A 71,351-nucleotide genomic window follows, 5' to 3' on the forward strand; every position below is an offset into this window, starting at 1 on the left:
TTTATTCAGATTGAGGGGCTGCAGTTTGTCAGAGACCAGCTGGACTTCTCTGTTCTCAGCTCTGAAGTCCAACCCGACCCATCTGACAGAACTGGGCCTGAGCAGAACCAACCTGGAAGGTTCTGTAGTGAAGGAGCTCTGTGGTTTTCTACAGACTGATGGCTGCAGACTGGAGACATTGATGTATGTAATTATATAATTATTGATATTTCTGTGAATAATTATATATAATTGATCATAAATCAAATTAATTTCTTCTGTTCTAATAAATATTTTCTGAGTTTGTTCCTGGACTTGGATCCAGAGTTTAATTTAGTCCCTCTGTGTAACTGAGTTGGACCTGCTGATCTGAGGTCAGAACAGGACAGCATTCGGACCCCCAGTGTGTAGAAATCCCCCTCATGTGAAGCAGGTCAAAGGTCATTCAACCCAGTCTAGAAAAGTGAATTCCTGAAATCTGACAGGAACTAATCAATAATCAATGATTGATGCTTCAACACTTTGATCAGAACCTGGAATGATTTTACTGACTAAAATCCTCCAACACAACATGACCCAGTACCAGGTTCTGGTTCTGGTTCTGGTTCTGAAGTCAGCAGGTCTTTATTGAAGCAGCAGCTTGTTGGCATTAATATTGATGAGAATCTTTAACTGGTTCTGTTGGACTGGTTAACCTGCATCCTGTTGGCTTCAGCTCACATCTTTTATTCTTTATTCAGATTGTTCAGCTGCAGTTTGTCAAAGATCAGCTGTGATTATTTGGCCTCAACTCTGAAGTCCAACCCGACCCGTCTGACAATACTGAACGTGGGAAGAAACAATCTGAAGGATTCAGATGTTCAGCAGCTGGAGGATCTTGTAAAGACTTTAATGTAAGTAAATGTTTGTAGTGAGTCCAGCTGCTGTCAGCATATTGAACTAAACCCAGTTAGCATCAAAGCAAAGATCCAGTGTTCCCAGTAAAGCTACAGCTTCTCAGTTGGAGGAGAATGGTTCAGGCTTCCTGATTGGACACAGAGACAGCAATCAGCCAATCAGAGGAGCAGCAGCTTGCTGTGTTCCTGCGTTTGTGTTGGTGTGAAGATAAGTGTTGTTGCTGTGTCCATGTCTCCAGGAAGTCCAGCTGGACTGAGGTTGCATTCACTTCTACTGTCACTACAGATGTTGTCATTCGCTCTTAGCCACTGTGTTCAGTAGGGAGGGTAATCTGATATACCTTGTCTCAGATAATGGTTGTCAGTTTACTTCTCATGCATTTAGTAATTTTCTGAGGGAGAGAGAGATACAGCACTTAAGGTCCAGTGTATACTATCCTAAAGCAAATGGTGCTGTGGAAAGATTCAACAGAGTACTTAAGGACTGTATACAGACATCTGAAAGAAGTCACAGTTCATGGAAAAAAACTAACAGAATTCCTGCACAACTACCGAGCTACTCCTCAATCAACCACCGGAGTAACCCCATTTGAGCTACAGAGAAACAGAAAGATGTGCACCAAGTTAAACATACTCCCAGTAGAACTAAAAAGCAAAACACATGCCCAAATACAAAAGAGAGTGAAACAAAAGCAAAATAAAATGAAGGAATACACAGACAAGAAAATGAGAGCTAAAGTACCAACAGTCAAAGTGGGTGACACACTTCGTGTTCGCAGACCTGATCACGTTTCCAAAGGATCTTCAAGATTTACAGAACCACGGACTGTCATGAAGAAAGTTGGACAAAACACTTTCTTATTAAACGACGGACGCAAGTGGAATGCTTCAAAACTTGCACACTTCCCAAAACAAACCTTAGCTGGTTCAGAACAAAATAGTGATACTGTATTTGATACCTTTGCACTGCCAGGAAACAATAATGAATCTGCTGCTACACTTAGAAGAAGTCAGAGACCTAGAAATGCACCAAGATGGTTGACAGGTTTTGTAAGATAAAGTGAAACTTTATGTAAATCCTACTGTTCAGCAGTGTTGTATAAAGTACTGAAATCTCAGAGTCAAGTAAAAGTACAAGTACCTCTCCAAAATACGACTTTGGTAAAAGTCGAAGTCACTGACTGAAATGTTACTTGAGTAAAAGTCTTAAAGTATCTGAAACTTCTTGTACTTAAGTATGGAAATTACTGTAAAAATGGATGTACTCAAGTAATGTAATGAAAAGTACAAGTAAAAAGTAAAACAAGGCAAGTTTGAATGACATTTCTTATATTTTGGTAAACTTGTCAAATAAACGTAAAATAATGTACCCAACCAAGTGCAGGCAAAATGAAACCTGCTAATAAATTGTTCCAGTTTTAAAGAGTAGCACATGTTAATTGTTTGTGGTTTTGAACTTGCATGCCTTTCCTATATTCGTTAAATTTAGTCTAAATTGCTATCGCTATGGCTTCTGTCCCCCATTGAACTAGGGTGACCAGACGTCCTCTTTTTCCCGGACATGTCCTACTTTTCAGACCTAAAAAGATGTCCGGGGGGAATTTAAATATTGTCCGGGATTTTGGTCAACTGCCTCAAACACATTACATAGCTTACAGTGCATTATAGGGCACGGCGCTGCGTGTCACGTAATCCCTGAGCCGCGTCAGTGCGGGCAGCACCCTTCTCTGTTCGTCGTCCCCCCCACCCACCCGCTGTAAGGTGTTCTGATGTCTGATTTCCCCAACAATGGGAGAAGCGAAACAGGTGTATCCTATTGGAGGTGATGAACAAGCCCAGGCTACGGACTTTGTTCGGTAGCCTACTTGCTAATCAGTAGGTGGGGTCAAAACAATTTGTTTCTCTCTCTCGCTTTTTTGTAACGAGTAACTAAACCACACATTGAAAATGTATCGGAGTAAAAGTACGCAATTAAGTTCGGAAATGTAGTGAAGTAAAAGTGAAAGTCATCAAAAATTTTCGTACTCGAGGAAAGTATGAAGTACTCCAAACTCTACTTAAGTAAAGTAGTGAAGTATTTTTACTTCGTTACTATACAACACTGCTGTTCAGACTGGTATTAGTGTTCTATAAGACAAGTAAAGATATACTACTGTTCTACTAAAGTAAAATACAGTAAAACTAAAGAGGTTTAAATGTTCATACTATAATGCTTATGGTTAACAGTGAAACTGGTAATTTTGTTCTAATGCTGACATTCATTTAATGTACTGTTGCTGCCTTAGCTAATATGGTTCGTAAAATTTTCAGATTGCTGTTGGTTATGGAAATGGTAATTTTACAAACTTAGCTTTCCGCTGTGAGTTATCCAGTGCAAATGTTACATTTAAGTAATTGTTTCAGGAAAAGGGAAAATGTTATGTTCTGCTATTGCATAAAAAGGACAGAAGGGGGAGCTCTGAGAATGATGTGACAAAATACGCTGTATGTGGTAGAGAAGGACGAGAGTAAAGAGAGAACAAAATCTGAACTACGTCTAATGGTGCTGATTTTCCACTATTTCAATATAGCAACAACACAACACGACCGCACTTCCGAACGCGGCTCCGACCGCAGAGTGTCCTTGCTTTAAACTTACTTAAACGGATCTACGATTAGCTGTAACAATTGATATTTGAGAAATATATATTTTAGAGGTAAAAACAATACAGTAGGGTTTTTTTTAAATAAATGTTAATAAAATATTGTCACATGGACATCCAGGTTGTTGAATTGTACTTAAAAGTATGTATGTGTATATGTGTACACACACACACACACACACACAGGTATGTGTATGCATGTCTGCGTGTGTGTGTTTGTGTGTGTGGCCCGGTTCTCCTTCAGAACAAAGTTGCTGGCTTCATGGAGCTGTGGTTCTGGTTTCCTCCTGATCAGAACCAACAAACTCTGACAGCAGATTTCTACAAACTCTCTTAAAGCTGCAGCTTCTCAGTGGGAGGAGAATGGTTCAGGCTTCCTGATTGGACACAGAGACAGCAATCAGCCAATCAGAGGAGCAGCAGCTTGCTGTGTTCCTGCGTTTGTGTTGGTGTGAAGATGAGTGTTGTTGCTGTGTCCATGTCTCCAGGAAGTCCAGCTGGACTCCAGCGTCCAGCCGTCCAACATGTCTAGAGACAGTGGTCCTCATCCATCAAACTGTGGCAGCAGCAGATCTGATCTCAGATCTGTTTGTTCTCTCAGTTCAACAGGAAACAACTGATCAGGTTCATCTTGGTCACAGCTCTGAGATCAGTCTGACTGCAGCCTGGAAACCATCTAGTGGATGTGCTGCGTCACTGACTGCTGCTGGAGAGAGGCTGGAAACACTCACTGATCTGCTCTCTCCTTCCTTCTTCTCTCTGCAGGTTCTGATCTCTGTGAAGTAGAAAATGGTCTCAGTGTCCTGCTGATCCTCAGAGGTTGAAGCTGCAGCAGTTTGAGTCTTTAGAGACTCTGACTGGATCATGATGATGACCTCTGACCTCCAAGGTTTTCCTCTCGTTTATTTTCAAGAGAAAATAAACGAGAGGAAAACAATATCAGACACTAAATGACAGACAAGAGTCTGTCATTTAGTGTCTGATATTGTTTGTCTCTTTGGATCAATAAAGATCCAATTCAAACTGGGCTCCATTTAGAGGCTTCATGGAGTTTTGATCTGAACTGGATTCAACTGGAAAGTTTATCTTTTTTCTCTCTGATTCATTTTCATCCTGGAACCAGAAATGGTCTGAGAATGGAAACATGGGAATCATTTTCAGTTCAGCTTTGAAGCCATGAAAGACACTTCAAACCTCTTTTCTCTGCTGCTTCTTCCTTCTGCTGACATGAAAATGTTCCTCAAAGCTCCACAGATAAAAAGATGCTTTACTGGAAACTGCAGAGAAACTTCAGCTTCCATCAGAGAAACCAGTTTAACCAGTTTAGAACTGGATGTCCTACAGAAACTCTGATCTTAGAGCAGTTTTCAGGAACATGTGGAACCTGGAAAAAAAAAGATTTTATATATTTTATGTTCATTGTAAAAGCTAAATCTTGAAGTTTTACCTCATCATTGAAATAAAGTTTTAAAAAAATCTTTGTGTATTTTTTATGCAGCTGACTGTGTACACATATAATAACTAAACCTTCATTTTAATCCTCCAGGCCATTTTTGCTGTATTATAAGTTTTCACATTTAGTTTCACAGCTTAAATGAGTAAAAGCAGAAACATCTCAAGTTGATTTCAGCTTTAAGCTACTAATTTAGCCAGCAGTTTATTTTTGCAGTATTCAGACTGAAGATGTTTTTTTAATAAAACAGATGAGAATCAATCTTTTCAATCAAAACTCGATGAATTAAATCAGCTATTGAATTAGAATAATAACTTGTATAAAACTGCCATTTCTGTCTGGTTAATGGTGCAGCAGATCCTGCAGGGGGCGCTCTGGGGCCTCAGTGTTCAGGTCGGTTACAGTCTCATCTCCCAGACTCCTGAATCTTCTGGTTCCTTCCTGAAATGATTTCCTGCAATAAAATGTTGGTTGGAAATGAGCAGAAAACTGAGAAAAACCTGAAAAAGTTCAAATCTGACCTAAAGTTTTACAGCTCAACTCATACAAAGGAAAACATGAAAATAAAGGTGTTTATTGTCACCTGGAAGGAGGCGGAGCCTCAGGTGTGTCAGCTCTAGTCAGGTTTGGATCAGAACCGGTTCAGACTCCATGCAGCAGCAGAGCAGCGTCTGGATCAGGTGAGTGTTCACTTCTTGTTTTGCTGATGTTTTATTTACAATGTTTCAATGTGAAATTAATCCACAGCATAAACAACTAAGCAGGTGTAAGTGAACCAGGGTGTGATATTATTTAAAACAATGTTGTTGCAAGGAAGTAAATTTGGTAAGACTTTATTTGAAGGGGTGCAAGAAAAAAGAACATAGGATTCTTTATAAATGTTGAATTAGGTTTGAATTAGGTCCGCTGTATTTTATATTTCTGTTTTTTTGTCAATGTTTTTGTAGCGATCTGGACAGGTAATGTCCTGTTCTGCAGTGCCGGGGGGCCAGACGGGTGTAAAGATAATTTTCTGGACCCGGACTCAGACCTCAGAGACGCAGAGTGATGGATCCTCTGGGGAGTCAGAGGCAGGAGGCTTAAATGAAGTGAGCTCTGCTACGTGAGCGCTGAGGATTAGAACAAGCAGAAACTATTATTAGTGGTTTATTGTGTTGCTGAGCAGAAACTTGGTGCAGCTTTGGCTATTTTATAAAAGTCTTTATAGATAAAACTGAATCTGATCAACTTGAAAATCTTTATTAATTTAATGAAATAGTCATGGAAAAAAAATCTTGAAATGTTTAAACATAAATAATCTTTAAACTGAAATGTGAACTGGTTGTTATTTTCCATTTATTTCCTGGTAGTGATGATCAGACAGGATTCTTCTCATTAGCAACACACCTCTGCTGTGAGAGGGGGCGGAGCCTCAGGTGGGTCCGGTCCAAGTTCTGGAGAATCGGGTCCAGTTCGTTCCGACTCGGTTTGTGTGAACAGAAGGAGAAGCAAAGATCTGATCAGGTGAGTTTTAACTCCACATTCTTCTGGTTTCCAGTCCTGACTGGGTTTTCTCTCTTTGAGCTGCTGGACAGAACCAGAACCAGAACTGGGCCTGGTTCTGGTTCTGGTTCTGGTTATGATGCTGAGCTGCAGCACCTGGTTTCAATCAGGAACTCTGATTTTCTCTGAGTTTTCATCTGTAACCCAGACAACAAGCTGAGTTTGCTCCCAGTTTCATAGTGGAGTCAAACTGGTACCAGTAGGTTCTGAGTGTTTGTGGCCCGGCTGAGATATCTGGGTTCCTGATTGGTGGATGGAAAATATTTCAATATGAAGTCAATAATTTATTGATCAGAGAGGATTTCTCTGGGCTTTTATCAGTAGAAAATCCAGATTGAATCAGACATTTTGGATCAAATGCGTTACTTTATGGACTTTCTTTAATATGGAAAACTTGACCTCTTTCTGACCATCGCTCCATTTCTGAGTCTTTCTGGTTTTAAATGTTTGCTCATTAGAAAATCATAAAATTGTTGGTTGAATCACAGCAATAATTTCCACAGCTGTTTGCCAACTTGCTAGGAAAGTTGTTTTATGTATTTTATATTTGAGTCACTGAATACAATCACGGACATTTCAAACATCCATGTTTTTCCTTTACTCTGATTTTGTTTTAATGAGGAAAATCAAAGTCCCTGGTGAATTAATGAATGAAACGTATTCATACCCCTTTAAATTTCTCACTCTGTTTCATTGCAGCCATTTGCTAATCTCAGAAAAGTTCATATTATTTCTCATTAATGTATACTCAGCATCCCCTCTTGACAGAAAACATACAGAATTGTAGAAAGCTTTGTAAATTTATTAAAAAAAGAAAAACTGAAACATCACATGGTCATAAGTATTCAGACCTTTTGCTCAGTAGAAACCCCTTTTTAGCTTGTACAGCCATGAGTCTTCTTGGAAATGATGCAACTAGTTTTTCACAGCTGGATTTGGGGATCCTCTGCCATTCCTCCTTCAGAACCTCTCCAGTTCCATCGGGTCGGATGGTGAATGTTGGTCATAGAGTTGGATGCAGGCATGCATAACAAATCACATTTTATTTTAAATATATTTACATTTTTCAAGAGTACATTGCCAATATACTATTACAGAATTGTACAAATTGTCAATACATTCAAAATTTGCAGACAACATGCTTATGAAAATTAGTACAATGAAACAATAGGTACACTTTAGAGGAAATGTGAAAAATATTTAACCAAGGACAGAGTATTGTTTTAATTTAATATCACAGTATTCCAGTATTATTGCAAACATACTGACATTTCTCCTTCCTAAGAACAGTGAGGATCAACGGCAGAACATTCCCATTCACTGCACTTTACAGAAACCTACAAAAAAGAACATTTGTATTTTAAAGAGTACAGAAAAATGGCAAAGAAAAAAGTCTGACTTACAATTTTAAGACGTAGCGGACTCGCTGTGCATGTGACATCATCAGAACTGATGATGATTGGGACCGGATGCCTGGGCTGGGAAAACATTTCTAGGTTACTTCTTTACCTGTTTATGTTAGAAGTAGAGAAAATAGTCAGCAATATGATAGAATCAGTTGATGTTGAGGCATCAACTATGAAGCTGTTTTCAGTGAGGTCTTAAGGGAGACAATCTACCATCAAATCTTTCCATCCATGATCTGAACACGTTGATCCCTGCAGGGTGGTGAGGGGGGCCGGTGGGGCCCAGCTCCAGCTGTCACCAGACGAGAGGCGGGGTTCACCCTGGACAGGTCACCAGTCCATCGCAGGCACTGAAAGCTAACAATGAATAAAACGTATGAAAGAGAAATGATAAATTAACAAGGAGAATAAATGATGTCCAATTATTTTAAAATCAAATCATGTTTATTAATTGCAGTGATTTATAATTGCTGACGTCAGAGACTCAGAACCTGGTTTTAGAGGAAGAATTGAGCTGAATCAGGAAAACTGAAGTATATTTTGAGGTTGTCAGTAACATTCCTCTGTGGGATCCAAAAGTCAAGATTCTGAGAGTAGCGTTGTTGTCTTGTAATAGGAAGGGCGTAGGTTCGATTCCATCTTCCTCTTGCCACATGTCAACGTGCTTTGGCACCACTGTTTGTATATGTTGGACCTCCCAGCTGTGGTGTTTATCTGTATATGGCAGCCTGAGTCTGTTGAATGTGTAGGTCACTCATAGCACAAAGGCTTCAGCCTGGATGTATTATTGAGTTTTAAATATATAACAAGTTTTCAGACTCTACACTGGTTTCCAAAATATAAACTCTCCAGCTTTTATTTAGCAGCTGAACCAAAATCTGCAAAATAAAAATCCAACTGTTTTGTCAGTTGATCCGAATCTCCGAGCGCAGAGTGTCCTTGCTTTAAATTCACTTAAATGGATCCATGATTAGCTGTAACAATAGATATTTGAGAAATATTTATTTTAGAGGTAAAAACAATACAGTAGGTTTTTTTTTGAATAAATGTTAATAAAATATTGTCACATGGACATCCAGGTTGTTGAATTGTACTTAAAAGTATGTATGTGTATATATGTTGTAACAGATGGTAGACTAAAGTAAATTAAGAATTTTCTAAATTAGGTATGACGCAGATTGTTTATGGATTAAATCTTATGCATCCTGGAAACAAATCGCCAGAGAAGCCAGGACGAAATTAAAGGGTTTTTGCTCTCAGGAAAATCTGGATGAAATAAATCAGCAGATCCAAAACAGTCTTGATAAAGTGAAACAGAATTATGAGTTTTTTCAACGTAATTCTTTAAATACTCCAGATATTGTGCAGAAACTAGATGCCTGTACTATACTAACAAATGAGATTTATGATCTTGTGTGTAAGCGTTTAGAAGGGGGTATTGTTGAAGAAAAATTTAATCAAGAAGTTGAAAAGGAAAGAGTGCGAGAAGTCTTAAATAGAGACGAATATCAGTCTGTTTTTGGAGAAATCTCTACTGAATGTTCTTCATGTACATGTGGTTCATCAATTACCAGCTCCAAAGTTTCTCAAGGGCGTGTAATGGCAGAAGCTGATCTTGCGGCTAAAAAGGTACAAGTTAAATCCATGTTGGAGATTGAAGCTCAACATGCGAGAGTCAGTAAGCTTGAATGTGACTGGAAGTGTCATGAGTCCCAGATTATGGCAGAAATGAAGCAGAAGGAAGCTGAAGTGCTACAGCAGCTTGATGAGGAGAAGAGCAAGTTAAAGGTAATGCAAACAGATATGGAAGTTAAAATGGCTGCAGCTCAGCTTGATGTTTATAGCAGACTAGAAGATGGGGTAGAAGGGGAAAATCTTGATTTTAAGCCTGAGGTTAAATCAGTGCAAATTTTAAAACACCCAAGAAAGTCAGCTGCAAGGGCTGCATCAATTCTACCACCTCAAGCTCTGAGATTCCTGCAGTAAACTTGGCTGAAGCCTTAACGAGCTCATTGAGTTTAAGTCGCCTTCCTGTTCCTGAACCTGCCATATTCTTAGGTGACCCTTTGAAATTTGTGGACTTTAAGATATCATTTGCAACTTTAATTGATTCAAAATCCATCTCTGTTGGGGAAAAATGTTGTATTTGAAAGGTTCTCTCTCTGGAGAAGCCCGAAAGGCTGTGGAAGGTTTCTTTTACAGAAGCTCTGAGGATGCATATGAGGGTGCTTGGTCAGTTGTACAGGACAGATATGGAAACCCATTTAGGGATAAACTTATGTCCTGGCCAAAGATTGCACCAAATGATCCATTATCTCTCAGAGATTTTGCTGACTTTTTGAAAAGTTGTGAAGAGGCTATGCCTCAAGTAAAAGGACTGTCCATCTTAAATGATTGTGAAGAAAATCATAAGATGTTGAAGAAATGACCAGACTGGGTTGTACGTAAATGGAGTAGAGTTGTTGTTGAAGTGCTTGAAGCGTGTGGAGAATATCCATCTTTTGAATGTTTTTCTAGATTTATACAAAAGGAAGCACGTATAGCATGTAATCCTATTGCTTCTCCATTTTTGTTAAAGTCTAAAACTTCTTCAAATGATCTTTCCAGGAAAGCTAAGACTTTTAATACCAGTACGGAGTTCAAGAAACAAGAAACTGGTCATGTTCTGAAATCTAAACTGCCTTGCTTGGTTTGTACAGACATATCACACAGTGTTGCTAAATGTCCCAAATTTGCAGTTAAATCAATGGAAGACAAAAGATCATTTATATATCAGAACCATCTTTGTTTTGGATGTTTAAGGAAAGGCCATTTATTGAAAGACTGTAAAACGCGGCATGTTTGTGGAGAGTGTAGACGACATCATCCTACTTGTTTACACAAGGACAGAGTGAGATGTCAGGATGTTGGTCAGCAGTTTTCAATCTCTCCAGAAGAAACAGCTCAGGTTTCTCACAGTGTTTTATCTCATGCACTCACCCGAAACATTTCTGCCACATCAAGTATTATTCCAGTTTTTCTGTCCTCTGTGAAGGATCCTGGGAAAGAAATACTTACTTATGCACTCCTTGATACTCAGAGTGACTCCTCCTTTGTTTTAGAAGATCCGTTGCATTTTGTTTGGCCAATCACGATTTTTAACGTCTATAGACACAATTTAGAAAATGGGCAATTTTTGCAGTATTTCTGAAATATAATTAGATTTCAAAGACCAACATCACATTACTGTCATGCAAAAGACCTTACAACTGCATCTACTATTTATTTATTTATTTATTTTACCTCTGTGCTTTTACTCTAAAGTGAAAGAAAATTTGTTCTTAAGTGAACAATTGTTCACTTAATTTATTACTACAGGTACTTCAACTGCAAAGGCCAGATCTGTTATCTATTTTGGGTTTACCAGAGAAGATACCAGAAAATAATTCACAAAGTAAAATGGCAAAATAATAAATACAAGGACTTTTTTATGATATTGAATTTTATTCTTTTAAAGAGCTTCATTTTCCTTTTTGTAGTTTTTTTAATGTAATGCCACTCTCGGTGAAGGCATTATGTCCTTTTTGTAGCCAACAACTTTTATTACTCTAACTTGATAAAAAATACAGTTCAAACATTTAATTTCCAAAATGTCTACGGTGTGCTATGAGAAAAGATTTCAACAATAACTGAAGGAGGGAAAAAAATAAACTTTTAAATCTGGAGTGTTTTAACATTTCACAGAAACAAGAAAGATTCAGGCTTTAAGAGCTAAAATCTTAAAACCTTGAACAGTCAAAGAAAACAGCCAGGTCAGCTTAATTTGCTGACAGGAAATAAGAAAACCTAAAATGTTTTAAGAAATGAACTTGTTTTCTGGACCAATTGGAGGTTCTAGAGGAAGAATTCTGAGAAATCAGTGTTTTAAAAATTTATATATATATTTCTCTGACTTTGTATTGCTTTTTGAGGCTCTAAAAACCCCCGTGTCGATACGGTCAACCAGTTTAATCATTGGGTAATTAACCATTCAGGTAGCAAGGGACCAATTGCTCAAACAGATGTTGCCTGGCATCTAGAGGGATGACTTAACAGCCAAAGAGGTCCTTATCTTCTGCTGAGTCATGAATAATTAATGTGTTGTGTGTGTGTGTGTTTTTTTCTTCCAGTGTAAGTTGATCATTCTCCATTTGATGAGACCTGAAACTTTTTCACCTCACCCCGCATGAGGACATAAAATGGAAGTCTGTATTTAGTTTGTACTCAACTTAGCGAAGGGGCTAGTTGCTCACAAAGGCTGCACTCTATCTGGTCCGCACAACTAAAGGGCACCAGCACAAATCGGTGTGTTGCAAAATCAGCAGGAAAATGTCCAGAGTATGCAAAGCAGTGCTCAACCTCAGGGTCGGGGGAGAGGAGGGGGAACCACATGGAGAAGAAGCAATTTCCAACTGAAGAGATTTCATACCAACATCTGATCATGAGCTATTCAAGCTTGTCAAACCGTCACGTCACTTTATGCCCAAGAATCAGCGATCTGTACAGCTCAGCAAACCATCAATCACTTGGCAAAATATTAGAAAAAGCTGTATACTGTACCTTCATATTTAGGGTGATATGAAGGAGTATTTTCTAAGGTGGAAGAATGAGATGCTTCTCAGGCACCGCATACTGTATGCTGTCCTGCAATATTACGATAAATCTGCCCTGCATAACATTTAAAAAAACAAAACAACTCAGAAATATAAAGGTCAAACTCATCATTTTGAGCTTATTGTAACCTTAGGAAGAGATGGAGCTTCAAATGTTCGAGAAGAAAAGGGAAACGGCAGAAAATTACTTGTTAGCATTTTTTTTTGTCTATCATATTGTACATGTTCAAAAAGTAAATAGGACAATTTGAAGGTGATTTACAGAACATTGGGTCATGTAACACTGTCGTTTGAAAAATGGATTTTCTGTGTCATTCATGTTTTAAGATATTCCTGTACACAGATATTCTGTACTGTTTTTGGTAGATCGGGTTTGCATACATCAGTCATCTGATGTATCATTGTGGTTGTGTATATATGCAATATATACAGTTATCATTTTTTAAAACCTTAAAAAAAACTGTTCATCTGGACTGAAATGGGTTCAGATCCAAACTGATGAAACTTGAATTATGGAAGATGCAGTTATTTTTGGCCTGTTGGATAAACTTTTGCTGCTCATACATGATGCATATTTCAGTGATAACTTAGAAAGTGTTGTTGGTCCATGAAGACCTGTAAAACTCACCAATCATGCCTTTAACCCACTTCTCAGATTTAGCAGGGTTCTATTGTCCTACCATATGTCTGGATTCAAATTTCTTTCTTTCTGTCTTTTTTATTAATTTGTGAAGCAGTGTACAGAAAATGTCTGACCTGTTACTTTCTAAACCTTTAATTCAGTTCATTATTCCAAGTTGGGAAGCGTTTGGCAGCTCAGAGACGGCCGTCGTTTATCTCAGTCTTTCCAAATGTCCCAATTCAAAGGTACCTCAATTCAAGCTTGAAGTACCTGGAGACCAATCAGAATTGCCTGACATTTTTCCATACTAAACAGAGCAGACTGGTTGATAATGTTTTCCAGTTGAAAATGAAGTGAAATCCACATGGCTTGATTTCTCCCATTAAAAGAGTTTTTTTTTTTCTTGTGCTTTATAAAACTTCTGCTGATTCCAGGAGCATATGAGTTTGTCCATGTAAATATGTCTATTGTCATCCAAGTCTGATGGGGTGAACATGTGTTTATGATGTAAGTCAGTCCATGTATTTTGTCTCTTGAGCAGTTTTCCATCTTATTTGCAAAAGGTTATTCTGTGTGTGTGTGTGTGACAAAACCAGATATGCTTTTGGAGCGTACAGCGGGCCTGAATGGGGGAAGCGAGTGTTTTAAAGCAAAAGCTTGGTACGTCAAGGAGATTAATGTCCTGCTATTGTCTCCAGCTCTCATCAGAACACTTTTATCTCCAGAAAATGACGGAGCTTGCACTTTTCATTATGTACGTTAGGTAGCGAGCGGCGCTTCACGCCCCGTCTCGGGCCCTTACTTCCCCTTTCACAAAAGGATTGCTATTTGGGGTGAATGTGAATTTGGTGTGTGTGTGTGTGATTTATACATGATTAAAACTTCAGTATTTGGAGAGGAGTCTGTGTGTGTTGCTATATGCAGGCCTTACTCGTCATTTCTGGCTTCTGAATACTAATTCGACACGATAATTGATGTTTCAGGACTTGCAAATATGGATCTGGAGAATATGGATTACTCTGGAGGGGCCATCGATTGTTTAAAGTGTCTCTGAAAAATAGGATGGCATTTGTTTTTAATTCTTCCTTCCAGACACATCACTGGTTTTTTTGGTCATGTGTACTTAGTATTAAAATGATGCGGAAGCAACACACATCAGAGAATGAAAATGTTGCAATAGGTACTGTATATGTATATATTTTTTCCATTCAATGACTCTATTTAAAAAAAAAAACAATCTGACCATCAGAGAGGTTAAATTCCTGAATTAAAATTTTGTTTTGCTTTCCTTCTGACACAGCAAAATCTTTCTTGGCATAATGTATGCTGTGAATCATGACCACACCATGCATCTAGCATACAGACTCTTTAATGAACAGAGAATACTTAAAGTAGATTGTTAACTTAAGTTAACCTTTTTACCTGGTGAAGGCTTTTACTAAAAATTTACCAAGTTGACACCATAAATATAACTCCTTGTGCCGGGAGTTATCATAAAAGGGGGCAGTTCAATAAATGTGATTAGCTGAAGGCGGCTGGAAACACTGAAAAACCATCTTCAGCCATCCCTTATTGAAATTCAAAAATTATTTATTGATTCCAAAGGGAAATTAAACTTACCTCATTAATTCAACTTCTTCAAAGAGTTGGGTGTTGGCATTAAAGATCTTTCCTAGCGGTATGTCTGAAATCGAATTTGAAGAAGCCTCTGACTGAAGACACCATTTTTCCAGGACACTCATGAAGCGGATGGTCATGGTTGTCCATAATTTTCTTGATCCTTCTTTGCATTATCTCCAAACGTTATACAGTCGACCCCAAAACATAACCAGCATTCTTTATCAGGATTTTGAGCCTCTTTATTTTTCTGGGTCTGATGCTGCTACACCAACAGCTGCCTGCAGAAGAGATGAGACCTTTAGATTCCTCAAAAATTACAGTCTCCTCTGCCCCTTCTTGTAGACGGCCTCCCTACTGCATCTGCAGTCTGGTGTTCAGGTGAACACGTCACGGTTGCCAGTTGCTTGGATGGCACAGTGGATAAAGACTGAGCTTTGGTCCCGATGGTTCTTAGTTCAAGACCAGCATGGTTTTAAAATTTCACAAGAAAAACTGACTATGCGGTATTTGTATAAGTTCGATCGTCAAGGTTGCCAGTTGCTTGAATGGCACACTGCATAAAGACTGTGCTTTGGTCCCGATGGTTCTTAGTTCAAGACCAGCATGGTTTTAAAATTTCACAAGAAAAACTGACTATGGGGGGGCGGACACTCTTCTTGCCCTCCCTCCGCTCCTCCTCCCCCCCCTCCCCCTACTCTTCTTGTCCCCCCTACTCTTCTAGTAGTCTAGTCAGATCATGCCGATCTGCGTGAGTCAACCGGACACACACAGAAAATGACAGCCGACCATATGGACCACCGGCGGCGTCCTCGCACAGGTCCAGTTCATCTCCTGCTGATGCTTCCAGTTCTTCTGGGTTTCTGCTGCTCAGCTTCTGATCTGCTTCACTGACAGCTTCAGCTTTTCTGTCTGGACCAACAGATGATTGATTTGCTGCTGGAAACGGAGATGGTGCAGCAGATCCTGCAGGGGGCGCTCTGGGGCCTCAGTGTTCAGGTCGGTTACAGTCACATCTCCCAGACTCCTGAATCTTCTGGTTCCTTCCTGAAATGATTTCCTGCAATAAAATGTTGGCTGGAAATGAGCAGAAAACTGAGAAAAACCTGAAAAAGTTCAAATCTGACCTAAAGTTTTACAGCTCAACTCATACAAAGGAAAACATGAAAATAAAGGTGTTTATTCAGCTCCTCACCTGAAAGGGGGAGGAGCCTAAGGTGCTTCCAGATGCTTAAAACACTAGAAATGCTGGAGTTAGTCCATTTTGACATAGGCTGGAGATAGTCCAAATGACCTGAAGGATTGCTTTTGTTCTGTAAATAAATAAGGCCATTACCTTATAAGTACCCTGGTAATGGCCTCAACGCATCTCACAGTTGCACAATTGTCCCTTAGACTTAGACTGGATAATGCAGCACAACATCATGGATCAGCTGCAAAAGGTCACATCTCTCCAAAAACACTTCATGTATGCTTCAAAACTAGACTGAAGAGCATTACCTACAGGAGATCTGATCTCCTGTTGGTATCATAGATACCCACCCCCAACATGGACTATTCACACTCCTACCTTCTGGCCTGACGGTCAACGACCACATTTACAATTGAAGAATGGATGCTAATTTGAGCCATCAGTCGTTGGTTCTTTTGGCACTGTTTCAGTAAGTCTGGGGAGAAATCGAAAACCTAGTACTCCTATTAAAGTGTTTGAACCAGCACAGCTGCTCAGTGGCGAATCCATCGACCCGAAGGTTTTCTGCACTTTCATCCCACGGGTGGTTTTCATCAGAGCAACATCTGAGTGGTCTCCTAAGAAACTTCAGGAAGTAATGTTGTTAGTAGTAACTCTTAAATCTGATAAACTTCTTCCCTTTGTTGTTTGCTGGCCATAGATTTTAACCACATCTATGGTAGTGAAATAGTTAAAATCCTAATTTACCTCTAACGATGATTGAAGCTTCATTATTGCTTTAGAAAGTGTATTAAAGGTAAATGTTAACTATTTATTTTACAGTTTAGCGGTAAACGAACTACGTCTCCCGTCATGCTTTGCGCTTTATCTCCCATAGGAAGTAGTGGAATCCAAAAAGTGTTCCTCCCATCATTTGGTGAAGGTGAGACTCCACACGTGTCGACGGTTTTAGCTTCTCTGTTCTCTCTCTTTTTTCGTTAGTAATTTAGTTTTTGTGCAAACTTTGCATGTTTTTCTCACTGTGACTCCACGCAGTGTGTGTGTGTGTGTTAATGTTTAGTTGGGTCACGTGTCCCCGCAGCTTCCACGGAGGGTCAGTCCACCCACGGAGAGCGGGGAAAGCACAGCAGGCGAAACGGGCTGCGAGTAATTCTTGGTTCATAACAACAGAGGTTGGTAAATTTTGTGCATGTCGACGTCTTTTTGCTGCTAGATTCACTTTAAAGTCAACAATATTTAGAAAAGAAACGATTAAAAGTGATGGATGCAAATAAAACCTTCATTATTTTCTAGCAGCATTTTAAATCTGCTCCCAGCTTATTAGATGTACTTTTCTATCAGTTGGTTTCAGGAGGTCACATGAGTCCAGTGACTCCAATCAGAGTTGAACATGTTCAGCCAGGGTCCAACACTGGACTCTCTGTTATCCCAGAGATTGGCCCGTTTATCTTTACTCTGTTTCTGCAGTAATCTGGGGCTCCACATCAATGCCGATTGTGTTAAAAGTCCAGTTTCGTTTTTCTTCCATCTCCTTGGTTTGATCTCTACGATTTCATCGGACCTCCATCCCCTGGAAAAGGTCACGGCTCTTCCTGCTAAAGGTCAGCGCTTGCATAATTACACGGTGGCTTCACACGGTGAGAGAAAATCCTCCTTCAAGTCGAATCTCTTGTGGTTCCAGTTGCGATGGCGGAGCGGGTTCTGGTGGTAGGAGGCGGGGGACGGGAACACGCGCTGGCCTGGAAGCTGGCCCAGTCGCCCCGGGTCCAGCAGGTTCTGGCGGCTCCCGGAAACGCAGGAACCGCCAGCTGCGGCAAGATCAGCAACTCTGGTACCTGAGGGGCTGTTGGACCTGCTAACTGCTCAACATAGGATGTATTTTAGCTGAAGTCACTTGACAGAATTGAAAAACAGAGGTGAGCATCTGTAGCTTTCTGTTGCGTTTCTGCAGAGGTGTCGGTGAGCAACCACAGCATCCTGGCTCAGTTCTGTAAGGACCACCACGTCGGTTTGGTCGTAGTCGGACCCGAGGCGCCGCTGGCAGCAGGTGGAGTTGATTCCAGTTTCTTATTGTGGGATCAAACCTCAGGCGGTTCTGACCCGTATCGTCTCTGCAGGTATGGTGGACGATCTGACGGCGGATCTTTTCTTATTTCTATAGACAGTCTTTAAAAACAGATAAAAGTATTTAAATGACATTAACAGCAGCAGCATAATATTGTATGTGTAATACATTTATTTACAGATTAATTCAGTTCTACAAAAGACTGCAATTAACTAAGTAATGTTACGTACTAATAATTTCAAATTTATTAACTTTTTATATTTAATTTTTCCTCTATTAGCCGCTTTCATCCTGCTTGATGCTCCTATCGCAGGTGATTGAATTTTATTTCAGACACATTTTTATTATTTATATTTTTTCAGGCCTTGAGTCTCAAAATTTCCCACAGTGAATCGTTTTTGGAGGATTTTTATAGAATAAGTTTTATTTTCCATGTACTAACCCTGCAGTGACTCTTATTTAACATTAATGTAAGCTGATTTGATTTGGCCTGATAAAAGTGAAAATGAGATCAAATAAACTGCAATTAATATGAAGAGGAATATCTGTAGTTGCGATAGTTCACCACCAGAGGGCAGTGAGCGCTCATAATCCTCCATCAAACGCCTGTTAAACTGCAGTTTGTTCTGCTGGTTTTCTGCTGAATCCATGAAAAAAGCTGCTCAGCTTCAGATCTGCTTCACTAACAGCAAAACAGAAATACTGAAGCTTTTCCATCTTCACTCTAGTTTTTTCACTCTGTTAAATCTAACTGAACTATTAATGTTTATTCAGATGAATCAAACTTTGGCTCTAGAGGAAAACACAAGTTACGTAACTTCCTGTGGAAATAGAAACTGAAACCAACTTTGGTCTCCTTCAGATCAGCCTCCATTTTGAGCTGCAGGATGGAAATAACTTGCTGACTTGTTACTAGAGGTAAGTGTTGCCGCTCCGGGTCCCTCCGTGTCTCTCGGCTCTCTGGAGCCTTTCTAACCGATGAACCCACCGAGGCTTCCCGGGGCCTCAGTCACCTCGGCCTGGGTCGCTCGGCTCTCATAGGGCCTGGTCCCCGCAGCAGCGCTCTGTTTACTTTATTGAAGGCCTGATCTAGAAAGGAATTAGATCAAATGAAAAACTTTATTGTGAGACGTTGCTGCTTATAAAGTGATGCTAAGTGAGGCTACATTATGCGACTATAAGTAACAAAAAGAGAAATATTGAACACACTATAAACACACAGCTCAGTTACTGCGCAGTTAACCTGGTGAATGATCAGCTATGATCTACCATGACAGCAGCATCTAAAGCTGATCTGTTTGTGTGGAGCAATAATGAACTTTTCAGATTTAATCTAAATAAACTGAGAACTTAATGTAACTTTTACAGTCCATCAGTTCTTGCTGCAGCGACTCTCTCTGGTGTTTTAACCTAAAAAGCAGAACTAAAACATTGTAAACTAGTTTCTCTGCTTGTTGAAATCAGCAGGAAGTGAATCACATCACTCCGTCCCTCATCAGTCTGGGGTTCAGCAGAAACTGATGTTTCTCTTGTCTGTGGATCAGAACCGGCTTTAAGCCGTCCACAGATTTCCTCTCTTCCTCCTCACTGAGTTTGATCTTTTTCCAGGTTTTCCTCTTGTTGCTCCTTTCAGCAGGAAGAAACTCTTTGTTTCTCAAAGCTCTGCTGGAAAAATGCATCCAGATCCAGACTGACTCTTACCTGAAAGGTTGCTGTGTTTAGCAATCAGTATCTGCAAAATCGGAATCGATCAGCCAGAAAACTGCAGTCGGTTCAACCCTAAAAATAACAAAACTTTTAAATGGAGCAATAATAATAAAATAAATAATTTCACAAACATTTTAGATCAGTTGTAACAAACTAGTTTCTAACTAAAAGAGTTGCATTAATGTGTCTCTTTATTTTGAAGTTCAATCAGATCAATAGACTAAATATGTTTCAGGCCTCGCTGAGTGTTTGGGGGCTTCATCCCCCTATTGAAGCAGCTGTTTACCCATGATTCCTTGCAGTGGGTCCAGCTGGTACCTCAGCTGGATGCTGTGGTCCCTGAAAGCTGCTTTGTGTCTCTTGAGCTGAGAGGAAATCCTGCTGAGCTGCACACAGAGGCTGACATGTTGCTGAGATCCCAGCTGGACCCGGTTCTGTCTGGAGGAGAGCTGTGGACCCGACCTGAGCTGCTGCTCCCTCAGAACCTTCTGCACACTGACTCCCTCCATACAGAGCTACAATAGAGTCATGATGCGTTCAAGTCCACTGGGAGCTAAATAAGTTCACTAGTTCATAGGAAATGTTCACTCATTCATTCAAATGATTCACTCTGATCCTCTGAACACATGATGGGAACCAGCTTTCTGCTTCACAGGACAGTTACTGGAACCGGATCACTGGACTGACTGGTTCTGGTTTCTCTCTCCAAACGGCCAGAAGATGAAAGATCAGGACAGAGCAGAACCTCCAGGATCCATCAGTCCATCTATGAGGAGTGACCGGTCCAAACGAGAACCTCCTAATTTCAGTAATGAACCTGGACCATCAGACAGAAAGTAAGAAACCATTTTCTAACTGATTCATGTGAATCTATAGAGATATAAAATAAAAGATATTAACTGGTTGATCTTCAGTGTTTTAATAAACAGTAACTTAATTTTCTGAGATATTAATTTAAAGTTAGTCATGAAGGATGTTGGTCAGTAAATCAGAGTTTGAATGAAAGTCTGAATGAATCAATGATGAAAATGTTGCATGAAAACAAAAACAACCAACAAGGTGAGGAGCAACGACTCAGATTGTCTCTAAACCCAGTGAAGCACTGGAGCTTCCAGACTGGGAACACTGGTATCAGTCATGATACCAGATATGATACAATGAAGAACTTCACACCAGAGATCATCAATGATCTCCGGTTCTGTTCTGACCCAGTTCTGGTCTCTAGTTTGTGGTGGACCTTCATGAACATGTTCAGCTCCAGCCTGTTGATAGTGAAATATTTCACTGATGAAGAAATGTCTTTACAGGAGCTGTGAGTGTGAAGAAAGACCCAGAACAGGAGCTGAACGGCCGACAGCCAATCAGAGCAGCTGTTCTCCAGGTGAGACTGAACTCCTCCAATCAGAGCCTCCTGTCGTCTCTGTTGGACCAGATCCACGTCTTTAGTTGAGATTTGGAAATTTAAGGTTTAAAAGTCTTTTAGTGATCAATTATTTCAGCTGGTGTAACTGGAACTTATGTGCTGGTGATGATAAAGAAAGGAGAAAAAAAGTGATGAAAATGTTTGTTAATCAGTCAATATTTTCATCACAATATTCACCAATAATATTGAGAGTTAACAGCTCCTTGATGACCTTCTATCAGATCGCGTCTTTAAACATTCAGAGATAGAAGGTCAACTTGAGAAGAACCAAACCAGAGCAGACAAGGACTGCAACAAAATAGATGCTGTGATGAAGAAGAACAGAGAGCCTGCAGATTGATGGTCAAACATCTTCAGCACATGGATGAATTGAAGGTTTCAATTAATTTCCGTTTTTGGGATTGCTTTTTCTTATATTGTGCCTCCATATCTGGCTTGTCTTTATTTATTATCGTAGCTGCTTCAGGTTTGCTTTTGTTACATTGTGCAGCCGTGTTTCCTGGCCTATTCGCTCGTCGGTTTACGGGTCAAGAGTGGCGATTTCAGCTCGACCTGACCGAGTCCTGTGAGCGTGAGATGCTGGGTGTCTGGGGTCACTCTGGAGGCTATATGTGCAGCAGCCTCTTGGTCATCCCCAAATACCTTTGCTGGGTTTTACAGGGTTAACTGGGCCACCTTTCACCTGGGATCCTATCCCAGTGAGGTGGGCATGTTTTCGGGGTTGTTTCTTTTCTGTGTGTGATTTCTCAGGACTCTGTCGGTAATCGTCATCCAGTGCTTTAATCACCGCCTCTGGCGGTCAGTAGGGATTCATAGAACCGTAGTTACAGTCGTGACTTTCGTTCTTCTTACCATGCAGAGTTTTTATAAAATTTGGGCTTTTTATTTATTGATTTACTTTTTTCTCATCCATTAAAGCTGATGCACAAATTGTCTCTGAGAATATCAAAAAATTATTGTTTTCCTTATGTTCAGCTGAAGTGTCTCCTCTCCTCTCTTTGTCTCTTTCTTCAGATTTTGATATTCGGTGTCAGAGTGACCATAAAGCGTCTCTGAAGAAGAAGTTCCAGAGTCTCTTTGAAGGCGTCGCTGAACCTGGAAATCAAACCGTTCTGAACCAGATCTACACAGAGCTCCACATCACAGAGGGGAAAACTAGAGAGGTCAACCAGGAACATGAGGTCAGACACATTGAAACAGCATCCAGGAAACAAGAAACAATCAGAAGAGAAGACATCTTTAAAGTCCCACCTGGAATTGATGAACCAATCAGAACAGTGATGACCATGGGAGTGGCTGGCATTGGGAAAACACTGTTAACACAGAAGTTCACTCTGGACTGGGCTGAAGGCAAAACCAACCAGAACATTGATTTCATATTTCCATTCACTTTCAGAGAGCTGAATATATTGAAAGAAGAAAAGTTCAGCTTATTAGGACTGATTCATAAATTATTTTCTAAAACCAAAGAAATCAGCAGCTTTGAAACGTTCCAGGTTCTGTTCATCTTTGATGGTCTGGATGAAAGTCGATTTACTCTGGACTTCAAGAAAAATCCGATCCTGACTGATGTTACAGAGTCCAGCTCAGTGGATGTTCTGGTGACAAACCTCATCAGGAGGAAACTGCTTCCCTCTGCTCTCCTCTGGATAACCACACGACCTGCAGCAGCCAATCAGATCCCTGCTGAGTGTGTTGGCATGGCAACAGAGGTCAGAGGGTTCACTGACCCCCAGAAGGAGGAGTACTTCAGGAAGAGATTCAGAGATGATGAAGAGAAGGCCAGCAGGATCATCTCCCACATCCAGAAATCAAAAAGTCTCCACATCATGTGTCACATCCCAGTTTTCTGCTGGATCACTGCTAAAGTTCTGGAGGATGTGATGAAGACCAGAGAGGGAGAAAAACTGCCAAAGACTCTGACTGAGATGTACATAGCATTCCTGGAGGTTAACTTCGCAATCAAGAAGGAAAAGTATGATGGAGGAAAAAAGACAAGATCAATCTGGAGTCCAGAGAACAAGAAGCTGATTGAGTCTCTAGGAAAACTGGCTTTTGAGCAGCTGCTGGAGGGAAACCTGATCTTCTATGACGAAGAGCTCAAAAAGTGCGGCATCAACATCAAAGATGCTGCGTTGTTCTCAGGAGTGTTCACTGAAATGTTTAAAGGAGAGAGAGGGACGTGCGACATCTCCGTCTACTCCTTTGTTCATCTGAGCATCCAGGAGTTTCTGGCTGCAGTCTACATGCTCCACTGTTTCACCAGCAGGAAGTCAGAGGTGATCAAGACGTTTCTGGGAGAAGAATACAGAGAAATATTTCTAGATGAGTTCATGAAGAAAGTCATGGAGAAATCCCTCAGCAATAAAAATGGCCACCTGGACCTGTTTGTCCGCTTCCTTCATGGTCTCACTGTGGAGTCCAACCAGAGACTCTTAGAAGATCTGCTGGGTCAGACAGAGAACAGTCCAGAAACCATCCAGAGAATCATCACCAACCTGAAGAAGATGAACACTGATAGAAACTCTACTGACAGAATCATCAACATCTTCTACTGTCTGGTGGAGATGAACGACGTCTCATTTTATCAGGAGATCCAACGGCTGCTGGATTCAGGGAAGGAGCTCTCAGAGACTGACTGTTCAGCTCTAGCCTTCATGCTGCAGATGTCAGAGGTTCTGGATGAGTTGGACCTGGAGAAGTACAACACATCAGAATCAGGACGACGGAGACTGCTTCCAGCTGTGAGGAACTGCAGAAAGGCTCGGTGAGTCCAGATGTTTTCATTGTGTGAATGCTGATTCAGCTCTATTGTCCTCCTGTTTCTTCTTCTTCTTCAAGTTGCTTCTGGATGTTTTTGGTCTTTAACTTCTTCCTTCATCCTCTGGACTATTTCAGCCATTCAACCATCTAAACATTCAGCTCATCCAGGACAGCTGCAGCTTCTGGTTTTAGACATTTTGATCATTTTAAAAATATTTATCTTTTATCAGTTTTCATGTTTAAATGAATAGAAAACCCTGAACTGTAGAAAAAAATCTATTTTGTCTGAAAGATCCAATCAGCCAGAGAGACTTTTACACTTTAAACTCCTCTTCACTCATTGAGCCGCTACTCCTTTTAGGATCTTTGTCTTTTTTTTTTTTATATAAAATCACTGTTTAGGTTTGATGGACACTTTAAAATAACCCCAATAATTGCTGCTGTTGTCATGGAAACCAGTTAGAAACTTAGTGAACCAACTTTTCCTCCTCCCACTAGTTTCCTCTGAGTTTGTAAATGAGAGCAAAATGTGGTGATTGTTGTCTGGCTCCAGAAAAAGTCCTAGTTTCTGTCAGATCCTCCCAAAGCTCTGAGAACTCTGCTTCCAGAGCTGGAACCATTTTCCTCATCAACTCTTCATCTGCAGCTTTTGTTGAAGCTGTTAGCCATGAAGACCTGGAGAGACATGAGCTTCAACTCTTTAGACATCCCAGCCTCTTCTAGTTACTGGAGAACTTTCACTGCTTCACCTAGAAAAATGGTCTAGTCCAAGTCTGAGCTGTGAGCAGTTTCTCCTCCTCTCCATCATCTCCAGTAGTTTCCTTCATCAGCTCAGTCAGCCTCTTCATCAGCTGCTTCAGCTCCTTTGAGGCTCTGATGCTGCAGCTCCATCAGATGCTGCAGAGAAAACTGAACTTTCCTTCACAGATGATAGAAGATCTTCAACATCTGACTGCAGCTGAAGGTCTGAGGACATGAAGCCTGGACCAGAACCAGAACCTGGACTTTAACCAGGACCTGCACAGATTCTCTGTGGGGTCAAACTCAGTAAATTGAAGATCAGATGTTGATCAGATGATGACATCACTGTTATCATATTTTAGTCTGTTTATGATCCAGATTGATTTCATTAGAACTGAATTTATTTCTTCTCTAATCACAGACTTGGTGGCTGTTCGCTCCGAAAGGCTGAATGTGAAGTTTTGGCCTCGGCTCTGAAGTCCAACCCAGATCTGACTGAACTGGAAATAAATGAGATCATCATAGATGAAGGTGGAGACTCTGATCTGAAGCCTCTGGTTGAGATCCTGGAGAGTTCAGTCAGTAAAGTGAAGAATCTGAGGTTTGTTTTCTTTATTTATACAATAAAATCATTCATTTATACTTTAATCATTAGTTTATTAAATAATTCTATTTGAATATATTTTCTTTCAAAACAACCTGTTTAAATGTCAGAATAAAATCTCTAGAACTTTTTACATTATAAATAAATTATTTTTTTATTTCAATCTTTGAGATGATTGAACTTTGTTTTTCAGTTTTTCACTTTAAAATGTTTTTTACTGATGAACAAAATGAGTAAAATAATTCAAATGATGTAAATGAATGATGGAGATGTTTCAGTTTGGTTTGGTAAAGATTCAGATTGTTTTATTTCTCATTTCTGATTCTCATCTTTACATCCAGAATGAAATGTTGTTCCTCCAGAGTCGAGCCACAAACACTGACAAGTTCAAATCATCATTAATGACCAAATCTAAGAAATGACTGATTGTAGAAAAGCAAATCTAGATGAAATGAATGAAAGTGAGGTTTGCAGCAGCAGCAGGTTCCTCAGCTTTGTCCTGAAGCTGTGGTTCTGTTGGGCCGGGTCAGAGAGGAACCGTCCTCTTCAGTCTGACAGCTGTCAGTCGGTTGGAGCCTCGTCTCTGTGATGATGCTTCATCAGGTCACGTCTCCTTAGGAAATAATGGCCTCCATTGGCTTTCAGCAGCTTTAATAAGAACCCAAGGCCATTAATGAACAAACTGAGTGGTTCTGATCCAGTTACCAAGTCGGGTCTCCAGCTGATGATCAGGAACCAGCAGAAATAGCTCAACTCATCCAGGCTGATAGAAAACTTTGAGTTTCTTTATTGATCAAATGTTCTGGTTCTGCTGGTTTGGACTCTTTAAACCAGTTTGACTGGATCAGATGTTAGAATCAGTTCATCATGTTTCTTTTACATTCAGGGAAATTAATTTTCTACATTTTTATTATTTATTTGTTCATGTTTCAGTTTTAACCTGCATCCTGTTGGCTTCAGCTCACATCTTTTATTCTTTATTCAGCTTGTGGAAATGCAGTTTGTCAGAGACCAGCTGGACTTCTCTGTTCTCAGCTCTGGAGTCCAAACCGACCCATCTGACAAAACTGGACCTGTTCAGAACCATCCTGGAAGATTCTGGAGTGAAGGAGCTCTGTGATTTTCTACAGACTGAAGGCTGCAGACTGGAGACATTGAGGTATGTAATTATATAATTATTGATATTTCTGTGAATAATTATATATAATTGATCATAAATCAAATTAATTTCTTCTGTTCTAATAAATATTTTCTGAGTTTGTTCCTGGACTTGGATCCAGAGTTTAATTTAGTCCCTCTGTGTAACTGAGTTGGACCTGCTGACCTGAGGTCAGAACAGGACAGCATTCGGACCCCCAGTGTGTAGAAATCCCCTCATGTGAAGCAGGTCAAAGGTCATTCAACCCAGTCTAAAAAAGTGAATTCCTGGAATCTGACAGGAACAAATCAATAATCAATGATTGATGCTTCAACACTTTGATCAGAACCTGGAATGATTTTACTGATTAAAATCCTCCAACACAACATGACCCAGTACCAGGTTCTGGTTCTGGTTCTGGTTCTGATGTCAGCAGGTCTTTATTGAAGCAGCAGCTTGTTGGCATTAATATTGATGAGAATCTTTAACTGGTTCTGTTGGACTGGTTAACCTGCATCCTGTTGGCTTCAGCTCACATCTTTTATTCTTTATTCAGATTGTTGGGCTGCAGGTTGTCAAAGATCAGCTGTGATTATTTGGCCTCAACTCTGAAGTCCAACCCGACCCGTCTGACAAAACTGGACCTGCAAGAAAACAACCTGGAGGAATCAGATGTTCAGCAGCTGAAGAATCTTGTAAAGACTTTAAAGTAAGTAAATGTTTGTAGTGAGTCCAGCTGCTGTCAGCATATTGAACTAAACCCAGTTAGCATCAAAGCAAAGATCCAGTGTTCCCAGTAAATCTGCAGCTTCTCAGTGGGAGGAGAATGGTTCAGGCTTCCTGATTGGACACAGAGACAGCAATCAGCCAATCAGAGGAGCAGCAGCTTGCTGTGTTCCTGCGTTTGTATTGGTGTGAAGATGAGTGTTGTTGCTGTGTCCATGTCTCCAGGAAGTCCAGCTGGACTCCAGCGTCCAGCCGTCCAACATGTCTAGAGACAGTGGTCCTCATCCATCAAACTGTGGCAGCAGTAGATCTGATCTCAGATCTGTTTGTTCTCTCAGTTCAACAGGAAACAGCTGATCAGGTTCATCTTGGTCACAGCTCTGAGATCAGTCTGACTGCAGCCTGGAAACCATCTAGTGGATGTGCTGCGTCACTGACTGCTGCTGGAGAGAGGCTGGAAACACTCACTGATCTGCTCTCTCCTTCCTTCTTCTCTCTGCAGGTGGAAGACATATTTCTGATCTCTGTGAAGTAGAAAATGGTCTCAGTGTCCTGCTGATCCTCAGAGGTTGAAGCTGCAGCAGTTTGAGTGTAAAGAGACTCTGACTGGATCATGATGATGACCTCTGACCTCCAAGATTTTCCTCCTGTTTATTTTCTTGTGTCTGTCATTTAGTGTCTGATATTGTTTGTCTCTTTGGATCAATAAAGATCCAATTCAAACTTGGCTCCATTTAGAGGCTTCATGGAGTTTTGATCTGAACTGGATTCAACTGGAAAGTTGATCTTTTTTCTCTCTGATTCATTTTCATCCTGGAACCAGAAATGGTCTGAGAATGGAAACATGGGAATCATTTTCAGTTCAGCTTTGAAGCCATGAAAGACACTTCAAACCTCTTTTCTCTGCTGCTTCTTCCTTCTGCTGACATGAAAATGTTCCTCAAAGCTCCACAGATAAAAAGATGCTTTACTGGAAACCAGTGGTGGGAAGTAACGAAGTACAAGTACTTCGTTACTGTACTTAAGTACAATTTTCATGTATCTGTACTTTACTTAAGTAGATTTAATAATGGGTACTTTCTACTTTTACTCCACTACATTTTACAGTAAGTATCTGTACTTTCTACTTCACTACATTTCTACAAAAGTGTCGCGTTACTCGTTACATCCAAGTCGCACTGCTCTCTTTTTGTCCGTTAAAATATGAAGTTCAGGGACTTTAAGGTGGCGCCGTAAAATCCAAGCAATAACGTGACTTAGTGTCTGTTGTCACCCATCGCCTCCCCCTTTAAGCTCCAGACATGCGCAGTGGTTTCCTCTGAGCGGGAGAAGATGTCTAACTAATCGATAGTAGCTGCATAAATCATAAGATATGACGACATGTAAAACCAGCAGCGCTTCGCTTTCACAGACGGTGGGACTTTGTCCAACTTTTAGCGTCACTTGGAAGGAAAGCTTAAAGAAAGGTAAGATCTGTGGACGTGATGCTAGCAAAGCTAGCTGTACTGAGACACATGTTGCATCTGCGATGAAAAAAAGTTGTCACTCATGCGCTGAATTATTGTGTGGATTCAGGAACGATCCGATTCTTCTGGACGGATCTTTACTAAGGTTGATGGGACTGAAGCCTCACTGAGAGCCGTTCTTTGTTCTTGTATACACTGCAATAGCTATATATAGCTATATATATTATATAGCTATATATATATATATATATATATATATATATATATATATATATATATATACACACACACACACACACACATTTATTTAATTGCCGAATAAGTAAAAGTTGAACGTATGAACACAGAGCATGCTCATTGATTGATTTTGTCTCCTGTCATGGTGGCAAACATGCAGTGGGAGGGAGGATGAGAACAGTCATGGTGCTCCTTCTGCTTGTTGCGCCGTTGTACAGTGTTCATAGTGTTGTTGTAATGTTACAATTACAACTGTAATTGTAACATAGCAATTACAGTTAATTGCTATGTTTCATGGTTTAATGGTGCAGACAGTTGTGGTTTCTGACATAGGCAATATGGGCAACCGCCCAGGGCGTTATTTTTATAGGGATGGCAGGCGACCTCTGCGGATTGTAGCACAGCGATGAAAGCAAAACAGAATGAAATGAGTTGTAATTGATACTGGTTAAATATATTTCAGCTCTAAGTATTTATATCTAGGTGTTTTTATGGAAATGTGGATCTTTCAGATCAATCTGAGAACCAATTTTGATAGGTGCACTTCATTTTATTGTGTCATGTAGCGCAGGGCGCTGGTCTTGGTCTCGTGTTCAGTGGTCTTGACTACAACTCTGCTACGTGGCTCCTCGATTGCATGTCTTCCCCCCCACACCTTCGTTCCATCCCCTTTCAGTTGGATTTCTTTCTAAATAAATGTCACTAATGAAGTTCATGCTACGTTAGGACAGGAAATAAGATGTTTCCATCCCTGAAATTATGATGCATAGAATCACATATCTAAGTCTAAACTCTTACAGAGAATAAACACAATAAGAACATGTTTAATCTGTGACATTGTTTATTAAAATGGCACATTTATGATGTATTCAAATTAAATACTATCGGCACACTTAATGATATTAGCGATTAGGTTATGTATTCAGCAAGTACTTTTACTTTTAATACTTAAGTATTTTTAAAAGCCAGTACTTTTTTACTTTTACTTAAGTAAAATGTTAATGTGGTACTTTGACTTTTACTTGAGTACATTTTTGCCTGTGTATTTGTACTTTTACTTAAGTACATTTTTTGAGTACTTTCTCCACCACTGCTGGAAACTGCAGAGAAACTTCAGCTTCCATCACAGAAACCAGTTTAACCAGTTTAGAACTGGATGTCCTACAGAAACTCTGATCTTAGAGCAGTTTTCAGGAACATGTGGAACCTGGAAAAAAAAGATTTTATATATTTTATGTTCATTGTAAAAACTAAATCTTGAAGTTTTACGTCATCATTGATTCTCAGCTTTAATTTCTCTCAGTTTGTTTTGGTTTTTACTTTTTTAACTCCATATTTCATGTTTTGAGTTTTCTAGAGAACTTCAGGCTCTTTACTGTGATTTTACTGATTTATTCAAACCTCAGAGAATCACTGGGATAATGTGCTGATTGGTTCATGTTTGATTTTCATAATTCTTCTAATGCAATGTGGGTTGCTGGATGTTTAACGACCAAATAAAGTTTTTAAAAAATCTTTGTGTATTTTTTATGCAGCTGACTGTGTACACATATAATAACTAAACCTTCATTTTAATCCTCCATGCCATTTTTGCTGTATTATAAGTTTTCACATTTAGTTTCACAGCTTAAATTAGTAAAAGCAGAAACATCTCAAGTTGATTTCAGCTTTAAGCTACTAATTTAGCCAGCAGTTTATTTTTGCAGTATTCAGACTGAAGATGTTTTTTTAATAAAACAGATGAGAATCAATCTTTTCAATCAAAACTCGATTAATTAAATCAGCTATTGAATTAGAATAATAACTTGTATAAAACTGCCATTTCTGTCTGGTTAATGGTGCAGCAGATCCTGCAGGGGGCGCTGTGGGGCCTCAGTGTTCAGGTCGGTTACAGTCACATCTCCCAGACTCCTGAATCTTCTGGTTCCTTCCTGAAATGATTTCCTGCAATAAAATGTTGGTTGGAAATGAGCAGAAAACTGAGAAAAACCTGAAAAAGTTCAAATCTGATCTAAAGTTTTACAGCTCAACTCATACAAAGGAAAACATGAAAATAAAGGTGTTTATTGTCACCTGGAAGGAGGCGGAGCCTCAGCTGGGTCAGGGGGCGGAGCCTCAGGTGTGTCAGCTCTAGTCGGGTTTGGATCAGAACCGGTTCAGACTCCATGCAGCAGCAGAGCAGAGTCTGTATATTTTTGTTATTTAATAAATTATCTTAAGAAAACGAAATTGATAGAAAGGATATAAGGTTTCTTTTCTTTTTCTTTTTTGGGGGTTTGGGGGAAAATATATGTAGCATCCCGATCCACACTCCATTCCAGTTCATGGCGGTAATGCACATCAATAAGTTGCTTGCCAACCACAAAAAAGAAGAAGAAGAAGAAGAAGAGCAGCGTCTGGATCAGGTGAGTGTTCACTTCTTGTTTTGCTGATGTTTTATTTACAATGTTTCAATGTGAAATTAATCCACAGCATAAACAACTAAGCAGGTGTAAGTGAACCAGGGTGTGATATTATTTAAAACAATGTGGTTGCAAGGAAGTAAATTTGGTAAGACTTTATTTGAAGGGGTGCAAGAAAAAAGGACATAGGATTCTTTATAAATGTTGAATTAGGTTTGAATTAGGTCCGCTGTATTTTATATTTCTGTTTTTTTGTCAATGTTTTTGTAGCGATCTGGACAGGTAATGTCCTGTTCTGCAGTGCCGGGGGGCCAGACGGGTGTAAAGATAATTTTCTGGACCCGGACTCAGACCTCAGAGACGCAGAGTGATGGATCCTCTGGGGAGTCAGAGGCAGGAGGCTTAAATGAAGTGAGCTCTGCTACGTGAGCGCTGAGGATTAGAACAAGCAGAAACTATTATTAGTGGTTTATTGTGTTGCTGAGCAGAAACTTGGTGCAGCTTTGGCTATTTTATAAAAGTCTTTATAGATAAAACTGAATCTGATCAACTTGAAAATCTTTATTAATTTAATGAAATAGTCATGGAAAAAAAATCTTGAAATGTTTAAACATAAATAATCTTTAAACTGAAATGTGAACTGGTTGTTATTTTCCATTTATTTCCTGGTAGTGATGATCAGACAGGATTCTTCTCATTAGCAACACACCTCTGCTGTGAGAGGGGGCGGAGCCTCAGGTGGGTCCGGTTCAAGTTCTGGAGAATCGGGTCCAGTTCGTTCCGACTCGGTTTGTGTGAACAGAAGGAGAAGCAAAGATCTGATCAGGTGAGTTTTAACTCCACATTCTTCTGGTTTCCAGTCCTGACTGGGTTTTCTCTCTTTGAGCTGCTGGACAGAACCAGAACCAGAACTGGGCCTGGTTCTGGTTCTGGTTCTGGTTATGATGCAGAGCTGCAGCACCTGGTTTCAATCAGGAACTCTGATTTTCTCTGAGTTTTCATCTGTAACCCAGACAACAAGCTGAGTTTGCTCCCAGTTTCATAGTGGAGTCAAACTGGTACCAGTAGGTTCTGAGTGTTTGTGGCCCGGCTGAGATATCTGGGTTCCTGATTGGTGGATGGAAAATATTTCAATATGAAGTCAATAATTTATTGATCAGAGAGGATTTCTCTGGGCTTTTATCAGTAGAAAATCCAGATTGAATCAGACATTGTGGATCAAATGCGTTACTTTATGGACTTTCTTTAATATGGAAAACTTGACCTCTTTCTGACCATCGCTCCATTTCTGAGTCTTTCTGGTTTTAAATGTTTGCTCACTAGAAAATCATAAAATTGTTGGTTGAATCACAGCAATAATTTCCACAGCTGTTTGCCAACTTGCTAGGAAAGTTGTTTTATGTATTTTATATTTGAGTCACTGAATACAATCACGGACATTTCAAATATCCATGTTTTTCCTTTACTCTGATTTTGTTTTAATGAGGAAAATCAAAGTCCCTGGTGAATTAATGAATGAAACGTATTCATACCCCTTTAAATTTCTCACTGTTTCATTGCAGCCATTTGCTAATCTCAGAAAAGTTCATATTATTTCTCATTAATGTATACTCAGCATCCCCTCTTGACAGAAAACATACAGAATTGTAGAAAGCTTTGTAAATTTATTAAAAAAAAGAAAAACTGAAACATCACATGGTCATAAGTATTCAGACCTTTTGCTCAGTAGAAACCCCTTTTTAGCTTGTACAGCCATGAGTCTTCTTGGAAATGATGCAACTAGTTTTTCACAGCTGGATTTGGGGATCCTCTGCCATTCCTCCTTCAGAACCTCTCCAGTTCCATCGGGTCGGATGGTGAATGTTGGTCATAGAGTTGGATGCAGGCATGCATAACAAATCACATTTTATTTGAAATATATTTACATTTTTCAAGAGTACATTGCCAATATACTATTACAGAATTGTACAAATTGTCAATACATTCAAAATTTGCAGACAACATGCTTATGAAAATTAGTACAATGAAACAATAGGTACACTTTAGAGGAAATGTGAGAAATATTTAACCAAGGACAGAGTATTGTTTTAATTTAATATCACAGTATTCCAGTATTATTGCAAACATACTGACATTTCTCCTTCCTAAGAACAGTGAGGATCAACGGCAGAACATTCCCATTCACTGCACTTTACAGAAACCTACAAAAAAGAACATTTGTATTTTAAAGAGTACAGAAAAATGGCAAAGAAAAAAGTCTGACTTACAATTTTAAGACGTAGCGGACTCGCTATGCATGTGACATCATCAGAACTGATGATGATTGGGACCGGATGCCTGGGCTGGGAAAACATTTCTAGGTTACTTCTTTACCTGTTTATGTTAGAAGTAGAAAAAATAGTCAGCAATATGATAGAATCAGTTGATGTTGAGGCATCAACTATGAAGCTGTTTTCAGTGAGGTCTTAAGGGAGACAATCTACCATCAAATCTTTCCATCCATGATCTGAACACGTTGATCCCTGCAGGGTGGTGAGGGGGGCCGGTGGGGCCCAGCTCCAGCTGTCACCAGACGAGAGGCGGGGTTCACCCTGGACAGGTCACCAGTCCATCGCAGGCACTGAAAGCTAACAATGAATAAAACGTATGAAAGAGAAATGATAAATTAACAAGGAGAATAAATGATGTCCAATTATTTTAAAATCAAATCATGTTTATTAATTGCAGTGATTTATAATTGCTGACGTCAGAGACTCAGAACCTGGTTTTAGAGGAAGAATTGAGCTGAATCAGGAAAACTGAAGTATATTTTGAGGTTGTCAGTAACATTCCTCTGTGGGATCCAAAAGTCAAGATTCTGAGAGTAGCGTTGTTGTCTTGTAATAGGAAGGGCGTAGGTTCGATTCCATCTTCCTCTTGCCACATGTCAACGTGCTTTGGCACCACTGTTTGTATATGTTGGACCTCCCAGCTGTGGTGTTTATCTGTATATGGCAGCCTGAGTCTGTTGAATGTGTAGGTCACTCATAGCACAAAGGCTTCAGCCTGGATGTATTATTGAGTTTTAAATATATAACAAGTTTTCAGACTCTACACTGGTTTCCAAAATATAAACTCTCCAGCTTTTATTTAGTAGCTGAACCAAAATCTGCAAAATAAAAATCCAACTGTTTTGTCAGTTGATCCGAATCTCCGACCGCGGCTCCGACCTTTATTTAAATAAAAATCCCTACTGTATTGTTTTTACCTCTAAACTATATATTTCTCAAATATCTATTGTTACAGCTAATCGTGGATCCATTTCAGTAAATTTAAAGCAAGTACACTCTGTGGTCGGAGTCCCGTTCGGGGCATTTCCGATCGAATTTCCGACCGTGGCTCCGACCGCAGAGTGTCCTTGCTTTAAATTCACTTAAATGGATCCATGATTAGCTGTAACAATAGATATTTGAGAAATATATAGTTTAGAGGTAAAAACGATACAGTAGGGTTTTTTAAAAAAAAAAAAATGTTAATAAAATATTGTCACATGGACATCCAGATTGTTGAATTGTTCTTAAAAGTATGTATGTGTATATATACACACACACACCTCCACACACGCACCCCGGTATGTGTGTGTGTTTGTGTGTGTGTGGCCCCGTTCTCCTTCAGAACCAAGTTGCTGGCTTCATGGAGCTGTGGTTCTGGTTTCCTCCTGATCAGAACCAACAAACTCTGACAGCAGATTTCTACAAACTCTCTTAAAGCTGCAGCTTCTCAGTGGGAGGAGAATGGTTCAGGCTTCCTGATTGGACACAGAGACAGCAATCAGCCAATCAGAGGAGCAACAGCTTGCTGTGTTCCTGCATTTGTGTTGGTGTGAAGATGAGTGTTGTTGCTGTGTCCATGTCTCCAGGAAGTCCAGCTGGACTCCAGCGTCCAGCCGTCCAACATGTCTAGAGACAGTGGTCCTCATCCATCAAACTGTGGCAGCAGCAGATCTGATCTCAGATCTGTTTGTTCTCTCAGTTCAACAGGAAACAACTGATCAGGTTCATCTTGGTCACAGCTCTGAGATCAATCTGACTGCAGCCTGGAAACCATCTAGTGGATGTGCTGCGTCACTGACTGCTGCTGGAGAGAGGCTGGAAACACTCACTGATCTGCTCTCTCCTTCCTTCTTCTCTCTGCAGGATCTGATCTCTGTGAAGTAGAGAATGGTCTCAGTGTCCTGCTGATCCTCAGAGGTTGAAGCTGCAGCAGTTTGAGTCTAAAGAGACTCTGACTGGATCATGATGATGACCTCTGACCTCCAAGATTTTCCTCCTGTTTATTTTCTTGTGTCTGTCATTTAGTGTCTGATATTGTTTGTCTCTTTGGATCAATAAAGATCCAATTCAAACTGGGCTCCATTTAGAGGCTTCATGGAGTTTTGATCTGAACTGGATACAACTGGAAAGTTGATCTTTTTTCTCTCTGATTCATTTTCATCCTGGAACCAGAAATGGTCTGAGAATGGAAACATGGGAATCATTTTCAGTTCAGCTTTGAAGCCATGAAAGACACTTCAAACCTCTTTTCTCTGCTGCTTCTTCCTTCTGCTGACATGAAAATGTTCCTCAAAGCTCCACAGATAAAAAGATGCTTTACTGGAAACTGCAGAGAAACTTCAGCTTCCATCACAGAAACCAGTTTAACCAGTTTAGAACTATTAGATAGAACTGGATCTATCTAATAGTCATTCTAAATATATTTAAGTAATTAAGTTTTGTATAGTAATTATAGTAACTACTTTATTTTATTCATCCATGCTATTTAGCTTATTGTACTCATATATTTTAAGCTTGTATCTTTTGTTTGACAGTTTCTCTTAATAAAATCAGAAACATGCATTTCAGTTTATATGAGAATTTTTTACGCTTCTAATTTAAGGCAGCAGCTTATTTTTGCATTATTTAGACTTAAGTTGCTTAAATAAAATACATGACAATCATTTAATTTATCGATATTGTTTTTCCTCCAAGTTTCTTAGTTAAGCTGCTTCAAACTATAACAGTAGTTATTTTACTTCCCGGTGTTTTATTTTGAAAGATCGCACAGGAAACGTATTTGTAATTTTTCCAACTTTATTGTAGTTGTAATTACCAAGTTTCGCCACCAGAGGGACTGAACACATTGCTCAGGTCCGCAATCCATACTGGTCCGTGGTAGTCATGGTTACCAATAAAAATAAATAAAAAGGAATCGCTGCTGTGAATGATGCGAGTGTTTAGCGCGGAAGCTAACTGGTTTCCAGCTTCAAACCAGCGGGATAACTGGTTCCCAGTGAGATAAATGAAGGCAGATTCTTCTCCTGGGTTCATGTCAATGTTTTCTCTGTCAGTGTGAACTAGAAGCAGCTCCACAGAGATGAAAACAGCCGCAGAGACTCTGAGCGGAGCTAACGATGCTAACAGACTCCAGCAGCAGCTTGTTTTACATACAAGCTGATTATCAGCAGCTGCGGATCTAAACTCTGATGCTGAACAGCAGCGCCTGTTCTTCAGTTCACTAATAATCGATCAAAGTTTTATCATTATTCAATTTTATCATTAAGCTCGTCTGAATGATTTTAGTGTGTAGTTACAGTGTGTCACCACAGGAGGGCAGTACAGAGTGAGTAACTTGTTAAAAACAAACCTAAAAATTTAAATAATCTTCTGTTTACTACAGTGCTCAAATATTTTTAAAAGCTTCATTGAGTTTTTAATTTTAAAAATATTTATTTATTTTTTCCCTTTAGATGGTTTTATTCTGCTCAAATCTCAGCTGGTTGACTTTTATTACTAATAAATATGTTTTTCGTAATGTTTATAGTTTTTTCATTCTTTGACTCTCAAAATTACCCACAGTTAATATTTTTGTAAGAATTTTAACTAAATAAAATTTAACGTTTTCTTTTTCCGGTAACTACATTTCCACCTGCCGTTACTATTTCTAAATAGCTGTTATTTACTTTTCGTTTTGAATTATTTTAATAAAGACTCTCCAGTTCTAATAACATAAAGTATGAATCCTGATTCTGCAGATTACTGTCTACAGAATTAAGTCAATGTAGTTATTAGAAACTGTTTCGTGAAAAGTATAAAGTTGATCAGTTTTATGATGGTTGAGTGAGTTCTTACTGCCCTCTGGTGGTGAACTGTCGTAACTACAGACATTCTTCAAGTACATTTTTCAGCCGGATGTTTTATCTTTGTTTTAATTTTCACTTTTATTAAGTCAGAATATGTTAATGCCATTAAATAAGAGTTAAAGAGTTTAACACAGCAGCTATCTTTTAAGATTTAAAACTCTTTATTACAAATATAATATTTAAAATATTTCAAAAATAATATTTGAGTCGGAAACGGTGGATATAACTGAGGAAGATTGTTAGTTTTTCTCTATATAAAGTGGAGAAGTGGATATTAAATGTAAATAATGCAGCATTATCAAGGCTGTAGTTCCCACTATGGCCACCAGAGGGCGGAAATATCCCGTTCTGAATATAGAGGTGAGTTTGTAGAGCTGCAGCTGGTTTCTGACTTCTAAGTTGATCACGTTTATGTCACTCATTATAAATATTATTAAAATGAACAATTTAATGTTAATATTAACTCTTCTGCCTACTTTAACATACAATCAGTGTTTTATCGGTCAGTATGAACTAGAAGCAGCTCCACGGAGTTGAAAACAGCCCGCAGAGACTCTTAACGGAGCTAGCGATGCTAACAGACTCTGGCAGCAGCTTCAGAGGAGCTTTGGCTCCATCAGAGCTGAAACGAAGCTCTACAACTCTGGTTTAGACGCTGATCGTGCGGTTAGAAGTTAGGAGAATATTTATGATCGATGAAATTATCCTGGAAACATTCAGAAGATTGATGCAGAAGAAGCAAACTGAACTTCTCTCAGAGCAGGGCGGTTATTGCCCTCTAGTGGACTCAGATGGTAACTACAGCTTCTCTAATAAGCTAGAGAATTTACAAACCATATTTACTTCCGGTAGGTACTTTCACATTAAGAGCTACAGAAACGAGTTAATATTCTCGGTTAGCTTTCATATTAAATAACGTTTTAGTTTTTCTTTTTCCTCCCTGAAATGTTTATTCAAAAGCACCAAATTAAACTGCTGAGGTTTTCAACCACCACTATATAATTTTCCTATTCCTAGATAGTCATGTCAAACAGATAAAAGTATTTAAATAAAATTAATAGCAGCAACATATTATTTTATGTGTAATAAATTTATTCACAGATTAATTCAGTCATGCAATTAACTAAGTAATATTAACTAGTTACATTTTTAAACTTTAACTTTTTATATTTAATTTTTCTCCATTAGATATTTTCATGCTGCTCAATGCTCTGATCTCAGCGGGTTGGATTTTATCACAAGCACATTTTCATTGTTTATATTTTTCAGGCTTTGATTCTCATATTTACCGACAGTTTATCTTTTTGAGATGATTTTTCTGAAGTAAGTTTAATTTTCTTTTCCATTTATTAACCCTTTAGTGGCTCTTTAACAACATTAATTTAAGTTGATTTTATTTGAACTGATAAAAGTGAAAATGAGAACAAATTAAGTTAAACAAATGATCTGGTTGAGTCAACATGAATAGGAATACCTGTAGTTACGATAGTTCACCACCAGAGGGCAGTGAGCGCTCATAATCCACCATGAAAGATAAAAATAGTTTGTTCTGCTGGTTTTCTGCTGAATCCATGAAAAAAGCTGCTCAGCTTCAAATCACTAACAGCAAAACAGAAATAGTTCAAGTTTTCTATCTTTATTCTAGTTTTGTTTCACTCTGTAAACTCAAATTGAACTGTTAATATTTATTCAGATGAATTAAACTTTGATTCTAGACGCTGAAGAAAACACAAGTGTGACTTTGTGTGAAAAAAGAAATTGAAACCAACTTTGGTCTCCTTCAGAACAGCGTCCATTTTGACCCGCAGGATGGAAATAACTTGTTGACTTGTTAACAGAGGTAAGTGTTGCTGCTCCGAGTCCCTCCGAGTCTCTCGGCTCTCTGGACCTTTCCTGACCGATGAGAGGCTTTCAAGACACAAAGAGTCTCCTGGTTCTGGAGAGACTGACGTTTTTCCTGATCCAACACCAGATACTTCACACACAGTGATTACTGTAGGAAGAAATATTCCAAATTATGCAACAAATTTATTTTTAAAGTTGAAACAAACCTTCTCCATGTTTTTCTAAGAATATTTTGCTGTTTAAACCAGAATGCAGAACTGATATTTCAGGCCAAATAAATGTAATTTGAGTTGTTCTACATTAAACCCACAGTCAGTTTCTTAATCTGTGGTAAATACCATCTGGGGCCCGATTGTTATCCTGACCATATGGGTCCAAATTGAAATGCTATTATTTATTATTTAGCATTTGGTGAAATATGCATTTTCATATCAGTCAGGTAATTATAAACCCTGTATTGTTAACTATTCCATCATAAAAAGCAGTTTTTTTCCTATTTCTCTCTTTAATGACACACTTCCACCCCTCCTAGATGAATTAGATGAATCAGTTCATTTCTACAGCAGGTAGAGATAAGAGAGAACCAGCAGGACACTGACCAGCCAATCAGATGTTCTCCTGACTGAGAAAGTGGGATAATATCTCATCTCTGCAGTAGGTTGGGTTTTTAAAGCTCTTCATAACCTTTTAAAACATCCTGATGAAAAATGAATCAAACCTACTTTAGACTATTTTATCTCCATGTTTCAACACCTTGTCCAACAATCCCCTGATCAAAGTCCCACTGAACTACAGAAAAACGACATATTTCTGTCCATGAATGTACAAAAACACCAACCAAGTAATGAATGTAACAGCATGGATGAGAGCTTGTAACAAAGGCACAAAACAAAGGATTTGCCTCATTGTTCTAATGGATGTTATCGGTTTAATTAACTGACTCCTTTGTTTTCTTGACAGATGTATAATTTGTCTGAATAAACCTGCAAATAAACATATTTAACGTCATTTATTTTGGTCAAAATGAGAGCTCTTTCCATTTCCTGACTTTACCATGTTTCTCGTTGTGGGCGGGACGTGAGCTCGCAGCAGCTGTGATCAATTCTCTGCTGAAGTTTGCAGCAACAATCAGCGATGGAAAAAAACCTGGAGGTTGAAGTTCTGGAGTCAAATAAACCCAAATGTTTCATTTTGCCTCCTAGAAATTCATTGATGGCCCAAATGAGAAAGACTCAGGGACTCATATAATAATAATGTTGTATGGCCTGTCCATCACAAGGGCAGATGCAAACTTTTTATTTGTAGAAATTTACAATAGAAAATGTTAAATATTTGTCTTTTTATAACCAATCTTTTATAGTAAATAGAGACTTTTCCTGAAAAACTAACGGATCTTTCTGGAGAATCTCTTGAGACACTTTGTCTCCTGCAGAACAACAACCTTCCTCTGATGACATCACTAGAGGCGACCAATCAGAGCCCTTTAAAATAAACCGTTTGTAGATTTCTCCTTTGTCCTCAAGTTTTGAACCAGTTTCAAAGAGACGTGTTTCCTTGTTTTGTTTCCTTGTTTTGCTGCAGCAACACTCTAGAAAATATCACCCTGTGGATAAACAGCATGATGTTTATGAATCTAGATATGTCTGTGAATGTTACTGAATGTCCTTGAACGCATCATGGTAGAGAAACTCAGGTGACTTAATGTAAATGAGGAAGGGAGGGGCTCATGTTTCACAGGTAGCAGGAAGTGAAGAGAAACTCTGAAGAACGAGTGAATTAAATCAAGTCTCTCTAAGAGTTGAAGGTAAAATAACTTTTTATTGAAACTTCACTGCAGCTCAGTGAGTTTTTCTCTCTATGAAGGGAAAAGAGTCAGAACTGTTTGATTCTCTGTCAGATTTTTGTTCCAGAGTAACTTCCTGTCCCTGCAGCTCTGTTACATGGTTTGGTGTCAGCAGCCATGAATGTGTTGATAATGATTGTTTCTGGTTCTGTGGTGAACAAAGTTACTCTGATCTCTGTTAAAACAAAGGGAGGTTACTGTGGAGGTTTTGGTTCCAACTGAACCATAAATGTTCTTGTTGTCAGTGAACGGAGTCAGAACAAGAACAGACATGTTTGTAGTTCTTTATGTCTGAGATCATGAGGAGGTTAGATATCATGTTGCTGCTCTTGTTCTACATTTTGTTTTTTATAATTCTTAAATGTTTCAGATGATAAAACTAAAATCAGACAAACATAACCTTATTCCACACAAAATGTTTTCAAATAATGACTAAAGTTATGAAGGGAAGAAACCATTCTTACCAACCTGTTAATATGTGGACACATTATTATTTCCTTGCTAAATCATAAATTCACTTTGATTAACCAAAGTTTAACTGATCACTTTTTGCTGCATATAACATGTTAAAATGCAGCTTAATTTCATTCATGTTATAAACTAAGTTCAACCTTTTTTGTGACGCTGCTGTAATAAATTCAATATGTAAAAAGTTTTTTGGGGGGAATTGATGGATAAAATATTTATATCAGTTGTAGAAACATTAATTTTAATCCAAATTGTAAAACAACATAAACAGGCTTCATTTGTATCTTATTGTTGCTGCCATTAGAAAAATCCAATGGCAGCAATACTCAACACACCAACATGCCCGAGGCTGCAAGCAGCCTCGGGCGGCCCTCGCAGCAAGCGCCGCTCCGGCCTATTGGCCACCGCGGGGGTTCCGGCCACCGCAGAAGCTCTCGCGCGTTTTCCAGAGCCGCAGCCCGCTTCCCACCGCAGAAGCTCTGCCGCAGTTTCCAGCACCGCCGCCCGCCAGCCGCCGCAGAAGCTGTCGCGCGTTTTCCCCGCCCGTCCACCGGGCGACACGCGTGAATGCGTTCGGCGGCGCTCCCCGACTACTGTCAAAAAATCTGGTGCAGATCGGTCGATGCGTGGAGGAGATACGGCCGATGTATCAACTTAGGGGGCGCAGTGGAGTCAAATTACATCTCAAACCCGTTGGGCTCTTTAGAGGTGAACAAAGGTCATACATATCCAGTTTGGCGCCAATCGGATGATCCATGTGTGAATTAGAGCCAAACGTATGCATATGGCGAGGGACTGATATTCGCCATTTGGCCACGCCCACACGGTTCAGCCAGAAGCGAGCATTGACAGAGTTTATCATCCGAATTACCTTGATTAGGTCAAGAGAGCCATAAACGGAGCTTTCCAAGGAAAAAAACGGCACTTCCTGTTCCGAGGGGGCGGGGCTTAGATGACGTCATAATATGATGACATAGGGTCGTCAGGGATCCCACCAGGGTCACTCGTGCAAAGTTTGGATCTGCTGGCAGAAACGATGCAGCAATAGTGAAATGTCTCTTGGGAAACTTTTGACATTTATAAATAATTTTTATTAAGTTGTTTCCATCCATTCAGGTCGCGGGGGTCTCTCTCGGCTCTCTGGAGCCTTTCTAACCGATGAACCATCGCAGCTTCCCAGAGCCTCCGTCACCGCGGCTTGGGTCGCTCGGCTCTCCTGTTTACTTTGTTAAATGCCTGATGTAGAAAGAAATTAGTCACAGGTTAAATGAAATGCTTTATTGTGAGCATTTCACAATTTCACTTAACTAATAGGTTGATTTGTGACAATAACACTGTCACAGTACTGATGATTGACACATACACACATTTGTGAGGTAAAAATAAAGATAATACTTATATGTAGAAGTTCTTGCTTTGTAAAATATTATTACTCAGGGGTGACAGTTAGGACTCAGTGTGTACGGTTCACAAAACATGTTTTCCTGACAGTCACAGTTGGTAAGAAACAAAGATTCCCATTAAATTCCATAGGAAATGAATGTGGGTCATTTTTGACCCACTCACAGAAGAAAGTGGTAGTAATATAAAACATGCTATTTCTTAAAATGTATGAAATGTAAATCAAAAATTGTAATTGCACGATATCAGTAACATATCTTTTGAGGAATACCTGGAATATGAAGTGATGAAAACTTTTCATTACAAAGATATTGCAAAAAGATGACCTCACCGGGTCAAAAATGACCCAGTTATGCATCAGAGGGTTAACCTGGTGAATGGTCAACTCTATGATACAACTTTTTAAAACTCATTCAAAACACATTTTTTCTTTTTGGGTTTAAACCCAGAGTGAGCTAACATCTCTGTCTTAATGCTGCGCTCCTACTTGTTTGAATTGGTGATGTTTTTATTTATATTTTCTTACAGTTGCTTTACTGTTGTTTGTTTTTATTTTTGTACAACACTTTGGTCAGCTGCAATATTGTACTTCATGAGTTTAGAATAAAGTGGTATGGATCTACCATGACAGCAGCACCAGCATCTAAAGCTGATCTGTTTGTGTGGAGCAATAATGAACTTTTCAGATTTAATCTAAATAAACTGAGAACTTAATGTAACTTTTACAGTCCATCAGTTCTTGCTGCAGCGACTCTCTCTGGTGTTTTAACCTAAAAAGCAGAACTAAAACATTGTAAACTAGTTTCTCTGCTTGTTGAAATCAGCAGGAAGTGAATCACATCACTCCGTCCCTCATCAGTCTGGGGTTCAGCAGAAACTGATGTTTCTCTTGTCTGTGGATCAGAACCGGCTTTAAGCCGTCCACAGATTTCCTCTCTTCCTCCTCACTGAGTTTGATCTTTTTCCAGGTTTTCCTCTTGTTGCTCCTTTCAGCAGGAAGAAACTCTTTGTCTCTCAAAGCTCTGCTGGAAAAATGCATCCAGATCCAGACTGACTCTTACCTGAAAGGTTGCTGTGTTTAGCAATCAGTATCTGCAAAATCGGAATCGATCAGCCAGAAAACTGCAGTCGGTTCAACCCTAAAAATAACAAAACTTTTAAATGGAGCAATAATAATAAAATAAATCATTTCACAAGCATTTTAGATCAGTTGTAACAAACTAGTTTCTAACTAAAAGAGTTGCATTAATGTGTCTCTTTATTTTGAAGGTCAATCAGATCAATAGACTAAATATGTTTCAGGCCTCGCTGAGTGTTTGGGGGCTTCATCCCCCTATTGAAGCAGCTGTTTACCCATGATTCCTTGCAGTGGGTCCAGCTGGTACCTCAGCTGGATGCTGTGGTCCCTGAAAGCTGCTTTGTGTCTCTTGAGCTGAGAGGAAATCCTGCTGAGCTGCACACAGAGGCTGACATGTTGCTGAGATCCCAGCTGGACCCGGTTCTGTCTGGAGGAGAGCTGTGGACCCGACCTGAGCTGCTGCTCCCTCAGAACCTTCTGCTCACTGACTCCCTCCATACAGAGCTACAATAGAGTCATGATGCGTTCAAGTCCACTGGGAGCTAAATAAGTTCACTAGTTCATAGGAAATGTTCACTCATTCATTCAAATGATTCACTCTGATCCTCTGAACACATGATGGGAACCAGCTTTCTGCTTCACAGGACAGTTACTGGAACCGGATCACTGGACTGACTGGTTCTGGTTTCTCTCTCCAGAAGTCCAGAAGATGGAAGATCAGGACAGAGCAGAACCTCCAGGACCCATCAGTCCATCTATGAGGAGTGACCGGTCCAAAGATCCTCCTCCAGAGTTCAGTAATGAACCTGGACCATCAGACAGAAAGTAAGAACCATTTTCTAACTGATTCATGTGAATCTATAGAGATATAAAATAAAAGATATTAACTGGTTGATCTTCAGTGTTTTAATAAACAGTAACTTAATTTTCTTACTTCTTAATTTAAAGTTAGTCATGAAGGATGTTGGTCAGTAAATCAGAGTTTGAATGAAAGTCTGAATGAATTAATGATGAAAATGTTGCATGAAAACAAAAACAACCAACAATGTGAGGAGCAACGACTCAGATTGTCTCTAAACCCAGTGAAGCACTGGAGCTTCCAGACTGGGAACACTGGCATCAGTCATGATACCAGATATGATACAATGAAGAACTTCAAACCAGAGATCATCAACGATCTCAGGTTCTGTTCTGACCCAGTTCTGGTCTCTAGTTTGTGGTGGACCTTCATGAACATGTTCAGCTCCAGCCTGTTGATAGTGAAATATTTCACTGATGAAGAAATGTCTTTACAGGAGCTGTGAGTGTGAAGAAAGACCCAGAACAGGAGCTGAACGGCCGACAGCCAATCAGAGCAGCTGTTCTCCAGGTGAGACTGAACTCCTCCAATCAGAGCTTCCTGTCGTCTCTGTTGGACCAGATCCACGTCTTTAGTTGAGATTTGGAAATTTAAGGTTTAAAAGTCTTTTAGTGATCAATTATTTCAGCTGGTGTAACTGGAACTCATGTGCTGGTGACTCTGGTTAACATGGTCCTCATTTAATTGGAGCCTGTTCAGAAAAATAAACAATTAATTTTATTCTGAAGGGTCGCTTTGCACCATAACCCATGCCACCAGCTCTAGTGAAACACTTTATAGGATCAATATGATGAGACATCACAGGGTTCAGAGGAATGAAATGCAGACAGGATGGATAAAGAGATCATCAATCAGATAATGGTTGTGTAATAATTGATTATTTGTGGGCAGATCCAGGTTTTAATTTTGACATTTAATCTTTTAAGCAATTAATATATTATTCAAGTGTTTTATGTGTTTTCAGAAAATGACTAAAGGGCAATTCCACATAATTTCTCACTATCTTGAGCATCTTTAAGCTGATCTGCTTCAAAAACTAAAATACTTAAAGACTTCGAACCTGCTGTAGGTTCTTAGTTTCGTCTTAATTACAGAATATTTAAAACCAGCTGTGAGGTTTTTAGAAACATATTTGACTTGTGAACTTCAATACAGGAGGACATATGGCTAATTTATTATCTCAGATACAAAGACTTGCTGTGTCTTTTATTCCAACATTTGGTAACAGAGAAACTAAAACTTAGAGACTGAGATGAAGACTTGGTGATGATGGTAAAGAAAGGAGAAAAAGTGATGAAAATGTTTGTTAATCAGTCAATATTTTCATCACAATATTCACCAATAATATTGAGAGTTAACAGCTCCTTGATGACCTTCTATCAGATCGCGTCTTTAAACATTCAGAGATAGAAGGTAAACTTGAGAAGAACCAAACCAGAGCAGACAAGGACTGCAACAAAATAGATGCTGTGATGAAGAAGAACAGAGAGCCTGCAGATTGATGGTCAAACATCTTCAGCACATGGATGAATTGAAGGTTTCAATTAATTTCCGTTTTTGGGATTGCTTTTTCTTATATTGTGCCTCCATATCTGGCTTGTCTTTATTTATTATCGTAGCTGCTTCAGGTTTGCTTTTGTTACATTGTGCAGCCGTGTTTCCTGGCCTATTCGCTCGTCGGTTTACGGGTCAAGAGTGGCGATTTCAGCTCGACCTGACCGAGTCCTGTGAGCGTGAGATGCTGGGTGTCTGGGGTCACTCTGGAGGCTATATGTGCAGCAGCCTCTTGGTCATCCCCAAATACCTTTGCTGGGTTTTACAGGGTTAACTGGGCCACCTTTCACCTGGGATCCTATCCCAGCGCTCATCATCATCCCAGTGAGGTGGGCATGTTTTCGGGGTTGTTTCTTTTCTGTGTGTGATTTCTCAGGACTCTGTCGGTAATCGTCATCTAGTGCTTTAATCACCGCCTCTGGCGGTCAGTAGGGATGAAATAGAACCGTAGTTACAGTCGTGACTTTCGTTCTTCTTACCATGCAGAGTTTTTATAAAATTTGGGCTTTTTATTTATTGATTTACTTTTTTTTCATCCATTAAAGCTGATGCACAAATTGTCTCTGAGAATATCAAAAAATTATTGTTTTCCTTATGTTCAGCTGAAGTGTCTCCTCTCCTGTCTTTGTCTCTTTCTTCAGATTTTGATATTCGGTGTCAGAGTGACCATAAAGCGTCTCTGAAGAAGAAGTTCCAGAGTCTCTCTGAAGGCGTCGCTGAACCTGGAAATCAAACCGTTCTGAACCAGATCTACACAGAGCTCCACATCACAGAGGGGTTAACTAGAGAGGTCAACCAGGAACATGAGGTCAGACACATTGAAACAGCATCCAGGAAACAAGAAACAATCAGAAGAGAAGACATCTTTAAAGTCCCACCTGGAAGAGATCAACCAATCAGAACAGTGATGACCATGGGAGTGGCTGGCATTGGGAAAACACTGTTAACACAGAAGTTCACTCTGGACTGGGCTGAAGGCAAAACCAACCAGAACATTGATTTCATATTTCCATTCACTTTCAGAGAACTGAATATGTTGAAAGAAGAAAAGTTCAGTTTATTAGGACTGATTCATAAATTATTTTCTAAAACCAAAGAAATCAGCAGCTTTGAAACGTTCCAGGTTCTGTTCATCTTTGATGGTCTGGATGAAAGTCGATTTACTCTGGATTTCAAGAACAATCCGATCCTGACTGATGTTACAGAGTCCAGCTCAGTGGATGTTCTGGTGACAAACCTCATCAGGAGGAAACTGCTTCCCTCTGCTCTCCTCTGGATAACCACACGACCTGCAGCAGCCAATCAGATCCCTGCTGAGTGTGTCGGCATGGCAACAGAGGTCAGAGGGTTCACTGACCCCCAGAAGGAGGAGTACTTCAGGAAGAGATTCAGAGATGATGAAGAGAAGGCCAGCAGGATCATCTCCCACATCCAGAAATCAAAAAGTCTCCACATCATGTGTCACATCCCAGTTTTCTGCTGGATCACTGCTAAAGTTCTGGAGGATGTGATGATGACCAGAGAGGGAGGAAAACTGCCAAAGACTCTGACTGGGATGTACATAGCATTCCTGGAGGTTAACTTTGCAATCAAGAAGGAAAAGTATGATGGAGGAAAAAAGACAAGATCAATCTGGAGTCCAGAGAACAAGAAGCTGATTGAGTCTCTAGGAAAACTGGCTTTTGAGCAGCTGCTGGAGGGAAACCTGATCTTCTATGACAAAGAGCTCAAAAAGTGCGGCATCAACATCAAAGATGCTGCGTTGTTCTCAGGAGTGTTCACTGAAATGTTTAAAAGAGAGAGAGGGACGTGCGACATCTCCGTCTACTCCTTTGTTCATCTGAGCATCCAGGAGTTTCTGGCTGCAGTCTACATGCTCCACTGTTTCACCAGCAGGAAGTCAGAGGTGATCAAGACGTTCCTGGGAGAAAAATACAGAGAAACATCTCTAGATGAGTTCATGAAGAAAGTCATGGAGAAATCCCTCAGCAGTAAAAATGGCCACCTGGACCTGTTTGTCCGCTTCCTTCATGGTCTCACTGTGGAGTCCAACCAGAGACTCTTAGAAGATCTGCTGGGTCAGACAGAGAACAGTCCAGAAACCATCCAGAGAATCATCACCAACCTGAAGGAGATGAACACTGATAGAATCTCTACTGACAGAATCATCAACATCTTCTACTGTCTGGTGGAGATGAACGACGTCTCATTTTATCAGGAGATCCAACGGCTGCTGGATTCAGGGAAGCAGCTCTCAGTGACTGACTGTTCAGCTCTGGCCTTCATGCTGCAGATGTCAGAGGTTCTGGATGAGTTGGACCTGGAGAAGTACAACACATCAGAATCAGGACTACAGAGACTGGTTCCAGCTGTGAGGAACTGCAGAAAGGCTCGGTGAGTCCAGATGTTTTCATTGTGTGAATGCTGATTCAGCTCTATTGTCCTCAAGTTTCTTCTTCTTCTTCAAGTTGCTTCTGGATGTTTTTGGTCTTTAACTTCTTCCTTCATCCTCTGGACTATTTCAGCCATTCAACCATCTAAACATTCAGCTCATCCAGGACAGCTGCAGCTTCTGGTTTTAGACATTTTGATCATTTTAAAAATATTTAACTTTTTATCAGTTTTCATGTTTAAATGAATAGAAAACCCTGAACTCTAGAAAAAAATCTATTTTGTCTGAAAGATCCAATCAGCCAGAGAGACTTTTACACTTTAAACTCCTCTTCACTCATTGAGCCGCTACTCCTTTTAGGATCTTTGTCTTTTTTTTTTTTTATAAAATCACTGTTTAGGTTTGATGGACACTTTAAAATAACCCCAATAATTGCTGCTGTTGTCATGGAAACCAGTTAGAAACGTAGTGAACCAACTTTTCCTCCTCCCACTAGTTTCCTCTGAGTTTGTAAATGAGAGCAAAATGTGGTGATTGTTGTCTGGCTCCAGAAAAAGTCCTAGTTTCTGTCAGATCCTCCCAAAGCTCTGAGAACTCTGCTTCCAGAGCTGGAACCATTTTCCTCATCAACTCTTCATCTGCAGCTTTTGTTGAAGCTGTTAGCCATGAAGACCTGGAGAGACATGAGCTTCAACTCTTTAGACATCCCAGCCTCTTCTAGTTACTGGAGAACTTTCACTGCTTCACCATGAAAAATGCTGCTGGACCCAAACGCTCTGTTTTGGTCTTCAGCTCTTTAAGAGTTTAGCAACAATTTCTTCTAACATCCAAACCTTTGTTCCTCTGAGCCACACGGTCTAGTCCAAGTCCGAGCTGTGAGCAGTTCCTCCTCCTCTCCATCATCTCCAGTAGTTTCCTTCATCAGCTCAGTCAGCCTCTTCATCAGCTGCTTCAGCTCCTTTGAGGCTCTGATGCTGCAGCTCCATCAGATGCTGCAGAGAAAACTGAACTTTCCTTCACAGATGATAGAAGATCTTCAACATCTGACTGCAGCTGAAGGTCTGAGGACATGAAGCCTGGACCAGAACCAGAACCTGGACTTTAACCAGGACCTGCACAGATTCTCTGTGGGGTCAAACTCAGTAAATTGAAGATCAGATGTTGATCAGATGATGACATCACTGTTATCATATTTTAGTCTGTTTATGATCCAGATTGATTTCATTAGAACTGAATTTATTTCTTCTCTAATCACAGACTTGGTGGCTGTGAGATCCAAAAGGCTGAATGTGAAGTTTTGGCCTCGGCTCTGAAGTCCAACCCAGATCTGACTGAACTGGAAATAAATCAGATCAACATATATGGAGGTGGAGACTCTGATCTGAAGCCTCTGGTTGAGATCCTGGAGAGTTCAGTCAGTAAAGTGAAGAATCTGAGGTTTGTTTTCTTTATTTATACAATAAAATCATTAATTGATACTTTAAACATTAGTTTAATTATTGCTTTTATTCTAATATATTTTATTTTAAAACAACCTGTTTAAATGTCAGAATAAAATCTCTAAAACTTTTTACCTTATATATTATTTTTTTCTTATTTCAGACTTTGAGATTATTGAACTTTGTTTTTCAGTTTTTTACTTTAAAATGTTTTTTACTGATGAACAAAATGAGTAAAATAATTCAAATGATGTAAATTAATGATGGAGATGTTTCAGTTTGGTTTGGTAAAGATTCAGATTGTTTTATTTCTCATTTCTGATTCTCATCTTTACATCCAGAATGAAATGTTGTTCCTCCAGAGTCGAGCCACAAACACTGACAAGTTCAAATCATCATTAATGACCAAATCTAAGAAATGACTGATTGTAGAAAAGCAAATCTAGATGAAATGAATGAAAGTGAGGTTTGCAGCAGCAGCAGGTTCCTCAGCTTTGTCCTGAAGCTGTGGTTCTGTTGGGCCGGGTCAGAGAGGAACCGTCCTCTTCAGTCTGACAGCTGTCAGTCGGTTGGAGCCTCGTCTCTGTGATGATGCTTCATCAGGTCACGTCTCCTTAGGAAATAATGGCCTCCATTGGCTTTCAGCAGCTTTAATAAGAACCCAAGGCCATTAATGAAGAAACTGAGTGGTTCTGATCCAGTTACCAAGTCGGGTCTCCAGCTGATGATCAGGAACCAGCAGAAATAGCTCAACTCATCCAGGCTGATAGAAAACTTTGAGTTTCTTTATTGATCAAATGTTCTGGTTCTGCTGGTTTGGACTCTTTAAACCAGTTTGACTGGATCAGATGTTAGAATCAGTTCATCATGTTTCTTTTACATTCAGGGAAATTAATTTTCTACATTTTTATTATTTATTTGTTCATGTTTCAGTTTTAACCTGCATCCTGTTGGCTTCAGCTCACATCTTTTATTCTTTATTCAGATTGTTTGACTGCAGGTTGTCAGAGACCAGCTGGACTTCTCTGTTCTCAGCTCTGAAGTCCAACCCGACCCATCTGACAAAACTGGACCTGAGCTGGACCAACCTGGAAGGTTCTGGACTGAAGGAGCTCTGTGGTTTTCTACAGACTGAAGGCTGCAGACTGGAGATATTGATGTATGTAATTATATAATTATTGATATTTCTGTGAATAATTATATATAATTGATCATAAATCAAATTAATTTCTTCTGTTCTAATAAATATTTTCTGAGTTTGTTCCTGGACTTGGATCCAGAGTTTAATTTAGTCCCTCTGTGTAACTGAGTTGGACCTGCTGATCTGAGGTCAGAACAGGACAGCATTCGGACCCCCAGTGTGTAGAAATCCCCCTCATGTGAAGCAGGTCAAAGGTCATTCAACCCAGTCTAGAAAAGTGAATTCCTGGAATCTGACAGGAACAAATCAATAATCAATGATTGATGCTTCAACACTTTGATCAGAACCTTGAATGATTTTACTGACTAAAATCCTCCAACACAACATGACCCAGTACCAGGTTCTGGTTCTGGTTCTGGTTCTGAAGTCAGCAGGTCTTTATTGAAGCAGCAGCTTGTTGGCATTAATATTGATGAGAATCTTTAACTGGTTCTGTTGGACTGGTTAACCTGCATCCTGTTGGCTTCAGCTCACATCTTTTATTCTTTATTCAGATTGAGGGAATGCAGGTTGTCAAAGATCAGCTGTGATTATTTGGCCTCAACTCTGAAGTCCAACCCGACCCGTCTGACAGAACTGGACCTGAGATTCAACAAACTGAAGGATTCAGATGTTCAGCAGCTGAAGAATCTTGTAAAGACTTTAATGTAAGTAAATGTTTGTAGTGAGTCCAGCTGCTATCAGCATATTGAACTAAACCCAGTTAGCATCAAAGCAAAGATCCAGTGTTCCCAGTAAAGCTGCAGCTTCTCAGTGGGAGGAGAATGGTTCAGGCTTCCTGATTGGACACAGAGACAGCAATCAGCCAATCAGAGGAGCAGCAGCTTGCTGTGTTCCTGCGTTTGTGTTGGTGTGAAGATGAGTGTTGTTGCTGTGTCCATGTCTCCAGGAAGTCCAGCTGGACTCCAGCGTCCAGCCGTCCAACATGTCTAGAGACAGTGGTCCTCATCCATCAAACTGTGGCAGCAGCAGATCTGATCTCAGATCTGTTTGTTCTCTCAGTTCAACAGGAAACAACTGATCAGGTTCATCTTGGTCACAGCTCTGAGATCAGTCTGACTGCAGCCTGGAAACCATCTAGTGGATGTGCTGCGTCACTGACTGCTGCTGGAGAGAGGCTGGAAACACTCACTGATCTGCTCTCTCCTTCCTTCTTCTCTCTGCAGGTTCTGATCTCTGTGAAGTAGAAAATGGTCTCAGTGTCCTGCTGATCCTCAGAGGTTGAAGCTGCAGCAGTTTGAGTCTAAAGAGACTCTGACTGGATCATGATGATGACCTCTGACCTCCAAGGTTTTCCTCCCGTTTATTTTCTCGTGTCTGTCATTTAGTGTCTGATATTGTTTGTCTCTTTGGATCAATAAAGATCCAATTCAAACTGGGCTCCATTTAGAGGCTTCATGGAGTTTTGATCTGAACTGGATTCAACTGGAAAGTTGATCTTTTTTCTCTCTGATTCATTTTCATCCTGGAACCAGAAATGGTCTGAGAATGGAAACATGGGAATCATTTTCAGTTCAGCTTTGAAGCCATGAAAGACACTTCAAACCTCTTTTCTCTGCTGCTTCTTCCTTCTGCTGACATGAAAATGTTCCTCAAAGCTCCACAGATAAAAAGATGCTTTACTGGAAACTGCAGAGAAACTTCAGCTTCCATCAGAGAAACCAGTTTAACCAGTTTAGAACTGGATGTCCTACAGAAACTCTGATCTTAGAGCAGTTTTCAGGAACATCTGGAACCTGGAAAAAAAAGATTTTATATATTTTATGTTCATTGTAAAAGCTAAATCTTGAAGTTTTACGTCATCATTGATTCTCAGCTTTAATTTCTCTCAGTTTGTTTTGGTTTTTACTTTTTTAACTCCATATTTCATGTTTTGAGTTTTCTAGAGAACTTCAGGCTCTTTACTGTGATTTTACTGATTTATTCAAACCTCAGAGAATCACTGGGATAATGTGCTGATTGGTTCATGTTTGATTTTCATAATTCTTCTAATGCAATGTGGGTTGCTGGATGTTTAACGACCAAATAAAGTTTTTCAAAAATCTTTGTGTATTTTTTATGCAGCTGACTGTGTACACATATAATAACTAAACCTTCATTTTAATCCTCCAGGCCATTTTTGCTGTATTATAAGTTTTCACATTTAGTTTCACAGCTTAAATTAGTAAAAGCAGAAACATCTCAAGTTGATTTCAGCTTTAAGCTACTAATTTAGCCAGCAGTTTATTTTTGCAGTATTCAGACTGAAGATGTTTTTTAATAAAATAGATGAGAATCAATCTTTTCAATCAAAACTCGATTAATTAAATCAGCTATTGAATTAGAATAATAACTTGTATAAAACTGCCATTTCTGTCTGGTTAATGGTGCAGCAGATCCTGCAGGGGGCGCTCTGGGGCCTCAGTGTTCAGGTCGGTTACAGTCTCATCTCCCAGACTCCTGAATCTTCTGGTTCCTTCCTGAAATGATTTCCTGCAATAAAATGTTGGTTGGAAATGAGCAGAAAACTGAGAAAAACCTGAAAAAGTTCAAATCTGACCTAAAGTTTTACAGCTCAACTCACTGAAGAAACAAAGAGAGGAAACATGGAAGGAAAGGAATTTAATATCACCTGGAAGGGGGCGGAGCCTCAGGAGAGTGAAGGGGCGGGGCCTCAGCTCTAGTCAGGTTTGGATCAGAACCGGTTCAGACTCCTTGCAGCAGCAGAGCAGAGTCTGGATCAGGTGAGTTTTCACTTCTTCTTGTTTTCCTCTCTGGGTTTTCTCTCTGTGGAGGAACCAGAACCAGAACTCGGCCCGGTTCTCCTTCAGAGCCAAGCTGCTGGCTTCATGGAGCTGTGGTTCTGGTCGGGTTCTGGTTTCCTGCTGATCAGAACTAACAAACTGACAGCAGATTTCTACAAACTCTCTTAAAGCTGCAGTTTCCTGTTGCTGAGCTGAACTGGTTCCAGTATCTTTACTGGTTCTGCTGCTCTTCCTCCTGCTTCATTTTGCGTGTCGGTTTTCACAATAAAAGCGTGATGAGCCGCTGCTTCATGGGTTATTGTATTTGATCGCATCAGAGGAATATTTGTCTTCATCAGTGGCCGAAATAAAAGGAACCTTTTATAGTTCATGTGTATTAATGATTTTGATGATGGCTTCACAAATGTAATGTTTGTTACCAGTTTTCTCAATGGTTGATTATTTTGTGACTTTATATTTGTGTGTTTTTATTATGTAAAACACTTTGACTGCATTGTTGCTGAAATGTGCTACACAAATAAACCTGATTGAAAAGGAGCCAGCAAGAAGGAAAAAATCAGGGAAAACTTGATATGTTCGCTCACAAGATTCTTCAAAAACAATAATTAAACCCTTCACCTCCAAAATTCTCACCTTCTTGAAATTATTTCCACTATTTCTTTGCTCTGCAAAAATATATCAGTCTTGCACAGCAGAAACAGACTTAAAGGTGTTGGAAAAGTAAAATTCTGGCTGATGAGTAAAAATCTAAGGGATCAGATCAGAGAGCCAATAGAAATCCAAGAAAAAGAACTTTTGAAGAATTTTAGTTTTTCAGGAGGCAAATCAAAACTCAAAGAAAACTGTTTGCCCCAACAAGCGCTGCACTCCGAATCCACTAAAACAAATATTTATTGTCAAATCAGTCAGTGACAAAAGAAAACAGCCACTGACAGTCAACATATATCAGGATTGACTACAAATTATCGTAATAACTAATAAAGATGAGTTAAATAGGATTTAATTGACTCTCCTGTTACTAAACGTGAGTTTGACAAGAACTTTGACAATATTGCATTTACTAATTGTTTTTAAATATGTCTATCTGAGTGACAAGGCTGCCACAGTTTCACCAGCAGATGTCACTAGTGAGAAATGAATGAAGCATCGAGTTATGAACTTTTGGGCAAAGCAATGGGCCGGGAAGCTTCATTGCTTCATGAGGCTTCATTTGACCATCACTACTCTTTAGACACTTTGTCTCATGCAGAGCAACAAGCAGCCTCTGATGACATCACTAGAGGCGACCAATCAGAGGCCTTCAGGTCACATGATGGAGGTTTTTGTGTCCACACAATGAAAGGTCAATAGTTCATCTTTGTAAATCATGTCAGTGGTTTTATCGTGTCGGCGACACTTTAAGTTTTTTGCCAACTTCCATAAAAATAGAAGAAGAAGAAAAAAGTGCAGATGAGCTTCGTCTGCAGAGGATTCTTCAGGTCAGAGGTCACATCTAATTAGAAACATTTCTCTCCTAGATTCATATGGAGGAAACTAGAAAGAACAAGAGACTCTGCAGCTGCAGCAGGAATGAGAAGCAAAGAATCTGGTTCAGCCTGTCAGTGGCGACGGGATTAAAACTTTCTGCAGTTTTTGCTGTCAGGAGTTTCCAGTTGGACATGGAGGTGAGAACGATTCATCTCAGCAGCTTCACTGAAGCTCAATGGGTTTTTCAGCTACAATGCAGCTTGATGCTGCTTTAGTTTTTCATTCTGGTTTGAAGTTTTGCTTTTAAAACATCTTCTGTTCTCTGAGGCCACCAGCTGGAAACATGGAAGGAGAAAAATCTGAACATTGTGTGGATTAAATCCCTGGTTTTATTCCAGAATGTTACATGGAATAACAGGATTAAATCATATTCTGGCTTCATGGCTTTAAAACACTTTTCTCTTTTTATTGGCTTTTTATTTTGTTTTTATTACAAATTCAGATTCTTTTTTGTCATTATTATGAAAAGATTTAGTTTTTAATTTGGTTTTAATCCAAAATAGTTTTCATTATAATAAAACTAATTCTAATTTTATTAGTTCTTTAAATTTCTTCAGAGTAAAAAGTCTTTTTCTTTTTGACAAGGCTATATTTATCTTAAAATAATGTTTGAAGATAAAACACTGGAACTCTGGTTCCTGAGAGGATACTCTGAGTTCAAGTTAGAAGAGTTGAATTCAGCAGAAATATGAAGTATTAATTTCATTTAAAAAGCTTTAAAGAGCATGTTAATGGGGCAAAATGTCATTTTATTCTGTTGTGGTGAAAAAACTTGAGCTAAAATGAGACATGATAGCAGCTCTATAGATTCAGAGCCAAACACTAAAACTTCCTCCGGATCTGTAGCATTAAATCCACTTCAGAACAGATCCAGACGTCCTGAGCAGATCCTCCAGAGAAAAGAAACACAAGATTTGAACTTGGATCATTTGTGACTCAGCTGCTTGGATGTGTGTTTGGCTTTGAAAGGTTTTGTTGTGAAGCAGAAAGTTGATGAAGTTCACAGTGAAGACGACTTCAGTCCACCTGAAACCTGGTTTCACTCAAACCGTTTGATTCACTTTAAGGACGGGAAGTTTCTGATGCAACAGGAAGGAACAAAAGGTCAAAGTTGAAATGAAACAGAGATAAACTCCATGTTGCTCACAGATCTGATGGGATCAGTTTGCACAGCTGATGTTCAAGGAGAACAGTTTTGTTTTTCAGCTTTTGTTGACGGATGAAAATTTGCATTAGAAGATGAGATAATAACCGACTTTCTTTGGTTTATTTGTGTGGATTTAAAGTCGAACAACTTTAAAGAAAAGCAGGAAAACCTGGAGGAGGAACCTGAGCAGCGTTCTGACAGACCAAACACTGAGAGGAACCAGAGTTTGCATCGTCAAAGTGACGACTGTGAAATCATCTGAATCTTGTGACTCGTTTCCCATCAAATCCCAGACAGGAGAAGCAAAGCCTCACGTCTCCAACATGAAGATGGAACAGGATGCAGGACTTCCACCGAGCGTCACGTCACTCACAGCAGATCAGGAGTCTGGCTCTTCACCTCGACACTACCTCAAACCTGGGACAGCGAGGGGTTAAAGGTCATCTCCAGCACCTTAAATGTGCAACATTTCACTTCATATGAGAGCGTCTCAGTTTAGAGGCCAAAACCAGCCAAGAAGCTTCAGAGTTTTCCTGCAACGTAGCGCTGGTCTATTGGCCTCAGTGAGGCTGGTTTTACTGAAGATGTGTTCAGGGCAGCAGGAAAATTCAGCGCTAATACGGACGGGACCAACGACTCCACCTATAATGATGCTTGGATATGAGCTTATATGTTTAGATCTACATGAGATGAAACAGTCGATTTTCATCACATATCAGCACATTCTCCATCGGTCACCCTGCCGTCTTTCTGGATTTATTCATTATTTACATCATCAATGGAAATTGTTCAACCAGATGTTTATCTTTATTTTAATTCAGATCAAGTCAGCTTACATTACTGTCGTTAAATAAGAGTCACTGCAGGATTTTATTCAGTCTGACCAGAAAAATCTTCCTGTAAGAGTTTAACACAGCAGCTTTATTTTATGATTTTAAACTGTTTTTATTACATATATAACTACAAACAGTTCATAAAAAATGTCAGGATAATATGTGAGTCAGTAAATTGTCAATATGACTCAGGAAGACTGTTAGTTTTTCTCTAAACTCCACATTAAGTGGATATTAAATGTAAACAATGCAGCATTATCAGGACTGTAGTTCCCACTATGGCCACCAGAGGGCGGAAATTCCCCGCTCTGAATATAGAGGTGAGTTTGTAGAGCTGCAGCTGGTTTCTGACTTCTGTTAAGTTGATCACGTTTATATCTTTCTCATTATAAATACTAATATTATTATGGTCTGTCTAAAGGACTGACAACTGATTTAATATATAGATGTGTTATTTACATACAGATAACTCATCTATATATCCTAAATAAATTACATATTAATGTTTCCTGATGAAATAAATAACTGGTTTGTTCACCAAGATGCCGAGTTTCCGTTTTAGAGTCAGGAGAATATTTTTGATATATTATTTTTTTCTGGAAAACAGAATAATTATGATAATTTTGCTTCAGAGCCCAATTATATAATTTATATCACATCCTAAGAAAATTACACACTTATGCTTTCTGATAATATAATAAACTAACAAGCTAAAATGTACTTAGAGGAGAATTTGGTTCCTTGTGTTTTACTTTGAAGGAATCCACAGGAAGTGCTATTCACATATCAGCTCGCTAGCTTTACTCTGGTTGTGTTTACATACTGCGTCCACTAGGGGGTAGAAGGCTAAGTTAGCAGCTAGCTAGTTTCCCGCTCCTGATTGGCTAATGAAGCCCGTGTTGCTTTCTTCGTGTTTCTGCGGTTTTATTTCTTAAATCTTCTTTCTACTTTAACATGAAATCAATGTTTTATCTGTCAGTGTGAACTAGAAGCAGCTCCACAGAGATGAAAACAGCCCGCAGAGACTCTGAGCGGAGCTAACGATGCTAACGATGCTAACAGGCTCCAGCAGCTGGTTTTACACACAAACTGATTATCAGCAGCTGCAAATTTAAACTCTGATGCTGAACAGCAGCGACTGTCCTTCAGTTCACTGATAATCACTCATTAATTTATTATTAAACTAGTATAAAGGACAAAGGAAATTAATAATCACTCATTAATTTATTATTAAACTAGTATAAAGAATTTTAGTGTGTAGTTACAGTGTCTGACCACAGGAGGGCGGTAGAGAGCGAGTCTCTTCCAACAAATAAAAGTTAAATAATCTGTTTACTACAGTGCTCAGATATATTTAAAAGCTTCATTGACGTTTTAATTTGATTAATTGTCCTTTAGGTGGTTTTATCCAGCTTGATGCTCTGATCTCAGCTGATCACTAATAAATATATTTTTCTTAATATTTGTAGCTTTTTGAGACTTTGATTCTCAAAATTACCCACAGTTAATATTTCTGGGATTTTTACAGAATAAAATGTAATTTTTTTTCAGCTAAATTTTCATCTACAGTAATAGAAATCGTTACTTTCTAAGTAGTTGTTGTTCACTTTGTGTCTAAATTATTTTAATAATTAATCGCCATATCTAATAACATACAGATATAAAATATATAGATTATTATTCATAGGATTAAGTTAATATCGCTGTTGATATTAGAAACTATTTAGTGAAAAGTTTAAAGTTTATCAGTTTTATGATGGTTGGTTGAGTTCCTACTGCCCTCTGGTGGTGAACTATCAGAACTACAGACGTTCTTCATGTAAATTATTCAACCGGATTTTTATCTTTGTTTTAATTTTAAATTTTATAAAGTCAAATCAAGTCAGCTTACATTACTGTCGTTAAATAAGAGTCACTGCAGGATTTTATTCAATCTGACCAGAAAAATCTTCCTGTAAGAGTTTAACACAGCAGCTTTATTTTATGATTTTAAACTGTTTTTATTACATATATAACTCCAAAAAGTGAATTAAAAAATGTCAGGATAATATGTGAGTCAGTAAATTGTCAATATGACTCAGGAAGACTGTTAGTTTTTCTCTAAACTCCACATTAAGTGGATAAAATCATCCCAAAAAATCATTGGCTGCCCTCTCCCCTCACTGGAGGACCTGCACAGCGACCGCTGTCTAAGAAAAGCACAACACATCACAAAGGACACTTCTCACCCCGGACATTCTCTGTTCACACTGCTGCCTTCAGGCAGAAGATACAGAGCAACCAGAACAAGAACCAACTATCTCAGAGACCGTTTCTACCCGATAGCAATAACAAAACTAAATGCAATCAAAAACAACCATTAATCATCATAAATGATGTATGTGAGAATGTGGCTGTTCTTATTTTTATTTTTCTTTTTTTTGCCAGTTATTTGTTGATTCTTGCGTTGTGTGTGAATTGTGAGACAGTTATTTTTTGTTTTTGGGCATGTGCACCGACTGATGGCACCCTTTGAATTTTGTTGTCCTTGTGACAATGACAATAAAGATTTATCTGCAGCATTATCAGGACTGTAGTTCCCACTATCGCCACCAGAGGGCGGAAATTCCCCGCTCTGAATATAGAGGTGAGTTTGTAGAGCTGCAGCTGGTTTCTGACTTCTGTTACGTTGATCATGTTTATATCTTTCTCATCATAAATATTAACATGGCAAAATAATAAATACAAGGACTTTTTTATGATATTGAATTTTATTCTTTTAAAGAGCTTCATTTTCCTTTTTGTAGTTTTTTTAATGTAATGCCACTCTCGGTGAAGGCATTATGTCCTTTTTGTAGCCAACAACTTTTATTACTCTAACTTGATAAAAAATACAGTTCAAACATTTAATTTCCAAAATGTCTACGGTGTGCTCAGAGAAAAGATTTCAACAATAACTGAAGGAGGGAAAAAAATAAACTTTTAAATCTGGAGTGTTTTAACATTTCACAGAAACAAGAAAGATTCAGGCTTTAAGAGCTAAAATCTTAAAACCTTGAACAGTCAAAGAAAACAGCCAGGTTAGCTTAATTTGCTGACAGGAAATAAGAAAACCTAAAATGTTTTAAGAAATGAACTTGTTTTCTGGACCAATTGGAGGTTCTAGAGGAAGAATTCTGAGAAATCAGTGTTGTAAAAATATATATATATATTTATATATATATATATATTTCTCCGACTTTGTATTGCTTTTTGAGGCTCTAAAAACCCCGTGTCGATACGGTCAACCAGTTTAATCATTGGGTAATTAACCATTCAGGTAGCAAGGGACCAATTGCTCAAACAGATGTTGCCTGGCATCTAGAGGGATGACTTAACAGCCAAAGAGGTCCTTATCTTCTGCTGAGTCATGAATAATTCATGTGTTGTGTGTGTGTGTGTTTTTTTTCTTCCAGTGTAAGTTGATCATTCTCCATTTGATGAGACCTGAAACTTTTTCACCTCACCCCGCATGAGGACATAAAATGGAAGTCATGTAACACTGTCGTTTGAAAAATGGATTTTCTGCGTCATTCATGTTTTAAGATATTCCTGTACACAGATATTCTGTACTGTTTTTGGTAGATCGGGTTTGCATACATCAGTCATCTGATGTATCATTGTGTGTGTGTATATATACAATATATACAGTTATTATTTTTTAAAACCTTAAAAAAAACTGTTCATCTGGACTGAAATGGGTTCAGATCCAAACTGATGAAACTTGAATTATGGAAGATGCAGTTATTTTTGGCCTGTTGGATAAACTTTTGCTGCTCATACATGATGCATATTTCAGTGATAACTTAGAAAGTGTTGTTGGTCCATGAAGACCTGTAAAACTCACCAATCATGCTTTTAACCCACTTCTCAGATTTAGCAGGGTTCTATTGTGCTACCAGGCTACCATATGTCTGGATTCGAATTTCTTTCTTTCTGTCTTTTTTGTTGATTTGTGAAGCAGTGTACAGAAAATGTCTGACCTGTTACTTTCTAAACCTTTAATTCAGTTCATTATTCCAAGTTGGGAAGCCTTTGGCAGCTCAGAGACGGCCGTCGTTTATCTCAGTCTTTCCAAATGTCCCAATTCAAAGGTACCTCAATTCAAGCTTGAAGTACCTGGAGACCAATCAGAATTGCCTGACATTTTTCCATACTAAACAGAGCAGACTGGTTGATAATGTTTTCCAGTTGAAAATGAAGTGAAATCCACATGGCTTGATTTCTCCCATTAAAAGAGTTTTTTTTTTCTTGTGCTTTATAAAACTTCTGCTGATTCCAGGAGCATATGAGTTTGTCCATGTAAATATGTCTATTGTCATCCAAGTCTGATGGGGTGCACATGTGTTTATGATGTAAGTCAGTCCATGTATTTTGTCTCTTGAGCAATTTTCCATCTTATTTGCAAAAGGTTATTCTGTATGTGTGTGTGTGTGTGTGTGTGTGTGTGTGACAAAACCAGATATGCTTTTGGAGTGTACAGCGAGCCTGAATGGGGGAAGCGAGTGTTTTAAAGCAAAAGCTTGGTACGTCAAGGAGATTAATGTCCTGCTATTGTCTCCAGCTCTCATCAGAACACTTTTATCTCCAGAAAATGACGGAGCTTGCACTTTTCATTATGTACGTTAGGTAGCGAGCGGCGCTTCACTCCCCGTCTCGGGCCCTTACTTCCCCTTTCACAAAAGGATTGCTATTTGGGGTGAATGTGAATTTGGTGTGTGTGTGTGATTTATACATGATTAAAAGCTTCAGTATCTGGAGAGGAGTCCGTGTGTGTTGCTATTTGCAGGCCTTACTCGTCATTTCTGGCTTCTGAATACTAATTCAACACGATAATTGATGTTTCAGGACTTGCAAATATGGATCTGGAGAATATGGATTACTCTGGAGGGGCCATCAATTGTTTAAAGTGTCTCTGAAAAATAGGATGGCATTTGTTTTTAATTCTTCCTTCCAGACACATCACTGTTTTTTTGGTCATGTGTACTTAGTATTAAAATGATGCGGAAGCAACACACATCAGAGAATGAAAATCTTGCAATAGGTGATAGGTATTTTTCCTTTTGAACCTAAATAAAAGAAAGAACCACAGACAACGTATTATGAATTTTATAGCCAAGCTTTTGCAAAAGGAGAAAACACAGAGAACTGCTCCTCTGACCAGTTCACCATGTGTTCTGAAACTCTGCAGTAGAGCTTGTCTTTTTATTAACACAAAACAAAAGCAAAGGGGGCTGGTGCTGATAAGATTAGGAGCCCCCGAAACGAACACAATCAAACACAGTTTTACGACTAAAGAATTTCTACCTAGGGGACAGTCAGGAAAAACAACAAAGGTCGTAAAACTTCTGATACAATCAACTAGCAACCCAGTTCCTAGGTGTGATAACTAATCAAAGGTCTGAGAAACACATTGTTAACTGTTTCACATGAAGATAAACAGACAGTAGTGACTTCCAGGTCAGTTCATACACACATAAGGAAGAGAATCACTTTAAAAGAAAATCACAATGTTCTTTAGACTGAATGTAATCTAAAGGAATAATAAAATGATAATACCAAAAAATCTCTAACAATAGGTACTGTATATGTATATATTTTTTCCATTCAATGACTCTATTTTTTTAAAAAACAATCTGACCATCAGAGAGGTTAAATTCCTGAATTAAAATTTTGTTTTGCTTTCCTTCTGACACAGCAAAATCTTTCTTGGCATAATGTATGCTGTGAATCATGACCACACCATGCATCTAGCATACAGACTTTTTAATGAACAGAGAATACTTAAAGCAGATTGTTAACTTAAGTTAACCTTTTTACCTGGTGAAGGCTTTTACTAAAAATTTACCAAGTTGACACCATAAATATAACTCCTTGTGCCGGGAGTTATCATAAAAGGGGGCAGTTCAATAAATGTGATTAGCTGAAGGCGGCTGGAAACACTGAAAAACCATCTTCAGCCATCCCTTATTGAAATTCAAAAATTATTTATTGATTCCAAAGGGAAATTAAACTTACCTCATTAATTCAACTTCGTCAAAGAGTTGGGTGTTGGCATTAAAGATCTTTCCTGGCGGTATGTCTGAAATCGAATTTGAAGAAGCCTCTGACTGAAGACACCATTTTTCCAGGACACTCATGAAGCGGATGGTCATGGTTGTCCATAATTTTCTTGATCCTTTTTGCATTATCTCCAAACGTTATACAGTCGACCCCAAAACATAACCAGCATTCTTTATCAGGATTTTGAGCCTTTTTATGTTTCTGGGTCTGATGCTGCTACACCAACAGCTGCCTGCAGAAGAGATGAGACCTTTAGATTGCTCAAAAATTACATTCTCCTCTGCCCCTTCTTGTAGACGGCCTCCCTACTGCATCTGCAGTCTGGTGTTCAGGTGAACACAAGGGTATTCATATTCCTCAACCATCTCCACTTCTTCTGCCATGATGGGAACAATGTTTGAGCTAATCCTGTTCCTCCTGAAATCTACAATCATCACATTTCTTTTGTTCACATTCAAGATGAGACGATTGTTCCCACACCGATACACAAAGCAGTTCGCCAGTGTATATTAGAATTATTTTTAAATCAGTTGTGGTTTATCATGTTGTGGCTGAAATTAATTTTCAAACATGCTGCGTTTTGGAACAAATAAGTGTGGTATCAACTTCCAGCCTTTCAAAACCAAAAAACAAAGCACTTTATAGCTTATTAAAAAATGATGGCATTCATCATTTGACTGGGTCTAAATAAGATTTTTTTGTGCAAACCAGAACATTCTAATTAAACCTCAGCTATCGAAGTATGCTGATTCTTTGATACAAATTCACATTTTGAGGCAGGTGCAATATTAAGGGATTCAAAGGTTTTCAAGACCTGCTTAAGGGATTGTTTTAAAAGATCACGTTCCTGGGTCCAAACTTGTGGTATTTGTAGAAGTTCGAGCGTCAAGGTTGCCAGTTGCTTGGATGGCACACTGGATAAAGACTGAGCTTTGGTCCCGATGGTTCTTAGTTCAAGACCAGCATGGTTTTAAAATTTCACAAGGAAAACTGACTATGTGGTATTTGTAGAAGTTCGAGCGTCAAGGTTGCCAGTTGCTTGGATGGCACACTGGATAAAGACTGTGCTTTGGTCCTGATGGTTCTTAGTTCAAGACCAGCTTGGTTTTAAAATTTCACAAGGAAAACTGACTATGTGGTATTTGTAGAAGTTCGAGCGTCAAGGTTGCCAGTTGCTTGGATGGCACACTGGATAAAGACTGAGGGTTGGTCCCGATGGTTCTTAGTTCAAGACCAGCATGGTTTTAAAATTTCACAAGGAAAACTGACTATGTGGTATTTGTAGAAGTTCGAGCGTCAAGGTTGCCAGTTCCTTGGATGGCACACTGGATAAAGACTGAGCTTTGGTCCCGATGGTTCTTAGTTCAAGACCAGCTTGGTTTTAAAATTTCACAAGGAAAACTGACTATGTGGTATTTGTAGAAGTTCGAGCGTCAAGGTTGCCAGTTCCTTGGATGGCACACTGGATAAAGACTGAGCTTTGGTCCCGATGGTTCTTAGTTCAAGACCAGCATGGTTTTAAAATTTCACAAGGAAAACTGACTATGTGGTATTTGTAGAAGTTCGAGCGTTAAGGTTGCCAGTTGCTTGGATGGCACACTGGATAAAGACTGAGCGTTGGTCCCGATGGTTCTTAGTTCAAGACCAGCATGGTTTTAAAATTTCACAAGGAAAACTGACTATGTGGTATTTGTAGAAGTTCGAGCGTCAAGGTTGCCAGTTCCTTGGATGGCACACTGGATAAAGACTGAGCTTTGGTCCCGATGGTTCTTAGTTCAAGACCAGCTTGGTTTTAAAATTTCACAAGGAAAACTGACTATGTGGTATTTGTAGAAGTTCGAGCGTCAAGGTTGCCAGTTGCTTGGATGGCACACTGGATAAAGACTGTGCTTTGGTCCCGATGGTTCTTAGTTCAAGACCAGCTTGGTTTTAAAATTTCACAAGGAAAACTGACTATGTGGTATTTGTAGAAGTTCGAGCGTCAAGGTTGCCAGTTGCTTGGATGGCACACTGGATAAAGACTGAGCGTTGGTCCCGATGGTTCTTAGTTCAAGACCAGCATGGTTTTAAAATTTCACAAGGAAAACTGACTATGTGGTATTTGTAGAAGTTCGAGCGTCAAGGTTGCCAGTTCCTTGGATGGCACACTGGATAAAGACTGAGCTTTGGTCCCGATGGTTCTTAGTTCAAGACCAGCTTGGTTTTAAAATTTCACAAGGAAAACTGACTATGTGGTATTTGTAGAAGTTCGAGCGTCAAGGTTGCCAGTTGCTTGGATGGCACACTGGATAAAGACTGAGCGTTGGTCCCGATGGTTCTTAGTTCAAGACCAGCATGGTTTTAAAATTTCACAAGGAAAACTGACTATGTGGTATTTGTAGAAGTTCGAGCGTCAAGGTTGCCAGTTCCTTGGATGGCACACTGGATAAAGACTGAGCTTTGGTCCCGATGGTTCTTAGTTCAAGACCAGCTTGGTTTTAAAATTTCACAAGGAAAACTGACTATGTGGTATTTGTAGAAGTTCGAGCGTCAAGGTTGCCAGTTGCTTGGATGGCACACTGGATAAAGACTGTGCTTTGGTCCCGATGGTTCTTAGTTCAAGACCAGCTTGGTTTTAAAATTTCACAAGGAAAACTGACTATGTGGTATTTGTAGAAGTTCGAGCGTCAAGGTTGCCAGTTGCTTGGATGGCACACTGGATAAAGACTGAGCGTTGGTCCCGATGGTTCTTAGTTCAAGACCAGCATGGTTTTAAAATTTCACAAGGAAAACTGACTATGTGGTATTTGTAGAAGTTCGAGCGTCAAGGTTGCCAGTTCCTTGGATGGCACACTGGATAAAGACTGAGCTTTGGTCCCGATGGTTCTTAGTTCAAGACCAGCTTGGTTTTAAAATTTCACAAGGAAAACTGACTATGTGGTATTTGTAGAAGTTCGAGCGTCAAGGTTGCCAGTTGCTTGGATGGCACACTGGATAAAGACTGAGCGTTGGTCCCGATGGTTCTTAGTTCAAGACCAGCATGGTTTTAAATTTTCACAAGGAAAACTGACTATGTGGTATTTGTAGAAGTTCGAGCGTCAAGGTTGCCAGTTCCTTGGATGGCACACTGGATAAAGACTGAGCTTTGGTCCCGATGGTTCTTAGTTCAAGACCAGCTTGGTTTTAAAATTTCACAAGGAAAACTGACTATGTGGTATTTGTAGAAGTTCGAGCGTCAAGGTTGCCAGTTCCTTGGATGGCACACTGGATAAAGACTGAGCTTTGGTCCCGATGGTTCTTAGTTCAAGACCAGCATGGTTTTAAAATTTCACAAGGAAAACTGACTATGTGGTATTTGTAGAAGTTCGAGCGTTAAGGTTGCCAGTTGCTTGGATGGCACACTGGATAAAGACTGAGTGTTGGTCCCGATGGTTCTTAGTTCAAGACCAGCATGGTTTTAAAATTTCACAAGGAAAACTGACTATGTGGTATTTGTAGAAGTTCGAGCGTCAAGGTTGCCAGTTCCTTGGATGGCACACTGGATAAAGACTGAGCTTTGGTCCCGATGGTTCTTAGTTCAAGACCAGCTTGGTTTTAAAATTTCACAAGGAAAACTGACTATGTGGTATTTGTAGAAGTTCGAGCGTCAAGGTTGCCAGTTGCTTGGATGGCACACTGGATAAAGACTGAGCTTTGGTCCCGATGGTTCTTAGTTCAAGACCAGCATGGTTTTAAAATTTCACAAGGAAAACTGACTATGTGGTATTTGTAGAAGTTCGAGCGTTAAGGTTGCCAGTTGCTTGGATGGCACACTGGATAAAGACTGAGCTTTGGTCTCGATGGTTCTTAGTTCAAGACCAGCATGGTTTTAAAATTTCACAAGGGAAACTGACTATGGGGGGGACACTCTTCTTGTCCCCTCCCCCCCTAGACACTACTAGAAGAGTGTCCCCCCTCCCCCCCTACGGGGGGGAGGGGGGACACTCTTCTTGTCTCCTCCTCCTCCTCCTACACACTACTAGAAGAGTGTTCCCCTCCCCCCCTACGGAGGGGAGGGGAACACTCTTCTTGTGCCCCCCCTTCTCCTCCTCTCCCCCCACTCTTCATTCCCCCCCCCTTCTCCTCCTCTCCCCCACTCTTCTTCACCCCCCATCTTCTTCTTGTCCCCCCCCTTCTCCTCCTCTCCCCCCCTTCTTCTTGTGCCCCCCTTCTCCTCCTCCTCTCCCCCCACTCTTCTTTCCCCCCCCCTTCTCCTCCTCTCCCCCACTCTTCTTCACCCCCCGTCTTCTTCTTGTCCCCCCCCTTCTCCTCTCCCCCCACTCTTCTTTCCCCCACCTTCTCCTCTCCCCCCCTAACCCCCCCACTTCTTCTCCTTGTCCCCCCCAACTCTTCTCCTCTCCCCCCCCCCCTTACCCCCCCCCCCCCGGGTTGGAGGGGGGGGAATTACCTGTTCATCCTAACAATATTTTACAGCAAAACCATGCCTTAAGCAGGTCTTGAACTAAGAACCATCGGGACCAAAGCTCAGTCTTTATCCAGTGTGCCATCCAAGCAACTGGCATCCTTGACGCTTGAACTTCTACAAATACCACATAGTCAGTTTTCCTTGTGAAAATTTAAAACCATGCAGGTCTTGAACTAAGAACCAGTGGGACCAAAGCACAGTCTTTATCCAGTGTGCCATCCAAGCACCTGGCAACCGTAACGCTCGAACTTCTGCAAATACCACATAGTCAGTTTTCCTTGTGAAAATTTAAAACCATGCAGGTCTTGAACTAAGAACCATCGGGACCAAAGCACAGTCTTTATCCAGTGTGCCATCCAAGCACCTGGCAACCTAGATGCTCAAACTTCTACAAATACCACAAATATGATTCACTGTCATCCTTTGATTTTATTTCTGGCTGAAAGGCTTTTATGGAGATTAACAGCAAGTAAAAAGGTTTTGTATTTTTTCGTAAAGTTTCACTACACATTGACTTTCTTTTCATCCCGGGTTGTAGAAAAATATATTAGACTCTTTATGAGGACATTAGTTACAATGCAAATAACACCCAATTTTTACAACAAATGCTTAATGTCACTGACCCACCCGTTACATTTTCATCTCTCCTGAAAATATTTTCCACAATGTTGGGAGTGCAAATTTGAACATTTCTAATGAAAACATGACTTTTCGTTTGTCCTGTTTACAAAAAAGTTGGGAGAACTCCAACTTTTAAAGGTCGGTGTCTGTCGGAAACAGGACTTGAACCTAGTATTTTTAGGTACTAAGCACATATGTAATCCACTGCGCTATCCAAGTTAGGATAGTTTTGTTCATTAAGTTGCTTTCCACTGGAAAAATTTAAAGTTCTATCCCTGGCTGAAGTATGCTCATACTGCACCATTCCTAAACAACAAATTACCTTTTGTTTTCCCACTTACGTTCACAAAAAGTGGGGAGGATTTGTGTGTACATGTGCTTAAACATTTAAGTTGTAACTATGGTTGAGCACTTATCTTGGAGAAAAGAGTCACTGCTCATTAATACCTTAAGTAGCAAATTTGACAACCACTGCTCTTCTGGTACTTACCACATTCAAAGCAGTCAATGTAATTGCTAAAAAATACTTGATATTATTATCACAGCAAAGTTGAGAGGCACCATGCTATTCTGCAGTTCATTTTGACATGTATGGTCTGGTTTCTTGGTGACTTAATTTAGATATTAACACATACGCATGCTCAGAGTTAGAACAAAACATGCACAGGGTTGTGGGTTGTGTACATATTATGGTTAGCACAAACCTTAGGTTTTTCAACATGAGAAAACATTAAAAAAATATTCTATATGGCAAACGTCTGTGACATTGATTTGTAGATAGATTATTGATGTTGGTAGCGGATCCATCAGCAACATGATGAAGGGCTCCAGCATTGGGTAAGTCGATGGATGGATGCAGCATCTTCAATTCTATGAAACGTCATCGTAAAAAGAAGGTTGGTAAAGCTATATTTGGGTATGATCCCCTGCACCAAGAAAAAAAAAACAAGCATTGATTACATACATACATAGAATCAAACTTAACTGAAGAGCGCAGCAGTTTTTTTCTTTGGTGTGAAACAATTAGAAATATTCTCAAACAGCTTTAGTTTTTGTCTTTGGAGAGACAAAACCAGCCAGGCACAGGCATCACCTTATTCTCTCAAGCTGCAGCGTTGGCACCCGAGTTCCCATCCCACCTGCAGCCATGTGACATAAAATATGCTACAGACTCCGATTTTAGCAGTATATTGCTAGTTGCCTGTTTTACATTGCTCGTTCTGCTTACAAAAAGAAGAAATTTATGTTTTTATTTGATCAGAAAGGACCAACTCATTTCGTTATTTCCATCTGATCAGTGCAATGTTCAGATAGCTCCAATTGCACTGTGATATGGCAGCATCTGCAACACAAAAAGTACATCAATCATTTCAATTCTATCACAGATACATTTCAATTGATCCTAGTTAAACAATACAGCAAGGTTAATTTGGCAGATGGTATCGAGTTATTGATTTTCATCATTCACTCCTCCTGGATGAGCACGTAGCAACAGCAGGAAACCGCTTGCATTGAGTTGTTGACTTTAAAGTGGTCCGTCATGCAAGTGGTGACAGTGGAATGGAAAAACTCTCCTTAAACTGGAAGACACCTCCAGCAGAACCCGGCTCAATACAAGCGATGACGACCGACTGGGGATTGGAGCAGATACACACACACCCGAAAAAACAAACAAACAAAAAAAGCAGAACTGATGTTGGATTATTTTTGATGTTCATAAAAAGTTAAGAGCAGAATATGAAGAAGGATTTGCTGATGACAGCATTATCTCAACCAATGTCCTCTTCCAGTACGGCCCCACAGCCGAAACTGAATGCCTCATCAGGTGCAGCTTCTGTGGAGAGAAAAATAAATGAACGAAAACAAAAAAAAAGTTTGTTCAATTAACAGCAAATATCTTTTTGTGGTTCTCCTTCTCCTAATAACATGAAGGGGAAAAAAGACTGAAAATCCAGATTAATGTGCTCTATTCTGAACAACACATATTACAATTTTCAAAGCCAAGCAGAAAAAGAAGAAGCAACTTAGAAATATTGCTGGCGCCAAACAGCCACACAGTTGACTGGGTAAGGCTATGATTAAAGGCAACAGTAGAGTTGCCAGAGACCTGGCAAGTCTCACACCGCAGATCCGATGAGGGGACTGACAGGGAGAACCCCTCACCTGGACGAATCAGCGTGGCCGGCTCTGAGCCGAAACCCACCTTCAACCTCAACACCTGCTCCACCAAAGAAAAACAAACAAGCAGCTGCAACCAAAACGGTTCCACCGACCCCGCTCCCAAGGACAGAGCGACCAGCCCGGGCCTCAAAACATTCTGACTCTGTGGGAATCCCACTGAAAAACAGATTTTCTGTACTCCAGCCTGAGCCTCTGAGTGAAACCTCGCTTTCAAACATCAACAATGAGGCAAGTCTAACACATCCACCCCCCAAAGCTCCAAAGGACAAAGCGGCTACCAGGAA

At 39.6% G+C, this 71,351-nt stretch overlaps 3 protein-coding genes and 3 long non-coding RNA genes across 8 annotated transcripts; 5 read left to right on the forward strand and 1 right to left on the reverse strand.

Annotated features, from left to right (window-relative positions):
- The first annotated feature begins 6,002 nt into the window (after positions 1-6,002).
- On the forward strand, positions 6,003-12,295 carry LOC116715998 (uncharacterized). Its single transcript, XR_004338334.1, has 3 exons — positions 6,003-6,058; positions 6,320-6,473; positions 12,067-12,295. It is a non-coding gene; the product is annotated as an uncharacterized LOC116715998 (long non-coding RNA).
- Positions 12,296-17,318: 5,023 nt separating this feature from the next.
- Positions 17,319-19,168, forward strand: LOC116715938 (trifunctional purine biosynthetic protein adenosine-3-like). 3 transcript variants are annotated; one of them, XM_032556709.1, is made up of 4 exons: positions 17,319-17,581; positions 17,662-17,811; positions 17,932-18,097; positions 18,908-19,168. In XM_032556709.1, exons 1-4 carry the CDS (start codon positions 17,371-17,373, stop codon positions 18,948-18,950), a joined length of 570 nt encoding a protein of 189 aa, XP_032412600.1. In that variant the 5' UTR covers positions 17,319-17,370; the 3' UTR covers positions 18,951-19,168. The 3 variants fall into 3 exon arrangements, with proteins under 3 accessions (XP_032412600.1, XP_032412601.1, XP_032412602.1); XM_032556710.1 differs by lacking the exon at positions 18,908-19,168 and adding an exon at positions 18,326-18,359 and having other exon boundaries at positions 17,325-17,581; XM_032556711.1 differs by lacking the exon at positions 18,908-19,168 and adding an exon at positions 18,098-18,276 and having other exon boundaries at positions 17,343-17,581; positions 17,932-18,027.
- Positions 19,169-22,455: 3,287 nt separating this feature from the next.
- Positions 22,456-23,115, forward strand: LOC116715953 (protein NLRC3-like; the record flags this gene model as incomplete). The annotated part of the gene is made up of 1 exon (XM_032556727.1): positions 22,456-23,115. A coding segment is annotated over exon 1 (660 nt), but the record flags the coding sequence as incomplete, so codon positions are not given.
- Positions 23,116-23,559: 444 nt separating this feature from the next.
- On the forward strand, positions 23,560-54,367 carry LOC116715485 (ribonuclease inhibitor-like). The gene is made up of 6 exons (XM_032555894.1): positions 23,560-23,942; positions 25,101-25,280; positions 26,269-26,442; positions 51,274-51,447; positions 51,984-52,026; positions 54,362-54,367. The coding sequence occupies exons 1-6, from the start codon at positions 23,683-23,685 to the stop codon at positions 54,365-54,367; spliced, it is 837 nt and encodes a 278-aa protein (XP_032411785.1). The 5' UTR covers positions 23,560-23,682.
- On the forward strand, positions 40,754-45,388 carry LOC116715978 (uncharacterized). Its single transcript, XR_004338313.1, has 3 exons — positions 40,754-41,058; positions 44,746-44,869; positions 45,340-45,388. It is a non-coding gene; the product is annotated as an uncharacterized LOC116715978 (long non-coding RNA).
- A 15,188-nt stretch (positions 54,368-69,555) lies between the features above and the next one.
- Positions 69,556-71,043, reverse strand: LOC116716015 (uncharacterized). Its single transcript, XR_004338350.1, has 2 exons — positions 69,872-71,043; positions 69,556-69,756 (listed from the first exon to the last, which is right to left on the reverse strand). It is a non-coding gene; the product is annotated as an uncharacterized LOC116716015 (long non-coding RNA).
- Between the last annotated feature and the right edge of the window lie 308 nt (positions 71,044-71,351).

Source organism: Xiphophorus hellerii, chromosome 24 (assembly GCF_003331165.1).
Source record: "Xiphophorus hellerii strain 12219 chromosome 24, Xiphophorus_hellerii-4.1, whole genome shotgun sequence".
NCBI classification, from domain to species: Eukaryota; Metazoa; Chordata; class Actinopteri; order Cyprinodontiformes; family Poeciliidae; genus Xiphophorus; species Xiphophorus hellerii.

Bases quoted from the DNA above. Each gene is read 5' to 3' on its own strand.
- LOC116715938 (XM_032556709.1), top strand. From the start codon at position 17,371: ATGTTCAGCCAGGGTCCAACACTGGACTCTCTGTTATCCCAGAGATTG. The intron at 17,582-17,661 runs GTCAGCGCTTGC...TTGTGGTTCCAG, and splicing joins CACGGCTCTTCCTGCTAAAG to TTGCGATGGCGGAGCGGGTT. The intron at 18,098-18,907 runs GTATGGTGGACG...GGTCTCCTTCAG, and splicing joins GACCCGTATCGTCTCTGCAG to ATCAGCCTCCATTTTGAGCT.
- LOC116715485 (XM_032555894.1), top strand. From the start codon at position 23,683: ATGAACACTGATAGAAACTCTACTGACAGAATCATCAACATCTTCTAC. The intron at 25,281-26,268 runs GTTTGTTTTCTT...TTCTTTATTCAG, and splicing joins AGTAAAGTGAAGAATCTGAG to CTTGTGGAAATGCAGTTTGT. The intron at 51,448-51,983 runs GTATGTAATTAT...TTCTTTATTCAG, and splicing joins TGCAGACTGGAGATATTGAT to ATTGAGGGAATGCAGGTTGT.